Source organism: Triturus cristatus, chromosome 3_1 (assembly GCF_964204655.1).
Source record: "Triturus cristatus chromosome 3_1, aTriCri1.1, whole genome shotgun sequence".
Taxonomy (NCBI): Eukaryota; Metazoa; Chordata; class Amphibia; order Caudata; family Salamandridae; genus Triturus; species Triturus cristatus.
Window position 1 is genome coordinate 1111093403 of NC_140583.1, and position 72089 is coordinate 1111165491.

General features: G+C 44.6%; 1 protein-coding gene across 2 annotated transcripts; it reads right to left on the reverse strand.

Moving 5' to 3' along the window:
- Positions 1 to 25101: 25101 nt before the first annotated feature.
- Positions 25102 to 57953, reverse strand: TMEM177 (transmembrane protein 177). 2 transcript variants are annotated; one of them, XM_085645989.1, is made up of 2 exons: positions 57837 to 57953; positions 25102 to 27795 (listed from the first exon to the last, which is right to left on the reverse strand). In XM_085645989.1, the coding sequence occupies exon 2, from the start codon at positions 27779 to 27781 to the stop codon at positions 26825 to 26827; it is 957 nt and encodes a 318-aa protein (XP_085502115.1). In that variant the 5' UTR covers positions 27782 to 27795; positions 57837 to 57953; the 3' UTR covers positions 25102 to 26824. The 2 variants fall into 2 exon arrangements, with proteins under 2 accessions (XP_085502115.1, XP_085502114.1); XM_085645988.1 differs by having other exon boundaries at positions 57647 to 57855.
- Between the last annotated feature and the right edge of the window lie 14136 nt (positions 57954 to 72089).

Sequence of the window (72089 nt, forward strand, 5' to 3'; positions counted from 1 at the left end):
CAGGGATGGAGGAAGAGAACCAGTTTCCAGGGCGTCCTGATACATGTTGAGGAGTTTGGGGGTCGGGAAATAGCCTTTACACTGCAACTGTTACAACACATGCATTTACCCCGCATGCCGTTGCAACGAAAAAGGTGTGCAGCAGTGGAAAGAAGGTGTTGGATTTAACTTCAACACCTTCCCTACTGTTGCACACACTGGAGTTGGAATAGAAAATTAATCTATTCCAACTTCCAGCGCTCCCCCGACAGCAAGTCAGGGTAAAGTATGGCATTGCAAAGGCATGCAGGGTAATAGCATGCGTTGTAACGTCACATAACCTTGGGGGCCAGAATCTGGGAATATTCTTTGTTGAAAGTTGTAGTTAGTCCATCAAGGAAAGGAGCCTTATCTGCAGGCAGCCCTTCAATTACCTGAGTTATTTCCTCTACAGTGATGGGAGAGTTTAGGAATTCCTGAAGGGCAGCAGACAGCCAGACCAACTGGACGGTGTCCAAGTATGCCCAGAGGTCTGTGGACTCCGCTGCTGATGCAGTGGAGTAAAGGCGGGCATAGAATGCGTACATGGTATCCATGAGATCGGAGTGAGAGAAGTAGAGCTGGCCCTCAGGAGTCCGGAGTTCTGAGACAAAGGTGGGCAGATGTGTGGGGTTTCCAGAGCAATCCGGCCAGAGTCCTACCAGGGCGATCACCTTCTCCATAGCATTGGTTTCGAGTCTCCTTACCGAGAAAATGTGTCTTGCGCAGCGCTTCCTTCTGGTCAGCGGGCATCTTATAGTGGATACCAGCCATCGTGACCAATTCATTGGATTGGAAAAGATCAGATTCCAGGGCGCTGTCAGCCTCCAATTGTGTAAGCGATCAGCGGATTGCTCTTAGGACACCATTCTGCTTGGCAATACAGATACCCCCGATGACTAGTTTGAAAGCTTCCCAATAGATAGAAGAAGAGTTGACCGAGTCGGTGTTATGTTAAAAATAATCCAGTATGGAAATGCAAATCTCTTCTCTAAAGACCGCATTTCGGAGCCTACCCGGTGGTAGTCGCAAAGTGAGTGCGCAGGGAGAAGTGTGGGGGATTTGTAAGACTAGTTGCATGGGGACATGGTCCGAGAGGTTGTGGGGCAAATGCATGATGGATGACGTCCATTGATGTACATCTTTGGAGGTCAGCCAGAAATCAATTCTGGACCATGCGTTGTGATGGGAAGACAGGCAGGTGCCTAACCATGCAGTACAGTGTGTGGCATGCCAGGCATCTGTCAGGTGATTATTTTTGAGTATCGTGTGTAGGGTCTTTGTCGCTTGGGAGTGGGGGCGTTTAGAGCTGCCAGACCTATCTAATGAGTCATCTAGGGAACATTGCAATCTCCACCCCAGAGTATTGTACGGGGGTCGATATCAGCTATTAAATACTAGACCTTTGTGAAGAACCCTGGGTCATTAGTGTTGGGTCCATAGATTGCCACGAGCGTTACAGGGTGCCGGTAGAGCTTACCCGCTAGTATGACATATCGACCGTCCTGAAACTGAAACAGTGGGATGTTTGCCAGGGTAAATCCTTTTTGATTAAGATGGTGACCCCCCCCCCCCCTTGCATAGCTGGTGTAGGTTGCGGAGTATGTCGCCACCCCAACCTTGTGAGAGAAGCCCAGAGGGCAATGTTTTGGTAGACGAGTTTCCTGCAGGTAACAGATGTCGATTGTGAGTCAGACTAAATATGCGTGTACAAGTCTAACCTTGTGCCCATCATTTAGCCCACGTACATTCCACTGAGGCAGGTCGTGTAAGACATCCTATCTAAGACTGAGCTGTGAGTTGCCGGTTATATGCTTGGTCAAGTATGGTTTGATAGAGCCGTCTGCAGGGCAAGTACTATGAGCCGAAACATGTCCTGTAGCGAGGTAGCTATGCATAATTGTTAGCCAACAAGTTTTCAAACCCTGTATATACCACCCTCCCAGAGCCCCAATTTTAAAAAGAAAAAACTACCCTCATCCCCTCTCCACCCACACCAACCTCCCCAAATAGGTTGTAGAATCCCTCCCCAAAACATCAACAAATGGGAATTATCCCTCTGGACAGCAGTAACACCGAGCTGACAACCCGCCAAAGAGGCTGGGTGGCCGAGCATGAGATCCCTTGCGGGCCGCCTGTTGGAAGTAGTTTAAGAGCAGCTTATACAAAAGGGGGCAGTTATAACAATTTCAAACGGTTGTATGGCGTTAGAACACATTCTGTTGCAACACACGCCTTTCCCACGCAGGCATTACAACGTGAATGCCATTACCACGAATAACCTTTAACACAAATATACCTTTACCACGCAGACCTTTACAACAAATGTTGTCGTAAAACCATGCATGGTAAGGGCATATTCATGGCAAAGGCTATCTCATACCCCTGCCTCAAGTCCCATAACTGGTGCCTTGCATCCTCCCACCTCCAGCACTCAAATCTTTTTTTATTAAAAACACCCCTTCCCTGTACCCCTGCGCAACGCCCCCCAATCCGGCCTCAATCCTTTCAAGAAATGCCTGAGCCCTAAAAATGGACAACTGCATGATTCCCCCACCCCCAAACCCTTCTAGCAAATATCCCACCCCTGCCCTGAACCCTAAAAATGGACCTCTGCGCGATTCCCCCACCCCCAAATCATTCAAATAAATACCCCTCCCCTGTTGATCCCTAGAAACGGACCCTTGTGTGACCTACAAATACCCTCTTCTGCCCTGAACCCTAGAAATAGACCTCTGCGTGACCCAAGCCCTTTATTTAGCCAAATATTAATTTTATATATAAAGTAAAATCCCCCTCCACGACTTCTCCTCTCCAAGTTCTTCTGAGACGCGGTGCACGTTGTAAAGAGTAAGCGGAAGGGTCTTTCAGTTTCCTCTAACAAGGCAGATAGCCTCCACCACCTGAACCACACACATACCTTTATCAGACATGCCTTTACAACTTAATTCACTGGAAAGGTATGCACGGTAAAGGCCACGTGTGGTAACGACCAAGCCCCCGATTGACTCAGACCCACGCAAATGGTTCAGTGTATAGTAGTTAAACCCAGCGATAAAACTGTGGGCTGAATCCCACCGTCCTCAGCACTTCCAGTTTTTTCCAGTCCACAAAGGAAGGGGTCTGTCAAAGATCCAGGTTTTGAGGTTTCTCGCGAAGATGGGGAGCGATGTTGTCTGCCTGAGGTGGAGCGGAAGGGCGTTCCAGGCTCTGCCTGAGAGGGAGGAGAAGGAGGGGCCTTCTGATCTGGTCTTTCTGGTGTGGGGGACCACAGCGTATGAGAGCTGGGCTGATCGTAGGGTCCTTTTGGGTGTGCATGGAATTTGAGTCGGCTCTTCAGGTATTCTGATCAGGTATCATGGAGTGCCTTGTGTGTGTGAGAGAAAATCTTGAAGGTAATTCTAGCCTCTATGGGAAGCCAGTGGAGTGTGCGCAGGTGCTGGGAGATGTGGCAGCGTCTTGGCAGGTTGAGGACCAGTCTTGCGGCAGCATTCTGGATGTTTTGTAGCTTGCAGATGAGGTTTTTGTTTATTCTGACGTAGAGTGCGTTGCCGTAGTAGAGTCTGCCGGTGATGAGGCCGTGAGTGATGGTGTTTCTGTGTTCGAGGGGGATCTATTTGAAGGTCTTACGAAGGAGGCGGAGGGTGTGGAAGCAGGAGGATGCAACGGAATTGATCTGGCGGTCCATTTTGAGCTCGGAGTCCAGGATGATTCCAAGGTTGCGTGCGTGGTCCGTGGGGGTGAGTGGGCTTCCGAGGGCGGGGGGCCACCAGGTGTCGTTCCAGGCGTCGGGGTTTGGACCCAAGATGAGTTGTAGCCAGCTGCTTTTCATCCATTTGGCGAGGGCTTCCATACCTTCTTGAAAGTTGTGTCTGGTGGTGTTGGGTTGGTTGGATAAGGAGAGGATGAGTTGGGAGTCATCTGCGTACGACAAGGTTGAGTCCGTAGGTTCTGAGGATGGGGGTGAGCGGAGCCATGTAGATGTTGAAGAGCGTGGGGCTGAGGGAGGACCCCTGGGGTACTCCGCAGGTGGTAGGTGTAGGGTCTGAGAGGAAAGGGGGGAGTCGGACCCGCTGCGTTCTGCCAGAGAGGAAGGAGTGGATCCAGACGTGGGCCTTGTCCCGGAACCCTGTGTCCTGGAGTCTGCGTATTAGGGTGCGGTGAGAGACTGTGTCGAATGCTGCTGAGAGGTCGAGGAGGATGAGGGCTACTGTTTCTCCTCTGTCTAGTAGGGAACGGATGTCAGTAGCGGCGAGGAGGGCGTTTTCTATGCTGTGTTTTTTTCTGAATCCAGATTGTGAGAAGTCGAGGATGTTGTGCTCTTCGAGGAAGGTGGCAAGTTGGCTGTTGATGGCTTTCTCAATGACTTTCGCTGGGAACGGGAGCAGGGAGATGGGAGATGGGTCTGTGGTTTTTGAGGTCGATGGGGCCCGCCGAGGGCTTCTTCAGGAGGGGGTTGATCTCAGCGTGTTTCCAGTCGTCGGGGAACGAGGCGTTCGTCAGGGAGTGGTTGATCGTGTGGCGGAGCATGGGTGCGATGGTGTCAGTGGCTCTGTTGAAGATGTGGTGGGGGCAGGGGTCCAGAGTGGATTGGCTTCATTGTCTTCAGTGCGTTTTCGGTGGTGAGGGCTGTCCAGTTGTCAATCGTTGGCTTCATGGTGTCAGGGTGGCTGGTGAAGGTTCAGTGTGTTGGTTGTCTTCGTCGAAGTGGTCATAAATGTTCTTGATTTTGAGGTGGAAGAAGATGCTGAGTTTGTCACAGAGGTCTTGTGGGCCTATGTGGATTTGGAGTTCCTCCAGGCATTTTCGAGGCCATGTGAGGGCCAGTCGTGTTGCTAAAACGTTTATATAGTATTTTAACATCTGAGTTTACAATAGTGAGCGGGCAATATGCGGCCGGGTCCAGCCTGTCTCCCCCAGGTTTTAAGAGCATGCATATATCTCACTCCCTAATAGTGGGGGTGGGGTAAGATTCCCACCTCAAAAGCCTCCCTGTATACCTGTGGTAATGCCTGTGAAACTGTGGCCGAGTACGCTTGGTATGATTCAGATGGGAATCAGACTTCCCCAGAGGCCTTGGCCCCGGGCAGCACCTGCAGCGCTGCATGGATTTCCTCCAGGGACAAACTCCACAGAAATGGTATGTAGATGTCCACCTGGACTGCTGGGTTTCCTGTATACACTCTCTGTAGGTGCTGCTGGAACACCCCTGTAGGACCTGGGGTCACCGGGCCCTGAGGGGGTAACGTGACTCGAGCGGTTGGGCACCCAAAGGTTTACGTGTGAAGCAACCATACAGCACACACATCCCCTGAAGCAGGAAGCGCACGCAATAACTGACGCCACACAGTATGTTCACCTAAAAATCAATCAGGTTTATCTAGTTCAAATGCAATTCATTAGATTCTCACTGGCGGTATCATTATACATGCAGAGGCATTTCAGTTCAAAGGCAACTCATTAAACTTTAACCTGACCCCACCGGACTACCAGAAAACATCAGGTTCTAGGGATACAATGCTGCGCACAACAACTTATAGCGCCTAAAAATCAGGTTGCATAAACAGGGCACTGCAATTTAGCACTTTGAAAGCACAGTGAACCAGGCTCTAAGACCTAGTGCTGTCCCTAAAACATGGCACCTAACATTGCGCAGCATGTAGCAGTCTCTGGTAGTGCTTCCCAGGGCCTAGTATGGCGTAGGGACACACAGCGCTACCGTCAAGTACATCGGGCAGCAAGCGGGGCGCTCAGTCTAGGGCGGGGGCCTTGGGCCCCAAAGTATCTTCTCCTAAAGCCCTTCAGAGGGCGAGGGGCGTCGGTGAGGGAAATCCCGGATCCGGGGAGGGCCGTGGTTCACTGGGCCTAATTGCGGACTCTCCCCAGGGGGAGGGGCGAACTCTGGGCCTCCTTACGGCCTTCCGCCCGCCTCCCCCAGGGGTTACCTTGAGCTTCGGCCTTCACGCGGCCCTGGCGACAGGTTCTCTGGTGGGAGGAGACCTCCTCCTCCTCTGTGCCTCGCGCTGCAGCGCTCTCCCCGGCGAGGGGCCTCCAGCCGACGTCGAGGCCGCCAGGCGATCTCCGGGCCGAGGGCCTTGTTCGCGGGCTTCTCCCGCCTAGTGGAGGGGAGCGGGGGACACAACGCGGGGCTCCCCGTCTGGTCAGACGTGACCGGGGAGCTCCGCTGGCGTCACGGGCACTTCTAGGGATTCCGGCCTTGCTTCCGGGTCGCGCCCGCAGCCGCCAATGGCGGTGCGGTCTGCGGGGGCGCGGCCCAGTCCACCAATGGGATTACGGCGGGGGCGGCGCTTGGCAGTCCGCCCCCGTCAGGTGATGCTAGTGCGGGGCTTCAGGCCTACGCGGCCTTCGCTGCTTCTCGGCTGCCTTCGGACCACGATACCTCGGCTGCGACGGCAGCGGCGGGGCCCCGGGCTTCTCCGCGGGCCCCGGTGACGACAGGGGGGGGCAGTTTCCTGGCCCCGGGCCGCAGCGGTGAGTGCGCCTCGAATCCTCACGGCAGGGGGGGCTGAAATTAAGGGGCGACTTCGGCGACCAGCGCCTGGCACAGGACTGACTAGGGGGATCCCAGGCAAGGTCGGGGAGCGCAGGGGTCACAGCGCTAGTACCTGGTTGATCACCCAGCAGTCCAGCAGTAGTTCTCAGCTTGGGAGTTGCAGCAGTCAGTTTCAGCAATTTACTTCAGTCTTATGTTTCGCAGTCTTGGTGGCGCAGTTGGTTCTCGCGCCCTTAAAAGTTCTGTTCCTTGGGGGGGGGGGGGGTGAGTTGGTGACTAGTTCCCTCCTAGTCAGGCTTGGCAGGTCATTCCGGGGTCTCCCTATCGCTGGGCCAGATCAGTGGGTAGTACAGGATCCCTCACTCACTTAAAGGGCAGTGCCTAAAAGCTGTCACCTTCAGAGGCATAAGTCCCTGTCTAGGCCCTACCGCCTAAAACTCCTGCGTGGGTTCCCCAGGTCTGCTTTACCCCAACTAACTAGAAAAAGTTCCCTCCCTCTGTTAAGTAGCCCTAGGTCAGGTGACCACCTCCTAAGGCGGCAAAAGTAAAACCCCACCCTTCTTCTAGAAGGTTCCAGCACATTCCAGGAGCTTCCCCACTCTAGGTATAGGACAAAAAAGGCGGGCTGGTGTCGCAACATTGTTGTGGGGTCCCAGCCAGCTCCTGGCAGCTAGGGTGCTACTAGAAAGGCCACTCCGCAGTAGCAGGGGCCTGTGGCAGCCATCTTAGGGGAAGGGAGCACCTGCACCTTAACACTGATAGGCAATGAAAAGGCGCCCGGAGACCTAAGTCCAACACAAAAATGAGGGTGGAATAAATGAGGCACGATGAAAAATACAGGGGGAGACCACCCTAGGGCTGACAGGTCTAACAACCCCCAATATTGCAGCTCTGGTATGTACCACCTCCCCTACTGCAATTAGCAAGCTCATTGTCAATGGATGGGTCAGTTTCCCCTGAAGAATCTAAGCCAAGAGGCGCCCGGATTTGTCCCCCTTCCTGTGTAGTCGATACTGGAGGACCCTGCACGTCAGTCCCATACAGTACTGCCTTTATCGCCTTCCATTAGGTAGCTTTACTGGATGTCCCCTCCCAATTAATTGTCATGTAATCTGTCAGTGTCTGGTACTGGGCCTCTTTCCCTACCGGGTCCTCTAGAATGTCTGCAGACATTCTCCACGTTCTGGCTGCTGTGCAGGGGCATTCCGTTGCACCGTGCAGCTAACTTGGGAATGTCGGACAAGAAACAGGCCAGATGTGTCACTTCAACACCTGGAACAGCGTCTATCCCCACCACTAGTACCCTGTCTAATCTGCTATGCATGTTGTGTGTGGGCGAGTAGCATGGGTACAGTTTCTGCGCCGAGTGCCCTTACTGGCATGTGTCCCGTATGCCCATGTCACGCATCACCTCACGGAACCTTTTAGTCATCTATGGCTTAGTTCCCTGCCTGGGCGGATGCCTATCCAAGTTTGGGTCCAATACACAATTAAAATCCCCCACCCACAGGACCGGCACTTCAAGTTCTTGGGCTTGCAGATCCTGTATGGACTGATAAAACCCAGGATCATCCACATTTGGGGCATACATGTTTAGCATAATAGTGACACAACCGTCTAAGGTCCCCCTTAGCAGCACATAACGGCCGATCCCATCCTCCTCCATATACGCCAGGGTGAACAGCATCCCAGGAGCCACCCATACCAACACACCCTTAGAGTAAGTGAAATAGGAGGAGTGGAATATCTGACCTGCCACTTCTTCACCAAGCTAGTGGCCACCAGGTCATCTAGGTGAGTTTCTTGTAGGCAAGCTACATTTATATGATGCCTTTAAGGAATTGTAGCACTCCATAGTGGGTTGTGCATGTATCTAAGCCCCTTACATTCCACCATAGAAATATAACCTCCGTGGCCATTCCCAAATGTTATGTATTTCAATCATCGCACAAACCTCTGCTCTCCACCTGCTGTCGACAAACGCTTTATGTCCTTGTAACTAACAAACAATTCTGTAACAAGTTCCACATCCCCACCCACGAACAAATAATGTGCAACTGCGCAGTCGTCAATGCCCACCCCATGCTTGTGCCAACATGTACACAGCTGCCCCTGCAGCCCAAAAGGGGCAAAATGAACTCCCCATTTCAACAAGCCTCCCAACCTTGCCCACCCATCAACATATCCAGCAAAAGTCCACCAAGGGACAAAAGTAGTGCAGTTCCAGTGGTGTTTGCATTAAGGTCAGTGATCAACATTTGCAGCCACTACCCCAGCCACCTCATCAAGTGTCACCACATACCCATTCAGCTCACATACAGCCCGCCCACATCCCTATAGTTGCTACATTCTGGGTCCAAGAGCCGTGCACACTACAATCACTCAACTGTAACATGAAAACAACCAGCAGACCACAGTCTTCATGTGTGTCACCCCTCAGACGATATCCGTGACAGGGGCTGCGTCCAGCATAGTTTACGGGACAACATCCGCCGTTAGGCTCAGTGTTCCGGGCATATCCCCTGGCTCCAGCATTGATGAAGCACCAGATGAGCGTGGCCCCCCAGTTCCACAGTCCCAAGATGCATAGTGCCATAATCACCATGTGACTCTTTGCTACTCCAGTGGAGTCATTTCAGGGTTCTCTGTCGAATATTTATTACGTTGTGTCCCTTTCCTGGGGAGGGTGCCCTACCTCTGCCTCCACTGTTCTCTGGCAGGGAGGGCATCCCCCTGGATCTCTTATCATTCCCCCATCTCCTCTGGCGTCTCAAAGAAATGGATCCTACCTTGCGCCAATACCTTCAGTTTGGCTGGATACAGTAGCATATATTGCAGTTGTAGATCCCGCAGCTTCCACTTACCTCCCAGAAAGGTTTTTGGTTGTTCCCGAACCAGTTTGGTGTAGCCCAGGTATATGGTGATTTTACTTTTTTCGTAGCTATGGTTCTGCTTCTCCCTTGCACCCGAAGCAATAATTTAGTATTTTGGCTATGATGCCCAAGGCTGGCCTCCCCCCCCCCCCCTCCGGGGGGGGGGTGAAGGGTGCGGCACCAGGGCCCTGTACACTCTTTCCACTACAAAGAGTTCCGACAGTCCTCGTGGGCGTAATTTAGTGTGTATCCACTCTTCCAGGAACTTTTCTGTTGAACCCTCCTCCACACATTCCGGGAACTCCAGGGTTCGTATATTGCTGTGCCTTGCGCATCCTTGCTCATCTTCAGCTCGATGTTTTAGAGCCCTTGTGGCCGTTGTAATGTAGGCCACCTGCTGTTAAAGGATCGCCACCTCTCCTTTTAGCTCTACAATGTCTCCATTGGCTGTGGACACTTTGCCTGCCACTTTACGTAAGTCCGCCCTTAGAAGGTTCACGCCGATAGTCACAATTTGGCTTTCCAGGCCCTTCCTAGAACCCTGTATAGCCGCCAGATGCTGCGCGCGGAAGGGTTCTTCTCTTTTGCCATGTTCTTCCCAGTCACCAGGTCCTGCCTGTCATTATGCAATGCGGAGGGTGGTGTAGTGTAGGATACAGTGTGATTTTTTTAGCGCCAGTTGAGCGCGCTGCTTTATCCTTGCCCATAGCACAGGTGCCGAGGATTCCCCACGCTGTGCAGGATCTTGAATGCGGTGCCCAAGCTGGGCCGGTATGGTCCAAGGACAAGGCTCTTCCGGGGTACCCCAGCACCAGTCTCCTCGACAAGGAGCGTCTCCGTCAAGGCAGCACCTACCCCCTCGTCGTCTACAGTCCATTCATTGGGGCTCTGTACTCCTGTGCAAGTGTGGGGGAGACCCCGTCCTGTATCAACCTCACTACCACTGTGGGTTCGGCGGTCCTTCTTTCAGAGGCCTGCTCACACAGTAGCAGCACTGGCTGGGACACCGCCCGCTACTACTGTGACCTCAATGGGGCTGCCAGCACCTCTAAAATCCCGGTCACTGTCTGCTACAAGCAGTGTGCTGCTGTTCCCAAGCAATCCCCCTTACTTGTCATCTCATATGTCAAGTTCGTGGGAGGGCCCCCTCCCGGGTTGCAACCACCAATATTTTCACCATGTTCTCCTGGGTCCAGGTTCTGTGCCGGATAGCTGTGCAGCCAGCCTGGGCCCTGAGGGTATTGCACTATTCATTCTAGTCCCCAACTTCACTGATGCAGGTCGCTGGCATTCAGGAGAACCACTGCTTGTTGCCCAGATGTCTGAGGGAGCCAACAAAAGAGGCACCGATTTCCTAACACTGTCCCCTCGACCCAGGCAGGGGGCTGATAGAGAAGGGCCTCCCAAACCGTTCAGATGCAGCGGCGTTCCATACGCAACTGGTCACCTGGCATCCAACTGCAAATGCTCCAGGCCTCACTCAGCTGCAATCCCGCTCTCTGCTGGCTTCTGATTGCCCAAAGTGGCACCACTGGTGCAACACAGTGTCCATTCACTGCAGGCAATGTCAAGGGCTGGTTACAGGAGTAATGCTGCAGGATCAGGTAGGAGTAGTGGGCAGGTCAGCCGGGAGTTGAAAGGCTCCCGTCCTGTCGGGCAGGTTGCTTGGCCACCCCCCCAATACGAATCATACTTACCAGTAAAGTACATTAAAACTAAAACTGGTTGCTATTTCTGCTCTAATTGCACTTGACAGCTGGGAAGCACCTGCCCTTGTCATGATTTATGTCCTGGTCATTTTCTTTTTATTGCAAATGTTTAACGAAAACATATGGCCATGATCAGGCAATGGCAAGCTTTCTTGCCATTGCTTTTTGCATTCAGGAATTGGTAGACTAATATTTTGCTGGTGGGCATTTTTACAACACATAACTACCTTTATTGGCTGCACTCACCCCACGTGACTGTTTATGACACCTAGAAAAGATGCTAGCCCAGCCTTATCAAGTAATTAAAATATGGGCTTCCTAACCCTCTTTCTGTGATGCTTATTGAAGTACTGGGTTTTTCAGAACCAACCCAGCGCTGCCAGGGGACACACCCGAAGACTTAGAGTTCTTCCTGTTTCAGACTACAGAAACACAGAGTCTTCTAGATGAAGTCAAAGATCGTATTTATTGGCTGCAGACCAATCACAGGTATCCGAGAAGTACAGCACGGTGTATGTTCTCAGGAGACTGCTCCCAACCAAAAACCAGTCTTTTCCTATATACAGAATATTACGCTCTGGGCAACACCACCCCTATTTTACAAGTGGTCGTTCACATATTTTCGCTTCAAAGAAAGAGCAAAGTCATGATGATAATCCCACATTTCAGCTCGGTCAGCCCATAATTATTTACCCAGCGAGGCTCAGAACCCTCATCAGATATCAGCAGACCCCAATAAAACGGACACCTCCTCCTCGTAAAACAAGCCATAAAGTAGGAAACAGAGTCAGATGTGAAAGAGATTAGTCAGGGTTCGTGTGGGATGCACGACTTTATGATGTGTCGGGCCCTGATGCTAATCCCATTTGGCCGCAGTAAAAGGAACCGGCCGGGCAGGACTGACCTCGGGCAGCGGAGTCAGTTTGCACAGGTCACAAATAAGTCACAGAAATATTGCGTGTCCTTTAGGCCTAGGCATGGCCTCAGTGCGCAGCCTATGCAAGGGCAACCACAAAATGGTTACCGTTTTAAAATGGAACCCGAGGGTTTAATATGTAGTATTGCATACACGGCGAGTACATCAGGGAAACGTGACAAAAACACTCATACATACCGCATTAGTCATTTGCGGTCCGCTGATACAAAAATTAGCATGGTAGGACCATGCTACCAACATGGTTCCGAAATTTACAGTACCACAGACCCTCCTTCTGCCCTTACATAGGCAATAACTATACTCATACTAATCTGAGTCCAGATCCATATTCAGAAAGTCATGAAGATGTTGCTGTAGCATCATCCTATTGCTTAGCTCGTCCCTTGATACAGGGTTCCTTACACATGATGCAACACAGAGGCTACATATTGCAGGGGCACACTGTATACATAGACAGAACAGGAAAAGAATGGCTAAGATCGTCCCAGTGACTATTAGAATCTTCCATCCCCAAGCTAATATCAGTCCCCAGAACCACCCCATCATCGACCAGTCTCCTTTATCCACATGAATGGATTCGGAAATCTTATGCAGTTTGGAAATGGCCTGATAGACTGTCGGAGCGTTATCTGGTATGAAAATACAGCAGCTTGATTGGATAACCTTACATACCCCACCACGGTCTGCAAGTATGACATCTAGAACCATACGGTTCTGCAACATCATGAGGCGATCCGCTTGGAGCTCAGCTGTCAAGTTACCAAGGGCACCAGCCGTTACATTAACAGTGGTTTCAACTACACGAGTCAGTTGTCTCAGGTTCCTACTATTGACCATTGGTCCCCAAAACGGCAGGAAACCCAGGAAAAAGTCTCCCGCTTCCTGACCGGCAGTATCCTCCTTACTAACAACGCCTCTCACAACTCTGGTCTTGTGATAATCAGAGGCGGCAGTAAATGTCGGCGGTAGCAAATTTGAAACATAACACGTGCCCGAGAAATCAGGGGGCAACCATGTATATGCTTGGTCATTACAAACAAAGTATGTACCCTTGGCAGCCAAAAATGCAGGGGAAAACTGTGATGGAAAAATGTACGTTTCAGCACAGTCACTCTTCCCTAATTGAGCTCTTGGATTCTGACCATTACCTTGTAAACAGAACCGACCTATGTGGGGTACGACCCAAATCGGAGATGAACTTTTACGCTGTTTCTCGCCCGGACTAATGCTATACCCCGTCGCGTTCCAACCCACATAAGCTCGCAACTCTTCCTTGGGAATAGATGAATATGCATCGATATCTCTACTCATATCAGCAACTCCTCTCATCAAGGCTTTATTGTTCGTGCTATGTCTATTGGAACGCGGTGGTCGTGGGGAATAGGTCTCAAGTGCAAAAAGAAACATTCTGCTTTATACCTAAACCCTCACACACATTCTTCATCACTCGACCCACAAATTCACTCCCATTATCACTCCATACCATTCTCGGCATTCCAAACCTAGGGAAAAATTCCTTGACAAGGGCTTTAGCTGTGGATAAGGCAGTATTGTCTTTTAGGGGATAGGCTTCTATCCACCTTGAAAAAGCGCAGACAACAACAAGTACATATTTCAAATTGTTGCACCTTTCCATGTGGATGAAATCTAGCTGCAAAACCTCAAACGGATACGTTGGAGGCGCAAAATGACCAGCTGGAGTTGGGGTTCCCCTACCAGGATTGTATTTCAAACATACCATGCAATTTTTGACCACATTCTCTGCACACTTGGGAACTCCAGCATTCTGCCATACTGGAGCTAACAACTTACAAATCCCTTTCACACTGATATGCGCCATTCCATGTGCCATCGTGACCACTGGAAGCACATATGCATCAGGTAACAACCATCGCCGGTGCTCTGACAAATCAACCCAACAACCATTTTCATCCAATTTACCCTTACTTTCTTTCCACATACTCAATTCTTTCTCTGTGGCTTCAGCTTGAAGGGACTTCACACTCTCTATCGTGTCTTCACACATTCCAACATCACCAACCCATCTTGCAGAGCCTGCAACATACATTCGAGTTGTAACATCTTTTGCTGTTTCTTTCGCAACTTCGTCAGCAAATGCATTACCACGACCAACATCATCGGTAACTTTCTTGTGTGCACTGCATTTCACAATCGCAACTTGTAATGGCAAGGTCAACGACTCAAGGAGATCATTCACCAACTGACCATTCTGAATCTTAGTTCCATGCGAAGTCAAGAACCCACGTTCTTTCCACAAGCGCCCACAACTATGGGCCACGCCAAAGGCATACTGACTGTCAGTATATATGTTCACTTTCATTCCTTTTGACAACACGCATGCTCTTGTAAGGGCAATTAATTCTGCTGCTTGGGCCGAATTATGTGGTATACGTGCAGTTTCAACAATCGTGTGCAAAGTCGTGATAGCATATGCAGCAGTCGTTTCACCATTCGGAAGCTTGAAGCACGAGCCATCCACCCATAAGGTACCATCACACTCAACCAAGGCAGTATCTTTAAGATCCACTCTCCCTTTTGTTTCTTCTTCTGTTCTGAACAGACAATCATGTTGTTCAATCTCATCTGTGTCTGCTGAAATCGGCAATAAAGTAGCTGGATTCAACGTGTTGCACCTCTTTATGTGCACATGACTCGCTAATAGTGTTAACTCATAACCTGACAATCGAGCACTAGTTAAGTGCTGTGTCTTGGTCCTGTTTAATAACGTGTCCACTGCGTGTGGAACCATCACAATCAACGTGTTGTTCATTACTAACCCAGCAGACTGTCGAATAGAAACAGCCGCTGCCGCTGTGGCTCTCAAACAACTTGGCAATGCCTTGGCTACCGGATCAAAAATTGATGAAAAATACACGCACAGACGCGGTTTGTCTCCAAAAGACTGTGTCAGCACTGACAATGCACAACCTTCTTTCTCGTGAACATACAACGTAAAGGGCTTACTGTCGTCGGGGGTACCCAACACAGGAGCTGAACATAATGCATTACGCAATTCCGAAAAACTTTTCTGACACTCTTCAGACCACGGGACGGGATTCGGGGTATCTTTACATGTTAATGCTATCAAAGGTTTTGCCAGCAAAGAAAAACTCGGGATCCACTGCCTACAGTATGAAGTAATACCCAAGAAAGCACGCACTTCTCTCTGTGTTCTTGGCACGCTCAATTGTGCAATGGCCTGAATTCTTTCTGGGGTCAGTTTCCTTCCCTCTTTCGATAAGAGATGGCCTAAGTAGGTCACTTCTTGTCGACAATATTGCAGTTTTGAGAGAGACACTTTGTGATGAAAAGTAGACAAATGACGCAACAACGACAATGTAGCTTCTTTACAAATCTCCTCAGTATCCGCGGCGATTAGTAAATCGTCAACATACTGAATAAGGGTAGCACCACTAGGTAGAACAATTGTATCTAGCTGCGCTTTTAAAGCCTGACTGTATATTGATGGACTTTCACAGTAGCCCTGTGGAGCGCGTTTAAAACGGAAGCTTCGACCTCCTAGACTAAAACCAAAAATATCCCTGCTATCCTCTGCAATCGGGATGCTAAAGAAAGCATTCTTTTAATCGACCACTGAGAACCAAGCAGCGGAAGCTGGAATCATAGTTAACAAGGCAGTTATATCAGGGACAACTGGAAACTGTGGCACAACTATCTTATTGACCTCTCTAAGATCGATCACAAATCTGTAAACAGGTGGCTGAGAAGGGTCAGTACGTTTTAAAACAGGCAGAACCGGACTATTGCAAACGTTGCCTCTTGTCTCTTCAATTACATCCTTTTCAATCAAGTCATAGATGATCGCTAACAACGCTTTCTCACCTTCATTAGAGATCTTGTACTGGGGAATGCGTGGCAATTTAACATTGGCTTTCAAAGTGACCACGTATGGCGGTATTTCTAAGAGACCCACATCATTAAGACCAGAAGCCCAAAGGACATCTGGAAGAGACGACAATTCAGCTGGCAGTTTATTCTTCGACAAATACATTGGAGAAATCACTTCCCTACCCAGTGTAAATTGTACTCCCGAGGGGGAACAATATAATGTCGCATGTAATCTCTTTAACAAATCCAATCCTAACAGGTTTTCACCACATCCTGTCGTTAGGATGAGGGGTGCTTTCAGCTCACAAGGTCCAACAGAAAGGGGCATAGGACTAGAGATCGGGTTCCTAACCGGGGCGCCAGAAAAACCTACTGAAACATTCATTTCGCCAGACAAAGGCGTGCCAGGGAGTTTTGAGTGCATAATAGAACTCTTTGCAGTACCAGTATCCAATAGAAAAGGCTCTGATACACCCGCTGTAGTCACCTTGACATACGGTCCACTCTGGTCCACTGGCACTGAAACAACTCCCTCTCTCTGTCTATGGCTGTCCTAGTAATCATTACCTTCCGCATTTTCATCTTCCGCATAATAGTCATCGTTATAGTACTGAACTGTCCTACCAGTTGCATTGGCTTGCTGATCAAAACTATTAATCGTATTTTGAGGCGGAAGAGGACGCGCGTTCTGGGGAACATTTCCACGCCCTCTACCTCTAGGAGCTTGCTGACCACCTCTACCTCTCGTGCCATAAGCATTATTCGTACGCTGCAACAATATAGGACAACTATACTTAAAATGACCTTCTTTACAATACGAACATTGATTGGGACCTACCGGAACACGCGGTTGGGAATATTCGAACCTTTGCATGTTTCTTTGAAACTGCTGAGGTTGCTGATAGTTACTCTGACTTCCGCGTGGTGGGTAGGCCTGCTGTAACAGAACCTTCGTTTTTAATTCTTTTGTTTTCTTGTCTGCTTTATCTTTCTCATCTTTATCCCTATTTTCGTAATACTGTGCAGTAGCCAGTATTTGTGCTGAAGAGGAAACAGCCCAAGAACTCTCAGAATCTTTCAATTTCTTACACAACTCGGGAAGCAAATTATGCACAAATTTGTCAACAAATAATCGTTGACCACCTTCCGTACTCATATCTTGTCCACTATGGTCGATAAAAGTTTCTTCGAACCTGGTGAAGAAATCGGACACTGACTCATCTTTCTTCTGCTTGCATGCCGATAATTTATCCCAATTCACCCGCATCGCGGGCATTAAAGTTTTCATATAATTAATTATTCTACCAGGGAGTTCTGCTACCGCGGGCTCAGGCTTGGCACCACCAACTTGTCTAGTGTCTGCAGCAATGATATTAGCCCATGTGTCACCTAGTTCTGCAGCATGATCTGCATTACGAATCAATCCCCACAAAGGCTGCGGAATAACATTCCCGAACAACATATCAATGTCAGCTAAATTCATGACACACGACTCTGCGGTCTGTGATAACTCCTTATAATATCCTGCAGGGTTTTTACGGGGGTCAGGCAATGTCTGCTTAAGCGCTATTACTTCAGCTCGCTTCCATGGCACGTGTACCCAAACACGCTGAAAATGTGGCTGAACAGGTGGGTTAGCATTTAAATCACCAGGTCTCCAAACTGGAGGAACCTCACGCATCGGATATTGGCGCGCTTTTATCTTTTTCCCTACAGGGAACTCCTGTTCGAACAACGACTGATGACAAGCCCCATTCCTGAAGGACAACAATGTCGTAACTGCTCTATCAACATCGGGGCCCACAATCGTGCCTTTCTCAAAATCGAACCGTACATGACAACTCCTGCGGGCTTGAGTCTAGACCATGATCTTCCAATTCCTCACAGAGGAATTCACACATTTTCTCGACAACGTATCTCTGTTTTGGTGCTTCCCATTGATGAAAAACATTTACAACAGATTCCACATCATATCTTGAAGGATAAACAATCCATGTATGTGCCATGCGGTCTAATACTTCTTTCTCTTCAGAACCAGGCAGCTGACTACGTAACTGCTTACGTTGTGAACCAGGGGTCGTACTAGATGACCCGAAGAGAGGTGATATAAAACTAGTGACCGCACTAGCTATTCGTTGTCGTGTAGAAGGTGAAGTTGAGGCAAGAACAGGGGGAAAGACAGAGGGAAGAAAAACGGGTGCGGAGACAGGTACAGGGATCGTACCAGGAATAGCGCCGAGAGAGGCAGCTGATGTACTAGGTAGAGTCGCAGGAAGCGCAGAAGAGATAGGTAGCGAAACCGGCGGCCCTTGAGAGGGCTGCGCCGTAGGGATAGGAGCCGGCTGAGGAGGAGCTGGCGGCTGCGGGAAGGCTTGCGGCAAATTAACTAGAGGCTGTACATTTAAGGGTTGCGGAGGTGCTGTAGCACTATGCGCATACGGGGGTGGTGAACTCAGCAAATGTGACATTAGGGGATCTTTCTCCTTTTCTTTTGACGCATCTTGCTGAAGGGGCGGCAAAACTGGGTAACATTTATCAATCACTAGTTTACGTTGCCTTCGCAGCTGCTCATTCATTTGTTCTTCTTCATTATCTTTAAACTGTAAGGCTGCTTGCATTATCGACATACCTTTCTCTCTTTTATTTTTCTTCGCTAATTTGATTTCTTTCTGTTTGGCTTCCTTTCGCCATAGGCGGAAAGAATCAAACATCGCCGGCCGGGCTTTCTTTTTAAATAATTTAACCTCTAGATTATCCAAAATCTCTGTGTCGAAACTACCATATTGGGGCCATTTTAAATCACCATCTTTCCTGGTGTATCGGATCCATACTTCATTGTACGTAATGGGGCCCACGCCATGTTTTACATAAAGCTCATAAGTTGGAGTTCCAATTGGAGGAACCGGACACGAATCCTCTAATCGGGAGTCCTTATTACAACCCAGACAAAACAAATTTCCAAATATACTAGAACCAGGCATCTTCGCTCACTAGTCTAGTTTCAAACGTCAAAGGATTATCGAATACGATAATCTCGTGAATACACGAGTCCTTCGGCTTTGGCACTTGCAAGTTCCAAATCAAAGCGATCCCAAAGGGATACCAAACTAAGAACCAAACTAAGGACTGGGAGACGCTCCACTTATACTTAACTGAGGTATCGATGACGTCACCAGAAGACTCGTTAAATCGTTTCGCTCTACCAAATCATCAAGGGTGCAAAACAGGGCGATAGTCAGGGCAGCAGTCCTTCGTGGCCGTCGGGACGCGGAGAACCTCGCAGTAAAGACTTTCGGACCACGTCGACATGCAGGGGTCGATGAAGTGGCGGCCTTCCTCCAGAATTTTCACACAAAGCTCCTCACGAACCTCTGGCTTGGACCGGTACCGCTGAAATCGCCCAACGTTGGGCGCCAACTGAAGTACTGGGTTTTTCAGAACCAACCCAGCGGTGCCAGGGGACACACCCGAAGACTTCGAGTTCTTTCTGTTTCAGACTACAGAAACACAGAGTCTTCTAGATGAAGTCAAAGATCGTATTTATTGGCTGCAGACCAATCACAGGTATCCGAGAAGTACAGCACGGTGTATGTTCTCAGGAGACTGCTCCCAACCAAAAACCAGTCTTTTCTTATATACAGAATATTACGCTCTGGGCAACACCGCCCCTATTTTACAAGTGGTCGTTCACATATTTTCGCTTCAAAGAAAGAGCAAAGTCATGATGATAATCCCACATTTCAGCTCGGTCAGCCCATAATTATTTACCCAGCGAGGCTCAGAACCCTCATCAGATATCAGCAGACCCCAATAAAACGGACACCTCCTCCTCGTAAAACAAGCCATAAAGTAGGAAACAGATTCAGATGTGAAAGAGATTAGTCAGGGTTCGTGTGGGATGCACGACTTTATGATGTGTCGGGCCCTGATGCTAATCCCATTTGGCCGCAGTAAAAGGAACCGGCCAGGCAGGACTGACTTCGGGCAGCGGAGTCAGTTTGCACAGGTCACAAAGAAGTCACAGAAAGATTGCGTGTCCTTTAGGCCTAGGCATGGCCTCAGTGCGCAGCCTATGTGAGGGCAACCACAAAATGGTTACCGTTTTAAAATGGAACCCGAGGGTTTAATATGTAGTATTGCATACACGGTGAGTACATCGGGGAAACGTGACAAAAACACTCATACATACCGCATTAGTCATTTGCGGTCCGCTGATACCAAAATCGGCATGGTAGGACCATGCTACCAACATGGTTCCGAAATTTACAGTACCACAGAATTCAACAAACCACTTTTGGTATGGCACTTTCATTCATCTGTTGTGTCATGTTACAGTTTCTTAGAGTCACTATTGTGGCTACACACTGCAGCAGTACCTTAACACCCATATTGCATATGAACAACAATGCATAAGAACTAGAATAGAGCGCATACAAAATAAGGAATACGATTCAAAGGCTGTTTGGACAGTTAAAACGTCAATTTTGATGTCTACTCGTCTTGGGCAGGGGCCTCATGAGCGTGCTCTACCGAAAAAGATCTGTTGCATCTTTAGGTTGTGCTGAATGTTGCATGATGTGGAGTCCAGGTACAACTTGCCTCTAATAATGGATGAACCACTTTTTGGAGACAATGAAGATGGTGATGAGGAGTTCATGGTCTTATTTTTCTCTCTTTTGTTATTACCCCCTAATACAGCTCAGTACTGCTCATGATCAACTTCTGCGATTTCAAAGGTATCGGAGTTCTAGAGTGGTTGCTCCCTTGACAAGTGCCTGCATAGTAAAGCTAAGTCGATTCCCATCCTCTGCAGAGGCCCGTTCCTAAAGCACCCCTGCCAACCTTGTCGGATTTAACTGCTCTAAAGAATTTCTCAATAAGACCATGGCTTATTTACATGTTGTGTGCTTACTTCACAAAGTTAGTTCGGCTAATGCACATCATCCTCAAATATTTGCACTTACAGAAGAACAAAATACTGAAATGTTCTGCATAAACACAATATTGCCAGACAGATTTTTTCCAATGCATCTTAGACTGTTTAGTGGCTACAGGTTACAAAATGTTCCGATCAGATCAGATGGTCAGTCAGTCTACAACAGGAAGGGATTTGTCAATAATCATAAGAGACACTTTCAACTGTTTGCTTTCAGAAATTGCCAACTTGCTCTCTTTCGAAAACCTAAAACTTAACATGTCGAGTGACTGTATACATATACATTATCTACAGACTGGCCATCATATCCGTTCACAGCTTAAACACTTCTCTGAATACCTAACAACCAATGCTCTCCTCCACCAACGTCAACGTAGATGATTTTAACATCGACTGGTGCACCTCTAAATGCAATCTTTTTCAGGAATTGGAGAATGTATGGAAGGTACACAATTTAGTTCCATTTATCCTCCTCCCAGACTCACAATAAGGGCCACATTTTGGATCTGATCTTGGCAGCCTTACTAAATAACACCTGTTTACCACCCACTGAGGTTGACTGGTCTGACCATTTACCGATTCTTTTCCAAATCCCCTTCAAAGATAGACAATTAAACTGTCAACACAAATCTAAAACCTCGGTTCATAACACCAAACAAATAAAGGAAGATTACATCAACAAATAAAGGAAGATTACATCAAAGAACTCCTGTTGCTTAAAATTCACATGTTGCACCTGAAAGCTCACATCAATTCAGCACAAGGCCTATACGCCAAGCAGGTCTACAATTTGGTCAAGGCAATCGCTCAAGAAAAACTGACAACCCCCTAAGCAATAGAGTAAACCCATGTTCAACAAAACACTGCTGAAGTTCAAAAGAGAAGTCGGAGCACAGAAAAGAAAACGGTAAAGGGGCAATTCAGTCAATGCTAAAAAGGCCGGAAAAGTTTACAGAATTAAAAATTCTAAAAGGCAAAATCTTCCTTAATTCAGGAATAAATTGTTAAATTGCATTGTCCAACAATATCTCTTTTCAACTACATCAATCTGTATATACAGGGGTCCAAACCTGAGATGCGTACACCTTTCCAAACGACATGCAATGAATATGTAATATTCTTCACAAGCAAATTTACCAAGATAAAAAGGTAACCTCTCCACTTAGGCTTTTCAACCTTCCTCATACAGCCACAAAAGCTCTGTCATCTGCTGTAACTTCTCCGAACTCTATTTGGGTGACCTCTTTGATACAGTGAAAATGATGTGCCCAACCTATTATTTTGGTGATATTCTCCCAGCTACCAATGTAAAGACCATCTTCTGCTGATTTGTACCCTGCTGCTTGGCCATTGTCAATGTCTCACTATCCCAAGGAATGTGGCTTGGAGCTGGCTTGAATTTCACCCATCTTCAAAAACCTAAAGCTGACCGCTGTGTCCTAGACAACTACAAACCAATAGCCAACCTACCTTGGCTTGGTACATTGATCAAGAAAGAAACCTCAATTCAACTGAACAAATATACTTTTATCACAATGTCCTATTATTCCCCTGCAACTCTGGATTCAGAAAGGCCGACTGCTTGGAAACTGCTAACCCTAAAAGTGCTAGATGACGATCACTGAACACTAGACAACGGAGATGCTTAGCTCATAGTCCTTCTAGACTTGTTTTAAGATATTGACAGACTATACCATGATATTCTACTGAAGTCTCCTAAAATCAGATAGGGCTGCAAGAACAAACTGGTTTAGTCAAACTGCAGACCTGAACATCAAGGACTTAACTGATAACTTGCGCCCCACAAGGTTCCACTCGAACCACTCAGGCTGCTTCTGAAAGACTTTACTGTCTACTTATTAATGGATCGTAATGGTATGCAACTGAACATTAAGCCATCTTCAATCTAGGATATACACATTCTTCAAAATGGCATTACGAAATTACAAGAATGGATGACTACCAACTTCTTGAAATTTAACACAGAAAAACTGACGCCCTGATTTCGAGGTCAGCGGTTCCACACACCTAAATACAATGCGAACGCACATGGTGCGATCGAAAACTCCCATTTCACTAAGAGAGTATGTGGGGCGGGCCCCCAAAGTCACTTTCCGACAGCCTTTACATGTCGGAAAGGCCAACATGACATGCTGTCGTAAACAAAAATCATAATCCTGACAGCAAAAATGCCGTCCTTAAGGGATTAGGAGACCATTTCGATAAACCGACAGGCTCCTTGAGCCCGTTGGAACCTAGTTGGATTCCCCAGCCGGTTTAAATTCCGACCGCTGTCATTGTAATACTGCAGTTGGACTTTAAACCTACAATGTCGGTCAGAAAGCCTCCGACCAACGGTCAGAGGCTTTCTGACCGACATTGTAATTCGGCCCGAGTGTCAACTCATTTTCCAAAAATCTAAGCACAAAATCAGCCCCAATTTAACCACTGAACTTACACATTTTAGCCTTGGGTTGACCTTACTGGATTATTTCAAATCGCTTGGTTTCTGGATAGATTTCATTCTCTCAATGACAACTCATCTAAACAAATTAGCCCAATCCGCCAACTTGTAGCTTCATCATCTACAAATAATAAAATGTAGACTCACACTACCACCCTGCCCCCAAACCCTCCCGGTTGCAGATTTCTGCAATTGAATTGTTGTTTTACCTAAGGTTCCTGTTTTGTATAAACTGCTCTAATATCAAAAGGTGCAGAGGCGCTAATGATAAATCTGCGACTATATATATATATATATATATATATATATAAAAGTATAATTAAAAAAAGATTGACATGCAATTCATAGAACCTAGCATTGTAAGGAAAACTGTATTCGTGCCTTGAGCAGTTTTAATTGCACTGAAGTACTATCAGCACCCTATGTAGTCAAGATGATTTAATTATTTCTTTGTTTAATAGGTTTCTCTTATTAATACCTTGAAAAAGAAACAAACATCGCAATGCTCGCACAAAGGTAGCGCAAGGACTGGAATAAAGTTCAAATAAATCTCATGTCATGAGCATAATAAATGTGTAGAACACCAAACAATGTGTAAACAAGATGTGGGGGGAGAAAAAACGACACTAATTTCTACATTTCTTGTACTAGCATCTGGGCTGGGGAAGGGGGGGGGGTGTGTTCAGGCTCACAACATGTAAGCCCAGTTGGGTAACAGGAACAACGGGCATTAGATCTACGGATGGAGAGTTGGTAGCTAGAGTCCTTGTCAGTATACACCATGAATTTGCATGCATCGCCTCCGCATTGCTTTGGCGGCATTCCACAATCAATGCCTCCTGTTGGTTTCCATATTGGTGTATAATCATAGTCTTGACTATTCAGTCTACAGCAGCGCAGTTTTCTTATTTCAATACTTGTACCAAGCACTAATTTTCTCACTGGTTTAGTGGGTTAAGTGAAACATGCGCTCTTTGGCGCAGTAGGACCTGTATCTCATTATTTGACACGGCTTCTGCATGGCTATCCTCAACAGGAGTAGCTTCAATGTCATATGCAAGGCCCTCATGCTCGGTGTAAATAACCTCTTCCTGGTTGATGTCATCAGGGGTTGTTGGCTTATCTGTGGATTTACTCTGGGATAGTGTTGTCACATCCAGTGGAACACTTACAACAGTGGCAGACTCTATTTGGGTTTCAACTGTAAGAGGTTTCTCAATGGGTCATTTAATCAAATTGCTTCTTTTCACATTGCAATTCTGCATCCACATTTGTTGTGTTTTCCACTTCCACGTTTTCAGTGTCATCACCAGTCGTTGAGCAGAAGCGAAAAAAGTGAAAGTCTTTTATGAATCTTGCAATTTTTAAATAATCAATGATATATTGGACATCTTCATATGCTACCATTATTGAGCAAAAGGACTCTAGCGACTACTGGAAATAAAATTGTGCATGTACACTACGGTTAAAACAATTAATACATACAGCTGTTAGAATCCACGCCTTACAAGTCCTTTACAGTTCTAGTGTCCATGGTAGTCAATACTCGCTACAGAATAGGTGCCAGTCTGAGATGGATTGTGGAGCCCCTGCCTGTGCCAACAACATGTCCCTGGACACGCAATATCTTCTTCATACAATGTTGCAGATGATACGGTCTTTTCCTACAGTACTCTGCATCTTATGTTGTTGCTTCCACTGCATTCAAGAGAGAGGTGGGTATGTTGGGGTACAACATGGTACAATATGGTAGAAGCTGAAATAATAGTGCCAAATTAGATTGGGTTTCCAATAAGATTACTTTATTCTTAACACAGCATTCGATCCCTGTAGAGAATTCTTTTTGGTAGGACATGTTAAGCCCAGGTTCTGCTGGGTCATACGGGCTATGCCTAGTAGTGACGTAACAAACCTAGGAACCAGGCGGCTAGACACTGGGAGTCAATGATCCCTGTTATTGCACACCTCCAGGTGGTCTTCACCCTGCAATTGAAACTACAAGAATAGGCCACTTGTTTCCAGTTTTATCCTCCTGCTCATTTTAAGGAACTCACCCCTCTGACATCTTGCACATTTCCTGAATGAACACACTGATTTGTCCAACGTTCTAGTTGCAATCCTCCTTCTTATTTACTAAACTCTACATAGGCATTATCACCTTAGGGAACACGTATCACGTTTTTTTAAGGAATCCAGTTTGTTTTAACCTTGTTCCTTCACAAGTGCCAAATGTTTACTTTTCGACTGTTACAAAGTGAGGAATAGCACTTCAGTCAGGTGTTGCTCACTTGTGGCACGTCTGTCAATGGTTTAAAAGGGACACTTGCATGTACTGGTAGTAATCTTAGCCACTGACACTATTTTTGATTAGTATTATGGGAGACAGTAGCTCCTGACAGTAAAATTAAAGTTCATGGGCCCTTATAGCGTCAGTTGCATCTCTATACATTTTCTGGGACGTATTGGCTACCGCCACAACTTGCTCATGGGAATTTACAGCACCCTATCATTAGCTCCCTGGGCCGAGGATGAATCTGAGGTTATTTAAAGATTCTCAGGGATGATTGCTGCTTTTGGAAGGCCCGCAGAGCTTACCTTCCCTAGTACCCCTCTTAATATAAGCTGATCATCCACTGTGCAAGGATGTGAATCATCACCATTTGGCTGTCTTAACTTCACAGAAGTTGGTCACTATTTTAGTTTTTGCGTTTGGCCTTCTCTTTATTAAGTCTAGTCGCTGACCACCACCTCTGTAAGTGTAGACCACCCAAATATAAAGGTATTATCGAATACGTCCCTTAGGGTACATTTCTTACAATGGGGGCCTCCGGTTCAAAAGACTGCACGCATAGTGCTGAGGGAGGAGTAATAGGTTTAGTATTACTGCTGATTTACTCTCACACACCATCAGTAGGATTGCCTCAAGGCAACACTACTGCTACTGTATCAAAGCATATGTGTGTGTGGATTTTGAGATCAGAACACATTGACTGATCTAGCAATTAAATAATGTATTCTGCATAATTGCGAATTTTCAACCCATAATAAAGCACCATGTTTAGCAAAATCTTGTCTGCCACAGTATCAGCCAACCTATACCTTTCCCAATTGCAGATTATGCCAATCGCAGACACTGCCGCCATTTCCATCCTATAACATTTGCTCCACTCAATAGAAAACTCTTGAAAACCCTATGACGAACTCTTTTTTTTCATTTCAAGGACAGGGGATGAAATGGTAAAAATGAATTAAGCACATCTCATCTCTGCTCTAGGTAAGCACAATCCAAAAATGCCTATTGCAGTTCGAACAATAACTTTTTTATTTCCATACCAAAATCTAGGTCATTAGAAAAAGTAGGAGAACGTTCGATTCTTCATCATGGTGTTTATCAGATGTCGAATTTACATGGTTTTGGGGAACAAAAGCACAACATTTCAAGGACTAACTTCATTTCTGAAAGGTAAACAAACACTATTTAAGATGTGAATTATTCTTAATGCTTACATTTCAGAGCTTGGTGTGCAGCCCTGGTTGGCTTTGACAATATTCACAATCAAGTCCCTTCTGGAAGTGTACGGAGCATGTTTCAATCTGAACCAGTACCTTGGGAAGAGGTTGCCACTAGCAGCATACATTTCTTCTCCTTGTTTGCCCATAAGGTTACGTAAAGTCCTGTTGCGTGACAGCATTTTATTGTAAAATTCAACTCCACCTTTGGCATAGTCTTTGGAAATGGCAGCAGCTGTCCTGTCGGATTTGTAATCCAGCCACTGGTTGATTGCATCATCTGTAAAAAAATAACCAACTAACCCAAAAGTCATAACTGCCAGGTTACAAAATCCGCGCAACAAAACTGGGCCAGAATACAGTCCTAAAAGCTGCTTTATTGCTACTCCAGACAGGCATGTGCTAAGCAGGCAAAATGGGGCAACTGTGGCATGGATGAGGGGGCTATTGTCTTTGACATACATAATTTCTCTAGCTAAAGCAAATTTCTTTGCCTCATGTGACAATGAAAGAGCATCTCTAAGAGCAGCACCATCTTTACTATCCCAGTCAACCACTTTATCATTTAACACCACCATGCGGTTCACAATTCCTTGCCCATCATCTCCTTGGTTATTAAAGTTTGCAGGAATTCCAACCAAAGATCCACTGGGCAGCCATGGTATTCCAGCACTTACAGGGTGAAAGCCAAAAGCCGCAAACGTACTGTACTTTTCGGCAGATTTGACACCAGTGTCTTTAAGGACATCCTGGAAAACATCACATAGCTTTCTTGATAGTTCAGCTGGTTCCCCCTTCGACCACGACTGGTACACGGTCTTGAATGTTTCTTTGGGAAAAACATGATACGAGATGTTGGCACCAAATAATCCTGCGCAGGAAGCAGCTATCAAACCACTTCTATACTTCTGGATAAACGCAGTAATCTTCCACAAAAATGTATTTGCCATGGCTCATGCTAAACCTGTCAAAAAGAGCACAATAAACATGGTTAGAAACATTCTCCCTTCTCATCCAGCAATTCACAATAACGACAGACGATTCTTTGTTCTACACATTACCATAAATAATCCTAGTATGAAAATCCCTGTAACTAATTTACAGTACCATTGATGAGTAACAATTGAAAAATGTTAAAACCTGTTTTGTACAGCGCTATCAAGAGAAAAAATGTTTGCGGGTAAGTGTTTTAAGAACTAGTTGTTATAGTGCCCTATCCATGGCATTTGGAATTGTGATATTCCCTTCAGGAATGGGGAATTATTTGGGGGCTCGGCAATTCTGGTTCTGAATCCACCAGGATTTCTCTTTCCATCCTCCCACTAGTTGCACGGGGCGGTATTGCCCGTATTCAGCAGTTGGAGTCTCCGGGTGAAATCTACAAGGTCTGCGGAGCTTGTAATTGCCTACCGGCCGTTAAATCAATCACTGCCACCTTTGGGAATTCCCGGGGCTGTGTAATCGGCTCTTCGCATTGATTTACATTTTCAAACATAGGAGATTCGACATTTTAAATGGGACCTCAAAGGGTGGGGGTGGGGGGAATAACTTCCACTTTGGTGGACATCAACATTCTAAAATGTGCACTTTACATTTTTTGTTCTCTGAATGACTCTAAAAGCAACTGAGAGCTGCATATTGAGCCTGTCAGCTTAGGCAATTAAAAGTAGCTTAGTGGAGGGTATTCTTTGGGTGCCAAGGCATAGAAGGGCCAACTATGTCACTTTTAGGGTTGGGAATCAGTAGTGCCATAAATATTTACTGATTGGGATAACTTAATTGGATATTCTCGATTTCAGATAGGACCTGAAAGGGGGCAAACACTAGATATAAATGCTGTCGACTTAATGGCACCAAAGAGTCACTGTCAAATGTAACGTGTATATACATGTTAGACCTGTCAGCCTTAGGGTGGTCTTCCCCTCAAGTTTTGGCCTTCCTCCTCCATACAGTTTTGCTGGCCTCAGGACTCTGTGCACTTTACCACTCATAACAAGTGCTAAAGTGTGCCTGCTAATATTGGCTTATGAATGGGGAACATTTGTAGAGCATGAGGCTATTCGGAAGAGTGTCCCGGCGCTAATTGGCATATTTAATTTACCTGTAAGTCCCTAGTAAATTGACATTACATGTGCTCAGGGTCTGTAAATTAAATGCTACCAGTGCGCCTGCAGCACCAATTGTGCCACCAACTTAGGTAGCCCTTTAAACAGGACTCAGTTTTGCCATTGCAGTTCTTAACTGCCATGTCGACCTGGCAAAATAAACCTACAGAAAAACACTCAGATTTGTTTTTCACTACTGCTAGGCCTACTTCTTCCATAGAGAAACATTGAAGTTACCTTATTACATCTTAGAACTGTATTCTCCAAATGGGAACAGGTAACTGGTTCATTTTTGGTGTCTCTGGAATTGGAGTTTTAAAGCCTAACTTATGGTGAATTCGGATTTTAAATTACAATTTAAAAATGCCACTTTTAGAAAGTTGCAAAACGAACAACTGATGGACAGAATGATGACCAACGTCAAACATTCACCCCAGTACAGAGATCTGGGCGTAAATCCATTGTTTTTTTGCTCCCCATGGAATTCCAGTTTAAACCCAGCCATATGCAAATCAGTCTTGACCCTGCTCCACATAGGAACAGTCCAGCCCGAACTGCCAGGCCAGGTCCACCCTGGACCAGAAACAAGCAGCCTAAGACAGGTTTCAGAGCATCACCCCTCCTCAGCCAGGCTAGCTTGAATCCAGTGGCAAGGAGAGCACCGGACCAACATCTGGGCCTACCAGTCCCACTCGGAGCAACAAATGCAAAAAGAACAATTGATGGACAGAATGATGAACAATGTGAAACATTCACTCCAGTACATGATCACTAATGAAAAGCACCTTCAAATGCATTAGTTCAGGATGACTTCCATACGGAGAGTCCTGTATTTGATTTCGAGATTATCTTGTTGCTCCATTTATGATAAAAATCTAAGCCATGTTTAGGGTATACATGACAACGGACTTGCCTCTTAGTTAAATAAATTGCATTGTTGGAGGGGTGGTAATTTGGGAGGGGAAAGAAGACGCTGCTGCCCCGTACCCAGTGTATGTGTTCTGACCCCTACAATCATGCCGCGTTGGTATACACCTAGTTGCCATATACAACGTACCTGCAAGTGCCGAATATATGGCACAAAGTGTATCCAGGACCTGCAAGTTAAATCTCACTAGTGTACTGCAGCCCATATTGTGCCAACATTAAAGTGGCAATGCAAAACATGACTGCAGGCCTGGCACAAGTAACCTGGCTGTAAACTGCAAATAAATTTGAATCAATGTGCAGCTGGTGCTTATCTACGAAAAGTAGCCACACAGCTGTACATCCCTCAACTATAAATGAAAGAACGCATCACCCACAGTCACTTTCCACCAACACCGGCCAAATGCCACAATCTGTTGGTCACTCAGTAGTGATCCATGGCTCCTCATTGTTCTTAGTGATTCGCTACAGTTATGCAGGCAAATACCATGGCTGAAAACATGTTACATTTGTTTCACAGCTCACAAAACAGCTTACCATCAAAAAAGTGAATTGTCTTTCAAATCACACATATAACAAGATCCCCTCTTGACCAGGCTGCACTTTTCTATATGGGGAACCACCTAGAATTAGAGTGGCCAATCAGGAAAATCCCCAGTAAGTCATGCCTGAGGGGCTGGGCAGAGTCAGTTCCATTTTGGGTTGAGTCAGTTCCACATTAGGCAAACTCGGTGCTTAATTTGTAATACTGGTTGCAGGTCTCAATTTTGGGGACTAGGGCCTATTTTACATTATTAGAATTTGTCCAAAAAAAAGCCCGAAAATGGCATAAGGAGAGCGAATGAGGAAGAGAAAAAGGAAAAACAGTGACAACAGGAACAAGCATTGGCATAGCCAATAGGTTTCGCTTTTGGACCTTATAAGTGTTTAGCCATGCAACAGTTGATGTTGCACCAAGGATATTGTGCTGCATAACTAAATACTTATAAGGTCCCAAAAGCGAGACATATTGGCTATGCCAATGCTTGTTTATATTTACTCAAGTGATCTGGATTCAGTCCGAGTGTGTGCATCAGTTTTGATTGAAGTGAATAGAATGAATGCTTAACACACCCTCTGGATAAACCCTACTGTTCACCCACACTACCTCAAAGAGTACTTAGCCTCTGTGCACACTATACCTTACTTTGGGGTATAGTATATACAGAGCCAGCTTCCATTAATTGGCATAGCCAATAGGTCTCACCTTTGGGACCTTCTAAGTATTTAGTTATGCAGCACATTATCCTGGGTGCAACAACATTTACTGTTCTTTAACGTAGAGGTTTTGACACATTACAGCACTGTATTGAGAAGTACTTATTTAACGTGTTATTTTTGTACAACTGGTAGTCTGAACTCGCATACCTTGAAGTGATTTCATATGCGGTAATGAAGAAAAAAGGTTTAAGTGAAATAAATAATTTGCCTCATAACCCAATTTAAGAAAAACACAAGGCATCCAGATTTTTCTGGTTTCACTGTGTACAAATCAACCAATAAATGGGTATCAATGCGTCTTTCCTTACCCTAAGGTTTATTTTTATATCAGTGCACTTTTTAAAACATGGTGCAAACTCAACCGAAAGATTATTGGAGCACTTTACATGAGCACCAGTTCTATTACTCAAGGTCACAAGCAATTGTTTATAAGGATGGGGAGATTAAGTGATTTGCCCAGAATCACAGGATGTTGAGCTCAGACTTGAACCCGGTACCCCAGTTAGCAGTTCAACGGCAACGTCACATCCTGGGTAAAGAAAGGCAGGCAAAAGCCAAATGAAAGCTCGGCTCGTTATGGGCTTGAGGTTCCAACAGGACCTTGAGCAGAGCCAGGCTTCAGGCTCAAGCCTGGTTTTAGCTTTCACTGGCTAGCCCACCTCGAAGGTTGTGGTGAACAAAACACTGGCTATGGTACGAGGGCACTGGCTGTTGTGTGATTTGTGGTTGCAGGAGCGCCAACCATGGTTTGACCTGTTCTATGGGAGCACAGGCTGTGGTGTGTGCTGTTGCACACCAGTGCTGGCTGTAGTGGAGCATGTTCTGTGCTGCACTGGTTGTGATGCCAGTGGCGTAGCAGGTGCGCATTGAGTTCCAAAGTGAGCAATGAAAATTGGATCCTAAGGCCTAGTTTTGAGTAAAAAATAACCACAGAGTATCGTGTAGCGGGTCCCCCAAATGTGTGAGCACTGCTGCACTCTGGTGCATGTTATGGTGCAAGGACACTGGCCCTGGTGTTGGAGGGCTAACTGATACAGGTGTGCACAACGCTGGCTGATGTACAAGCAGGGGTGCAGGAGCAAACGCTATGGTGAAACGCTGCTGGTAATGATATAAGACGTGGTGCAGGGGAGATGTCTGTGGTATAGGAGAGCATTGACAGTGGTGCAGTACCAGAACATAGACTGAGGTGAATATCTAAACCCTGAACGTGGTGTAAAAGTGTTGTCAGTGAAGTGCAAGCTATGGTGCAAGAGCGCTGTGCCACTGGAGTCCTTTAATCAGCTGAAGAAGTACTGACTGCAGTGCATTAGCACTGGCAAATGACTGGGTTGCAGCTTTCTGGATCAGTCCCTGAGCGGTCTGTCACAAACCCCACAATGAGGTAAGTGAGTTCAGATGTTTGCGACTGCAGGGACCAAGGAAACAAAGACTTATTCATAAATCACCTTCCGATTTTCCAATACTGGTCTACTCAGGCAGATTCGATCACCAGAAAAAAACACGAGCGGGATCAATGAGACAGCGCGCCTACACTCACCGAGGAGCAGAGCACCGCTAACGCAGTACCTCCGATTGGAGCACAACAGTTGGTCTTAACCGACTTGGGTCGACGAGGAAATTAAAGGGGCCATAGTTGAAAGCGGAGCACGGGGCACAAGGGTTGTTAAAGGGGCAGGCAGCAGCCAATCGAAGGAGGAAGCAAGCAGCAAACTGCAGAGACTCAAACCCATTTAAGCGCATTTTTTGCTCTACCTCGAAACACGTTCTATTTCGAATCACATTTGATGTGGGTGTACGTTTTAAAGATAATTGTTTCTTTTCTTGTAATACATCGTGCTTCACAGCCTTCAATTATAAAAATATGAATTACAAGCACATGCTGACTTTATAACAGTAAAGGACGAGGAACACAAAAACAAACAGGCTACAGCAAACACCGGGCAGAAAAAAGAAAAAAAAAATATATATAGTCCCATAAAACGAAAATCATAAACACTGAAGCGTAAAGATACCAGTACTTGGTCGGTGCTCCATGGGAAAAAAACAAAACACAAAAAGCAGTTCCACAAATGTAACAACATGTGCTTGAGCTAGGAATTTATACTATTTGTTTTTTAAAACACAGCAAGTGTGTCCTTGAAACTCATTTTTTGCACAGTAAAGTTTATAATAAAACTTAGGTTGAGGGTGAGGTACATTCACAACTATTGTTTAAAACAGTCTAAAAAAAGAATTGAAAGGCTGCATTGTTTGAGAGGGAATAAATGTTTGTGGCTGAGGTGCAGTTGCAAATATTACCTAAAGCGGTCTAACTTAACAAATGAAAGGCAGAATCTTCGAGGTGGAATAAAAGGAAATTTAAAGCGGAATGTAAATGTTGCCCTCTTGGTCACTTATTGAACACCATTAAGCTAAAATAAGTGAAGGGTAACATTTGCCCGTGCACATTGCACACATCCTGTGTTTTTGCAGTCACAACTATTGTGTAAAACTGTCCAACATAAAATTGAAAGGCAGCATTGTTCCAGGGGAATAAAACTTAGTTGTGGTTGAGATGTAGCCACAATTATTATTTAATGCTGTCTAACTTAACAAATGAAAGGTGGCATTGTCCAAGGTTGAATAAAGGTAAATAAACAAGCATTAAAATGCAAGGTCCCTTTCGTTTGAGATAAGGCAATGTGCTTCCCATACTACCTTCACCTGCAATGTTAAGAGGGACGTGAGGGCTGGAATATTCTCTTTTTACCATTTCCACATTAGCTAAAGTGCACCACAATCACAAGAAGTTGTGGTGGTGCTGCTGGGACTTGAATGGGGTTCCCAAATTCAAATGCCACAGCTCTGCACATAAAGCACGCAACAATGTAGGGGTCTCATTATCTGTAGATAAGTGGCCTTTGAAGCAGGGGAACCTGTAAAAAGACGAATGAGAAATTTCCCCGTAATATTGTAAGTAAAGAAAGGGTTTGAAGCACTTTTTCTTATCTCAAAGGAAATGAAATAGGACAGTGTGTGTTGTATAACAGGCAAGCAGTCCCCTTAATGTGATAACGTGTGTTTGAGCTAAGAATAAACAAACGTGCAAGGTTCCCCCCCAGCCACGCGTTAAACACAAACTCAGGCAAGTTAAAAGAAAAACATTTAAAACACAGCAAGGATGTGGCCGAGATGCAGTTGCAAACAGTCGTGAAAACTAAATAAATAAGGGTAGGGGCAAGGCAGTGGGAGGAGGAACAAGCGCAAACAGACGGGCAACAGGATGGAGCAGACAAGAGAGCCAGCTAGGAAAGATGTACTCCGTAGAGTGGCTCAACAAAAAGAAAAAAATAGGCCCCAAAAGAGAGAGCAGTGTACGGACACAAGTGCTTGGGCCATGCTCTTGGGGAATGTCACATGCAAGAAGAGGGAAGTGCTGACCGCAGAAATGACCAGCAGAAAGCAAGCAACTGAGTGGCTTTGAAGCCCACCAATGGTAAGTAATGGTAGGGCTCCAAGCCCACAAACAGTACACAAAATGTCTCAAAGAGACAGTGCATAAGCCGTCTAAGCGAGACCTAAAAAGTAGTTGCCCCCAAATGTGAACTGTGGAAAGATACAAGTCAGCCAATCAAAAAGATTGTTAAGAAGCTATGCTCCATCGGAGAAACATACACAAGAAGAGGAGAGGAAGCTGTTGAATAAGGAACAAGAAAATGAGAGTCTGCAATAAAGCCAACCAGTGGTAAGCAATGGGCAAGTCCAATGTAAGTTCACAATAGGGCTTTTGCAACCAGAGAGTTTTCACTCAAAAATCATGAGCTACTGCTGTATGACAGATGCCTTAAGGTCACTGCTGAAAGTAAGTGATGCATTAGTGATGATACAGAGATATGATCAGGATAGTTTTTAATGTCCAAATAAAAATATTCAAAAGCTTCTCTACATACAATTTAGAAGTATGTCTATATGTTATTTAAAAGCTATTTTTTGTAAACGTGGTGGACAAAAAAAGTGGATTTTTTTTTTAAGTATACACTAGTATTTTCATTTCAGTTGAAATCTCACTTCTGCTAGCAGTAAACGTACCCAGCGTTATGCACACATGGCTTCCTTAATCAAGTCACTGAGTCAGAGTATCGAAGTTTTGTAGTGTGTGCTGAAATACTCTTTGAAATGGGAAGGCAGACGTGCACAAGCCAACCTGTCATGAATGTTGTTAAGTTGGGGTCCCTGGGCCTCTTGCTGCCTCACCAGATACACACGGAAGGGGGGAGGGGTTGGGAATGGATGTCAGAGATTAGACCACAATTTACAGCCCTGTTTACAGAAACGCTTGTGGCTAGTCAAAACACACCCCCTCGGGAGAAATGGGGTAGTAACGAAGGTGGGTCAAGTGAAAGCCTAAAAGAAATGGGGATCTGCTCCATGGTAGGGAACAAACCAGCATTGGCACAGCCAATCGGTCTCGCCTTTGGGACCTTAGAAGTGATACTGGGTCAGTTTGATTCCGAAATACATGCTTGCCTCAGAAAACATTTCTGGACACACCCCAAGGCTTTTTAACACAGACAGAAAAACAAGTGCCTTGATGCAAGTCAGCAGCACTGTAATATTGTTTGTGATGGCATCTTGAAACGGTTTCCTTGCTAAATGGTACAAAAAACGGAGAATGTACTAATACAGCATAGCCAAAAGCAACAAGAGGAACCAGTTGCTAAGAGTGCTTTAAACTGGAAGAATGTGTGATTGAGGAGTAAAGAGTTAGACAGTGCCCACATTAACAACACAGTACTTTTTCCTTCCAAAGTCTCCTAAAGTAGTTACGACATGGAATCTTTCTGAACCCGAAAATGCACGTGTGCCATTTGTGATCAGACACCAATAGGGAGAAAGCTATTCTTGTTGGAAAGGACAACACCGACAAGTTATTCTGCAATTCACCACAATGCCAGCCAGGCCTGCTCTGTAGCTTTTGCGGACCTCAAGCTGCCTTCTCCCGTACTGAATATTCTCAACTGGCCTGCAGCGTTACCAAGGAAATCAGGATTTAGTTATGAAAGATTTGAGGGATGCAAAGCTGCCAAGTGAGACATTTCCATAATTTCAGTGTAATTGTGAATGAGATTCAGAAACTATGAGTGACACTTTCTTGCAAGCAAAATCAAGCAATGAAGATGAGGGAAACACATATCAAAATACATCCACTGGAGCAATGAGAAACTCTAAGAAGATGTTAAACCTTCTGCAAAGAACCACACTTTAACAACACATCCCACAAAAAAACAGATCATTTCCCTGGCTTTCTGACTTCCCTGAGGCCTAGAGCAAGACGTGCAATGGAAAGTGTAAGTTTGGAATCACTTCAGATCAGAACACTTCTAAAATAGGCAAAATAGAACACCTGAACATCCGCAAGAAAAAAATGCATGTGTGTTAAACTTGGCTTTTACAGCGGGTTTACCCTCAGACTTTTTGGCCTCCTGTTTTTGACCTTGTTTTTGCTGGTTTAGTGTCACTGCACACTTTCTCACTGCTGTTCAGTGTTAAAGTGCAAGTGCTCCTACTATAACGTGTGTTATGATTGGTTTTCCATGATCGGCTTATTTGATTTACTACTAAGTCTCTAGTACAGTGCACTGTGTGTGCCCAGGGCCTGTAAATCAAATGCTGCTAGCGGAACGGCAGCACTGATTGTGCCACCCACAAAAAGCAGCCTTTCAAAGGGTTCTCAGACCTTCCACTGGAGTGTCTGCGCACAGTTTTTACGGCAATGACGACCTGGCAAGAGCGCCCACTTGCCAGGCCCTAACCTTTCCCTTTTCTTACATGTAAGACACCCCTCAAGGAGGTCCAAGGTACCCCTGTGGGCAGGGTGCAGTGTACATGAAAGGTGCGACATCTACTGGTGTGTTGTACATGCCCTGATAGTGAAATAAAGTGCATTTCGTTTTCACCATTGAAAGACTAGCTTTCTCCAATGTTAACATGGGGGCTGCTTTGCAACACTTTAACAAATGTAGTTGGCCAAGAGGAGCTAATAGAAAAAGTGGAGTTTAGTATGCCCGAATCCAGGATTTAAAAATACATCTTTTAGTAAAGATGATTTTAATATTGGGTGTTTGGAAATACCCCTTTTAGAAAGTGGGTATCTCTTTGTCTTACCATCCATGTGCCTCTGCCTGTTTGTGTATTAGCTGTCTGGGTTTTAGACTGACAGGGCTGGGGATGTGCATTCACACTAGACAGATACAAGAGGGGGTTGAGATGTGTCCTGCCTTTCCTGAGTGACTCATAGCCAGGCTGATTAGACCTGGCTGCATTTAGAGTAGTGGAAGGAGTTGTCGCTTGCACCAGAATGGACGGTGTCTGCCTCTCACAAAGCTGTCTCCACCTCCTGTGGTGAACCTGGCCTGAGCCAGGCTTAATTGATTTATGTATGTTAGTGGAACTTTGTTATTACCAACTTCAAAGGGAAATGTGATATAAATATTGGGGCCCTGACCCCAGAACTTTAGAACTCTTTTGGATCAAGAAACCTACCAAGAAGAAGAGCTAGAGAAGCTGCGAGGAGAATTTACCACTTTGCTGTGTGCTTTGCTGTGTTGGTCTGCAGTGGCTGCTTCTTACGTAGTGAAAGGCGTGGACTGGACTTTCTGCATCGGTTTTCAATGAGTTTCCCCAAGGGCTTGAGGTAGAGCTTGCCCCCTGTTCAAGAAGTTTCAGGAACAACCGAGACTTCAAGATCATCTGCTACCAGCACTGGAAACTGTGCATTTTGTGCTGCTACAGAAGAAAAAGGACCCTGACATCTGAAGGCACCGCAGAGGGCACCACCACACTTCGCACCACAACCCTGGTCTCACTGATGACACAGTTCGATGCCGCCACCGAGCCGCTGCTTGCATTGTGACCTGTGGACAACCCTCGTAGAGTACACTGAGCACCATCCCACCGCAGCCCTGTTCTCACCGACAACGCTCCAAAAAGACAGATGCCGTTACCTGCACTGTGGTTTGGGGCACTACTTGTAAGTTCCACAACACACCACCCGTCCCACACAGCAGCCTTGGCCTACGGACGCCATCGATTCTAGTTCGTCAGCCGACTACAGCGCGATGGCGCTGCTGCATGCACCGTGACCTGCAAGCACTGCAACGACCACCACCCCACTTCGCACCGCAGCCCTGGTCTCACCGACACCGCTGGACGCTGTCATAGAGCCACTGCCTGCCCCCCAACCTGAGGGCACCGCATGACAGAATTCACACTGCAGCCCTGACACCTGCGCTCTCGACTTCAACCACACAGAGTTAGATCTGCACCACGTGTGACTTCAAGGGTCCGACGACTCCTACGTCGACTAACATAGAACAGTGCACACAAATTATATCACACATGGTAAAATCATATTTTGCGAAAAAGACCAGATGAATCCAACGAAGATATCAATTCTTCTTTAATATGTTGAGCATAAACGACCAGCCAAACTCCTACATCGACCTCTGGAACAGACGGCAGCTCTTCTGAGCTCACTGCGAGGTCCCCAACGCCCTGCATTTCTAAAGGTAGTGTTTTGCGGGTCTTCCCGACACCGTAGCTGGCCTGCGACACCTCAGTCAACCACAACTGTTGGATTTGTTGATTCACAACGCAGTGATTGCCCCGGGTGGAGATATCAACTAAATGGAACTATTTTTAAAGTCTATTTTAGCTTTATGAGTATTTTGAATCACTGTAAGTTGGAGGTTTATCATTTCGGTCTGGTTTTACACAGATAAATATTGGCTTTTTTTCTAAAACTGGTTTGGTGTCCTTTTGTAATTTTTTCACTGTATGACTATTGGTTATATGCAGATGCTTTACACACTGCCCCTGACTGCCCCATGCCAAGCTACCAAGGGGGTGAGCAGGGGTTATTTAAAAGTGTAACTCCATTATTCTGACAAGGAAGAAGGGTCTCTACTTGGATAGGGTAACAACCTGCCAACTAGAGACCCAATTTCTAACATTAATGTGTTAGATATTTGCAAAACACTCACACAACAAACACAGCTTTGACTGCGATGTTCAAAATGTAAGGAACACGTATAAGTTGTTTTCAAGGTCAAGTAATTACTTGTACGGAAAACAGTCTAAAAAGAGAAACTCCCAACTTTTACCCTCTTCAGTACCCACCTTCCAAACCCTCTCTCCACATTGTATACTGTTGCGAATTTGCTATTTATCTAACCTGCATTCTGCCAATGCAATAAAATTGCAGTGAATTCAGTCATCCAGGACCATCTGCGTAATTTGAGCTACGGCACCTGGGTTGTTTAAATGACTGGAACCTGTGCGCTGCATCAGAAGTTGTTGCTGCGGTAAACGCTTTTGGGTCTGTACCCCAATGAGGCAGACCTCATATTGAGTTACAGCGCAACCTGCTGTTTGTCCTGCTACCGAACCGCCCCAGATCCCCCCATCTTCTCAAAAAATGCCACATGCTTCTGCCAGCGCACCCCTATTGGCCTACAACAGGTCAAGTCCCTGCCCCCTTGGTGTCCATCTGAAGGTGGAGGGGCTAAGGATGACTTCCATAGATGACTTTACTGTTGGCATCACAGCTTGGATCCCCTCTATCTCCCTTTCACTGAACTGTTCTCCAAACTTCTAATCTCAAAGGCAGTCCTACTACTGATCGATGCACCGTCCCGTCTGCCACCCCTCGCCCCCCTCCATGGGCCTATTTGCATACAGCGGGTCAACTTCGTTCCCCTCTCTGACATCCCTGGTGCTTCCCCTCATTTTATTAAATCGAATTGCACTCTAATCCCAGGATTACTCAGGAACAGCTGTCACGGACTTACTTTGTGAGGCGAGCGGAGCGGCAATTCAGCATGGGAAGCCTCGTGGCCGCAACGACTCCATGGCAAACACCAGCCACCCAGGCATGTTTCAGACTGACTCTCAGGCTCAGCAGTAGATGCACACTGTGAGCTCTGGGATCCAGCAGCTGCCACAGTCCATGGGGTTCGACTGGCTCCAGTCGCCGGGATGATTCTCATTTTATTTAGATAAAATTTACCTCTGAGCGAACAGTGCTGGCTGACATTACCACTGCAGCCTCCCTTCCACAATTTTATTTTATGAATTATAGCCACCCCGCCCATGACGCCACTCTCACTCTCCATGATGTCACCTATGAGGAAGGCCACACAGGTCATTCTATTGTTACACTGCAGCTAGTCCCCAACCCGGCCGGGAGCAGCGCACATGGCACATTCTATTACAGGACCGGAGGCTTCAGATTATGCTTTCTCTTTCTTTACTGCAAATAGACAGCAGCCAATAGGAACATTTTTAACATATTGAAAAGTACATTTCCAGAATGCTTAGCGTAACCACAACATGAACCATAGAGACAGGCCCTATATATGACTTCTCACACTGGAACACTTCCTCTTTCTTTGCTGCACGCATAGAGTTAAGTGCTCGACTTTATTTCTTGACATAACTCGTGCTCATTATCGTCTTTTACTGATTATATGTCATGTTTCGATTCTTTGTGCTATTATATTTGGCATTGTGTTGCTTTGCTGCGTGCCTCGCGCAATTTGCTCATTTACAGCGCGTCACGCTGCTCCTCGTTGCAGGCGCTCGGAGGGTGGCGGTTACCTCCTGAAGGCGTTCCCCACCATCCGACTGCCTTTGCCAATAATCACCGCATCTCTTCATTTGGGTCAGCGGCGCCTTCCCTTGTATGGGCCCGCAGAGTGGTTGAGCGTCGCATAGCCCAATTGGGCTCGTTTCGGGCTACGCGACACCCAATTCCGTTCCTCCTCGCTCCACGCGTATTTTCAAACGCGGAGTGGAGTTTGTTCTTCTGTGCCAATCACTGACGCCTCTCCTGGGCTGGATAACAAGGCAGGCCCAAGCCGTGTGCAGGCTTTTCTGGATTGAAGGCTGGCTACTGACGCCCTTTGGGCTGATACTTGGACTACAGCTTTGCTGAGGAGCGTTACTTTACTTCACAGTAATTTGCACCAGGGCTGCTCCCCCTTGACCAATTCCATTGGGATCTTGATTGTTTAACACCAGTGTCTTCCGTAATATGTCGGACGATGGAAGACTGGGCCTTCTTCGAGGAGGATGAATATGGGTACTATGAGGAGGAGCATGGGCCCCTCCTGGCGGACAACCTTGTGGATGCCCTTGACGCATCTGAGCGACAGTCTGTCAGCAAGGTGGTGGAAATAGCGGTTCCTCAAACCGTTAACAAGGCGCTAGCGGCCGCCATAAAGCCCATTACGACGCAGCTGGAGGCCTTCGCAAACGCCACGGAATGCTGCAGCCACACGCTCCAAGATCTTCCACGTCCTCTGCAGGGGGGGGAAGTTGCTACTCCCGCAAAGGCGTCCAACTGGCCGCACGCGCAGGTTTTTACTAAGTTGCCGCCCCCTTCTGCCCATGATCATCCATATTCAGGGTCTTTGACTCCGCTCCCCTCGTCCTCTCAAGTGGTTACTGACACCGATACTAGCACAGACACTGATTCCATTGGGCACACTGCGTCTCCCAAGAAAAAGAAGGCTAAGAGGGTCTCAACACACTCAATCGCTTCCTGTTTATCAACCCACAACTCAATTTGACTTCAACCCACAAGACATAGTACACCCGAGGTCCTCTGATTGGGCCCCCCACCCCTCCAGAGGTCGCAGACTACATCCACGAGAACCTCCGATGTGTTTTTGACAGAGAAGTCAGGAACCGGCTGCGGTCGGAATGCCCTCGCCCAGACGTGCCTGACAAGGTCACAGAGACGCCCGACATAGACCCCAATATGATGGCGTTTCTGAAAAAAATTCAGATGGACCACAAAAAAGGCATCGATCGGGCCTGGCGCGGGTGCCAAGACAAGTTACTAGACACCATCGGTCCCTTGTCCAAGATCTTGGAATTGGCCCTAGTGGCCATGGAGTCTGGAGATCCAATTGATCCGGATATCCTCATGGGGTGGACTCAGCGTGCCATCTCTTTTTTGGGTAACGCAAACTGCGCCATTTCGTCTGAGCGCAGGAAATCCCTCCTGATGCACATGGATACCAACTTGACCGAACTGGCGTCAGCAGAACCGGGACCCTTGGCGGACGGCTTATTGTTTGGAGAGAGATTTGTAAAAGACGTCTCCAAAAATGTGGGAACTTTCACCTCTCTAGATAAGGCCCAGTCAAACATAAAGCGTGTGTTCCACACAGGTGTTTTTGGACGGGCCGGGCGAGGCAGGAGCCGCTCGCCAGGCCGCCAATACCAACAGGGCCCTTCCAGAGGGGGTTACGGCCGAGGTCGGGGAGACTTCCAGGACCCCACAAGAGGGGGTACATTCTACCCTACAAGACGCTACAGCAGTCGCCGCTACCACCGAGGAGGTCAGAGGGGAACTCCCAGCCTCCGATTATGGCAGGTAAGCCCACTGTCTCTATCTCTTTGTCCTCTGAGGGGGTCGCATTCGCAATTTCCTTCACAACTGGCAGACCATTACTCAGGGCGCCTGGGTCCTGCAGACAGTTCATGGTTTTCAGATCGATTTCATTCAAACCCCCAGGCAGCAGGTTCCCACGCCGCCTCTATATTTTTCCCCAATAAGACGAGCCTTTTATAGATCACGAAATAGAGGGCTTGCTGGAGAAGCACACGGCTGCCTATTGCGACGAGGTGCCCGTGGGTTTCTGCAACAATGTTTTTCTGGTCCAAAAGAGAGGTGGCGGTTACAGGTTAGTGCTGAACCCGAAAGACTTCAATTACTTTGTACTCTAGATGGAAGGCAGACATCCTGAGACAAGCGGACTGGTTGGTTCGTCTCGATCTCAAAGACGCCTATCTGGCGGTCCCCATCTTCCCCTCATTGCAGGTTCCTTCAGTTCCAATGGCGAGGCAGGTGCCTGGAATATTTGGTCCTGCCTTTCGGTCTTTACTCGGCTCTGTGGCGTTTCACCAAGTTATTGAAGCCGGTGATCGCACACCTCCGAGAGCAGGGTATCTGATTAATATTTTACCTCGACGACATCCTGATCATGGCCCCATCTGCTCACCTAGCAGCTCTTCATCTGCAGATAACAATGTCATTGTTAGAGAATCTGGGCTTTGTCATAAACAAAACGAAATCTGTGCTGGTCCCAACGCAATCATTGGAATTCTTGGGGTTTGTGATCAATTCCCAGACGACCCAGCTACAGTTGCCCAAACAGAAGCTGCGAGATGTGAGGAAGACTCTGGACTCGCAGTTGATGTCCTTACGGGCGATCGCACGTTATGTGGGCCTGTTAGCCTCTTCCATACAGGCGATCTTTCCGGTGCCGTTGCATTACCGGGCCCTTCAGCGACTCAAGATCAGACATCTCCAGAAAGGCCTCTCGTACTCAGATCAGGTCCCCCTCATGGACGAAGTCCGGGCGGAGATTCCATGGTGGTTAACCCACGTCGATGCCTGGAATGGTCGGGTGATCTTCAGATCTCGCCCAGAGTTGATCATAGAGTCCGATGCCAGCAGGTCGGGTTGGGGAGCCCGCTGCGGGGAGGTTACCACGGGGGAAGATGGTCTCTTCAGGAGTTGGAATTGCATATCAATTGTCTCGAGCTCCTGGCGGGGTCATTTGCGATTCGCACCCTCTCTCCCAGGAAGGTATTGTGTTGCATTCTATTAAGGATGGACAATATTTCCGCTGTGAGGTATATAAACAAGTTGGGGGGCACCAGATCCCCGATGTTGGTGGAGATCGCCAAGAATTTCTGGCATTATTGCCTAGCACATAAAATCACAGTGATTGCGGAATACCTTCCGGGTCGAGACAATGCAGTAGCAGACTGGCAGTCACGCCATCTGAAGGACTACAGCGACTGGACACTCCATCCGTCCCTGTTTCAGCAGATTCAGTCTCTGTGGGGTCCGTTTCACATAGAACTCTATGCCCGTCAGGCTGAATCATCAGCTGGAGTCGTTCTTCAGCTGGAGACCGGATCCCCTGGCGAGAGCAACAGACGCCTTCACCCAGGACTGGTCACTGAACCACCATTATGCATTTCCTCCGTTTGTCTTGATACCCAGAATGGCGAATCAGGTGGCCCGGCAGGAAGCGGAAATTGTGTTAGTCACCCCAATTTGGAAATCTCAACCATGGTTTCCGGTTCTGCTGGAGATGACGTGCGACTTTCCAATTCGCCTCCTGTGTTTTCCATCGATGCTCCAGGGCCCTCAGAGAGAGTTGCACCCGCTGATCCTCGCAGGGGCAGGTATCCCTGATGTCCTAGAGGCTTTCCGGACACAATGGTCGTTGCCAGGAATTTCGGAGCAAGCTTCCAGTTTTATCCAACAGGCCTGGGCCCCTTCTACCAGGAAACGATATGGCTCTGCATGGAAGGCCTGGGTGGGTTGGTGCTTGGAGAGACACCTGGATCCCGTGGATGCAGATATCTCTCAAATTGTGAATTTTCTCTCCCAGAAAGCTGCTGATGGTTTATCATATAGATCGGTGAACAATTTCCGATCAGCCATCTCTGCAGGTCATGCACACCCGGATGGCAAACCGGTCGGTATGCATCCGGTGGTGTGTAAACTTCTGAAAGGGATACGTGTAGCGAACCCACCTAAGGCTAAGTATTCCTTTTTGTGGGATGTTTCTAAAGTGCTGACCTTGTTTGAGAACTGGCCGAATAATTAATTATTATTCAGAAAACAATTGTCCACCAAATTGGCCATGTTGCTGTGTTTATCTGCATGTCGCAGGTTTTCTGATGTTAGAGTGTTAGACTTGGAGGGTAGAATTTTTTCCCTTGAGGGTGTCTTTTGTGATTACTGCTCGGACAAAAACTTTTTCTAGGTCGATTAATTACAATGCTTTTCCACTGAATGAGAAACTTTGTGTGGTGAAATGTCTTAAAGTGTATGAGGATAGTACACGGCCTCTCAGGCCGGCCGGTTGTTCAAGGTTAGTAATTGCTTTGCAGAAACCTTTCAGACCCGTTACCTCTGCTACGATTGCCACCTCTTAGATATGTGATGTCAGAGGCGGCATTTGGAGCACATTCAGTCAGAGGCGCTATGGCCTCAAAATCATTTATGTTGGGTACCAGTATACATGATATCATGAAAGCTGCTGATTAGTCTTCCAGTTCTACTTTCAAACAATTGTACTATAAACCTGTGGGCGATGTTGCTTCTGTTGTATTGGGAAAGCGTTTAACTGGCATATCTGAAGCCTCCTTTCCTGTAATAGAATAAAAGATTTGCTAGCATTCGCGCCAAGAAGTTTCAATTCTATAAAGGACACGGAGACGAAGATTATCTTGCCCAAAGTGTATATTATGATTCATAATTGTTATGTTTACCCCCTGGATTACAGGTCTATGTCAGTTATTATGAGTACAATTGTTTTGTTTCAGGCGCAGACCAGAAAGGTAAATAGGCCATCATGGTGGTCCTCTGGGAAGACGGTGCCTACGGCCATCATGTTAAAGATCTACAGATCCTGTTCTTTCAGCAATCTAGTGTGATTTGAATACGTTTCTTGATCTTGTTTGGACTTATACCTGTTCAATTTCGACTCCGCTCGCTGGGCAAAGAAAGAGGAAGTGTTCCGGTTTGAAGAGTCATATATAGGGCAAGTCTATATGGTTGTTGTTGTGGTTACGGCGTTGTCCCCCCTGTTCTTTAACATCTATCTCCAACCCTTGATTGAGGCCCTGGCCAAGTTAGACTGCCAGGTGTTTAATTATGCGGACGATACCCAGCTAATAGTCCACATTGATCACACCTGTGACTCACAACGGAATGTCCAGAACATCCTCAGTTACACCACGAATTGGATGACTGAATTCTTTAAAAGTGAACCCTGACAAGACCGAAGTTCTGGTACTCTTTCCAGACTCTTCCCCTTGGTCCGGCCTGTTTTGGCCTCAAGAGCTTGGCGCCACCCCCACGCCAGTATCTGCCGTGAAGAGCCTAGGTATCAAACTTGACTGACCATGAAGAACCAGGTTTCCGCTGTGGTGGGAAGCTGTATCGGACTACTGCGTCAGCTCCGAAAGCTATCGGCCCTTCTGTCATCCTCTACCATGCAAACGGTGGTAACTGCTTTAGTATTGTCTCGGCTCGACTACGGAAATGCAGTTTACATCGGGATCCCTATATCACTCTTGAGGAAACTTCAGGTAGTCATGAATGATGCAGCAAGGCTGATATTTAAGCTGCCTCGTAAAACGCATGCCATTCCCCTGTTGCGTCATTTGCATTGGCTACCTATTAAACAAAGGGTAAGCTTCAAGGGCCTGTGCATTGCACACAAGTCCCTGTTTGGTGAAGCCCCCGATTACATTAAAGATCGTCTGAAGCCCTATGTCCCGGACCGCCACCTTCGCTCTTCGCAGGCCAGTTTCCTCACCTGCCCCCGATTTAGTATGACAACACTGGGGGGGCGTGCCTTTTCAGTTTGTGTCCCACAGATGTGGAATAAACTCCCAGAGGTTCTGCGCAAGGACACAAATCTTCTTTCATTTTGGAGGAGGTTAAAGACCATGCTATTCCTAGAGGCTTTTGTGTAGGCTTATGGGGATTAGGCCAACTCAAGCTTTCTGCCTGGTAATGTCTGTTGTCTAAGCAGAAGCGCTTAGAGACCGTTGGTGATTAGCGCTATACAAATAACAACAAACATAAAAAAACATTACGCTAAGCATTCTGGGAATGTACTTTACAATATGTTACAAATGTTCCTATTGGCTGCTGTTTATTTGCAGTAAAGAAAGAGAAAGCATAATCTTCGCCTCCGTGTCCTTAATAGAATTGAAAATTCTTGGCGCGAATGCTAGAATTTTTTTTACTCTTTCGATCTAATAGCTGCAAAAGGTATATAAACTGACCTGCAGCAGAGCAACAAAGAACAAGACGAGCAACATAGCAATTGGGAACATAATCTATAGCATAGGTCTGTCCTTTTAACTGCAGACAGTCGGGGGAGGGGGTTCTACAAAGCCATCAAAAGGTCCCAGCCCACCTGAAATGTGTGCTTATAAAGCATGTTCAAAATAGCAGCTCCAAAGTATCCAGCTCCACAGGACTACAGCAAATATGTGCCGGGAGCAGATACAAATTGGTATTAGGTAGATTTGCAACAGTCCATATTCAAGCACAATAATCTCAACTTTTACCATAAAAAAGACTATTTCAACTATCTGCCATCCAAAATTGGCTCCGCTTAAATGCAAGTCAGTGAGTAACCACGTTCCCCCGATTATTTTATCAAAATCTTCCTTTTACTATTGACAAATGTTGGCATCTGTGGCGCAACGATTACCAATCCCAACATAATTGCCACAGCAGTCCAATGATCGTGTGTCAATTATGAAAAAAGTAAATCAGTCTTAATTTTTAGCTGGCAGCATCCAGGGGCTTGCGATTTGGCTTTTCAGAAGCATTATTGCAAACAATAGAGCATTAAACACTATTACTGCAAAAGTCAGGAATTGCTAATGGAGGTATTCACTTAGAAACAAATGTATAAGTTTTTATGCCTCTTAGCTGACCTTTCTTATTTTAAATGGTAATACTCACAAAAATAAAAAAAAACACAAACAATTTTCCCCATAAATACAATGTCTACACACAAATATTGCTTTTTTTCTTTGTTTTTTTTATTTTAGTAAAGAGCAAAAAGTTTTTTTATGTATATCAAAAATATGTTTATATTACATTTCCTTTTTTTTGTACTTAACAGAAACTCTAAAGATGAATAAATATAACCCTTGACACAGAATCCTTGTATACTAACATTCCCCAGGACCTAGCCATAGAGGCAGTGGCAGCCCTCTTGGCTAGAGTTCCTGGGGAGAGACCAGATACATTTATTCTAGAGTGCCTCCAAATAGTCTTACAACACAACTATTTTGAATTCAAACAGGACATATTCCACCAAATCAAGGGTACCAGCATGGGGGCATCTTGTGCCCCCAGTGTAGCAAACATCTACATGGGCGAATACGAGAGAAAACATATCTATAACGAAGTAGCGCCCTTTTATGAGAATGTCACACAGTGGCGCAGATTTATAGACGACATTTTCTTCATTTGGTCAGGTACAGAATCAGAACTATCAGAATGTATATCTTGGCTGAACTCGAGAGACAACAACCTTAAATTTACTTGTAATTATTCATCTGAAAAAGTCGAGTTTTTGGACATATGGATTATGGGCAGAGAAGGACAACTATCAGTTAGTCTATACAGAAAACCTACTGCGAAAAATACTATTTTAGAACATAGCAGTTACCATCCTCCATGTCAAAAAGATGCGATCCCATTTGGAGAATTTCTGAGAATTAAGAGAAACTGCACTAGTATAAAAGATTATATGATACATGCAGAACAGCTACAAGAACGTCTCCTCCTCCGAGGCTACCCAAAAAGACTTATAAAACAATCGCTCAAAAGAGCAAAATACTACAATAGAGATACCCTTTTCAACAAGGAAACCAAACCAAAACAAGACAAACTAGTTTGCGTCATAGATCATTCCAATCTGAACTATAAGATCAAGCAAGTCCTAGACAAAAATTGGAAGATCCTTAATGTAAATGACGAGGAAACACCTACACAGAAACCGTTGGTAGCATTCAGAAGAAACCCCAATCTCAGAGACAAATTAGTACACAGCAGAGATAAACCCCATGAGTCAACTAAACAAACTACTATTGATGGCCTGCCTCCCCCAGTAGGCAATTATAGCTGCGGCAACTGCCATGCATGTGCTTCAGCTATCACCACAAAGACTTGGACTTACGGAGAAAGAAAAGGCACTCTAAAAACTATGACTAACTGTAGAAGCTCCAATGTGATCTACATGATACTATGTCCTTGTAACTTAGGCTACGTGGGTGAAACGTCGAGAGAATTTCGCGTACGATTGTCTGAACACAAATCTGCCATAAGAACAGGCAAAACACAAGCACCCCTAGTCAGACATTATGCAGAAAACCAACACACAGAAGTAGACCTCCGTTGGTTAATTTTGGAACGAGTTAGGTGCACACCAGGTAAAGACCCAACTAAAACCCGGAAACAAAGAGAAACCTTTTGGATTTTCTCTCTAGACACAGTAAAAAAAGGTCTTAATGAAGACATTACCTGGATAGTGACATCATAAACTCATTACCTGTCCGATCACTATCATATAAGCTTACATGGCTATTGATTGTATAAATTCTTTACCTTTCTGATCACTATCATTTAAGCTGACATGCCCTCTACATCTAATAGACAACGATGTCTCTCAGGTGATATCCTAAAAGTCTTCTTGTATCTATGACTCTTTTGGAGATTATGTCCAATTAGTCTACTTCAGTAATACTCCACGTTAAAAAGATATCTCTGAATTTTATATTTTATTATAATTCTTTGTAGAAAGTATTTCTTTTTATTATAAATGAAATCTATTAGAATTCTCCTTTTCATTTTTCAAGAACTGGTATTTGTGTTACACCTTTTTAAACCCCTTCAAGATGGCGTATTTTTGCCTCACCACGTAAACTTTAAATATTCAGAACTTAGAATGATATACCGTATCTCTCTAAAATATATATCTCCCCTGAAAGCATAAGATATCTATGTGCTCGTTCCCTATCAAATACCACACGTACGACCAACACCATAAATGATGACTATCTATGGATGTATTTGCCTTTTTGCTTAACCCTCTTAAGATGGCGCCCACATGTTCTACCATCCGATAAGACGCACTCTCTAGTTTGAGAGATTACCATCTAGCATATCATATTGCAGCAGGTATCTCCACCTTACTTCTGACTCATCATATAGTAGGCGTTTTGCCACCATCTGCCTGGTCTGCCAATTGGGCAGTTTGTTAGCATAGAAAGATCTTATATATAGATATACCATTTCTTTAGGTAAAGATTATAATCCGTTACCTCCGAATAATTTTAAATACAGACACAAATAATCGTTTTCCGAGGTATTCCAGTTTTCCTCACTCTATATCTTTCTCCCTGGTGAGATGCCTTTGTTAATATGTCGCCCAAAAGTCGACAAAACCATAGTGAGATTACACCAGGAACAAAGAAAACATCGCGAGACCAAGTAATGACACACATGCCTGTTTCCCTTTGCGAGATGCCCTTTCCAAAATGGTGATCATAGTTACACTTTCACCGAAACGTACGTAGACCAGCCATTTCACAACTGGACAACAAGCACTAAATGGATCAACTATAACCCAATGAGAAAAGAAATCCAGCCTGTTGTTAATGTCATCAAAGTAAAACTCGACAGTTTGTAAGATTAATGTGTAAAAAGATCTATCCAGTTGTGTGTTTTTACAATTCCCTGTGTGTATATTTCTTTGTGTATGGTATGATTGTTGTGACACAAGATCAGATAGCTAGTTGTGAATGAAGATATTTATGTTTGCTTGATATGGGGTACTTCCAATGGTTCATAGTAGTGTTTTTTGACACCAAGGTAATAGCTATTCACATCTTTGTTCACTTATATTTATTCATCTTTAGAGTTTCTGTTAAGTACAAAAAAAAGGAAATGTAATATGAACATATTTTTGATATACATAAAAAAAACTTTTTGCTCTTTACTAAAATAAAAAAAACAAAGAAAAAAAGCAATATTTGTGTGTAGACATTGTATTTATGGGGAAAATTGTTTGTGTTGTTTTTTTGATTTTTGTGAGTATTACCATTTAAAATAAGAAAGGTCAGCTAAGAGGCATAAAAACTTATACATTTATTTCTTTTTCCCCCCTCTTGGACCTCAAAGTAACTGGGGAAAACCTTTTTCCATAATCAGGTATTCACTTAGAAATCAGAATGTTTTATCCTTTAATAGAGTGATATTTAGTATTGGCGATTTCTCACGTAGGCTTGGGCGCACTCATATACAATCTATTTTAGAAATCAAGGTCCAAGTGTGTCCCATTAGCGAGCTACGGCAGTGGAATATGGGGGTATGACGGGGTTGCTTCACTTCAAGTATCCGAAAACAAACTTTTAAGGAACCTCCTGGGAGTCCCACAAAGTGTACCTTACGAAATTGTACATGAAGAATTAGATTTTATTACAGATCAGTTCAGCCTCTGCCCTCTAAAGCTTTGGAAATTAATTTGGGTAACGGAGGAATTTAGTATTAACAGCCTGGTTTTGCAGGATTGTTTAAAATGAGAAAAATCCTCCCGGATACCATGGCTGTCATATGTGGAACGTAATCTCAGGATTTCGGGGAGGTCTGATCTGTATGATAATCCTTTCGCCATAACCCGCTCTGATGGTAAATGGATTTAAACTGCCATTAGGGATAAGCTGGCATCAGAACGTGAGGATTCTGCACTAAAGAACATTCCATGCGACATGCAATATTACTGCAAGCTGTCAGTAATATCGAACCTTATGTGACCTGGAATATGATACGACATCAACGCAGTATATTGATTTACTTTAGGCTACATTTATTCCCTTGCTTAATCCCTTCTTATCGTGGATGTTTTACAAAATCAAACCTGCCCCTGTGTAACTGTGACAACACCTCAATCATTGATACATTACATATTGTTATGCTTTGCCATCAATACAATAATCTGAGACAAATATTTAAGGCCAATTTAAGAATTATTGAATTTTATGCAAGTTGGGCCAGTCTTACTGTTTTTACAGCTGTTAAATAGTCCTTCAATTTGTTTTTATCTAATTCACTTCTTAATGGGGATGGGGGGAGATAGAATGAATTTGGTCATGAGAATTTGTATATAATTTTATGACTTGGCTTTTAGGATTTAATATATAAAATCGAAGATTATGAAATTGAAAATTTAAGTGACACATATAACACAGAGCCACTTCACAAGTACCCATTATTTAGACACTACCATTCTAAAAAACACAAACACAAAGTATGCCATTATGACTCACGCAGCTACCAAAATAATATTCTTCGCAAACAGAAACACCTCTACATTGCAGCTAACAAAAAAAAAAAAAACAACACAATAAATGACTAGGGGCCATATGTAGGTAGCTAAATACCGGTCGGTAACGGCCGAAAATCGGTAAATTTCCCGTTACCGACCGGTATTTAGGCAATTAAGATGTAGGAGGCTGGATTTAAGGATTCGGTAATTTACCGATTCGGTATTTTAAGAAATCGTTAAAATACCGAATCGGTAAATTACTGAATCCTTAACTCCTATGTAGGGAGCACTCAAGTGAGTGCATTTTTGTTTTAAGTATTCGTTATTTACCACCAACTACAAGTTGGTGGTAAATACTGAATACCTTTTACAAAGCAATTGTGTGCTTTTTTAAAAATGCTATGTGGCAGACATACATGCCCTTAGGGCATGTATGTGCGCCCAATGTGCACACATGCACGATTCAGGGGTGCAACAGGGTGTCAATGTGACACCCTGCCACCCTTGAATATGCTCCCCCTATTACCGATTCGGTAATCGTGACTGGCTTCCCATTCATTCCTATGGGCCTCCAGGCCCATAGGAATGAATAGGAAGGTATTCCTTATTACCGATTCGGTAAATACCGATTCAGTAATACCGAATATTACCGAATCTGTAAACTTTACCGATTTTTTACCTACATTCTATTTACCGATTCTTAAATACCGAATCGGTAAAATTCGGTATTTAGGAATCAGTCAATAGAAATTACCTACATATGGCCCTAGAAGTCCAACTACTGAACTGAAACAGAAGATCATGCATGTTTACACAACTTCTTTAACTGAAGGGAAGGCGGAGCCAAATGCAAGCGATGGCCAACCTCCCATTTTGAAAAAAGTATTTCATCAGCATCAAAGTTATTTGTAGCAGGGACGGACTGGGGAACCAAAGCAGCCCTGGCAAGTTTTGTCATACCAGCCATCAAACGGTCCATAACAAGCAAGTGTGCCTGACCACTATTTGGGGAAAAGGGGGGGGCGCGCATGGGTTCTCCACCTAAGAGAATTTGAGAAGCATGGTACATTCTACAAAACATTTTTCAGTATATATTCAAATGTATTAACTTTTAAAATATAATAAATGATAACCTTACAGTGCACCAGGATCCCCAGTCATACCCACATTTTTACAGGGAACACAAAAACAGCAGTCCAGAATAGAGAACACAAAAACTAAGACAGACAAGTTCCTATATGGTGCATAGCGAGCCTGACCACTGCAAGGTCGTTTTGGAGGGGTTATCCCCCCAAGAAAATGTTGTACACCCCAAAAAAATATGACAAAAGTGGTGCGTTTTACAACACATTTTTTAGATATATTCAAGTGTAATCACTTTTAAAGCATTGAAAATTATGGCCTCATAGTGCACTGGTATACCCACTAATGTCCACATTCTTACTGAGAAAACAAAAAAATCCAGCAGAAAATAGAGACTGCTGGATACTGCCCTTCACCCATGTAAGGGCGCTGGCTGTATAAACCTTTTAACCATTCCTCTCCATGGTGTCCTAGCTCACTGAAGCAGACTTCTAACTGCTTATAGCACTCTTTAAATCAGCAACAGCATACCGCATCCCGGAAATATAACATAACACAATGTAAAACCCTACACATAAAAAATTGGCACACCAATGAATTTCCATTATACCGTAACTCAACATACATGACGTGGCAGCTCTTACAAAAGTGGTCTGATTCTTAGAAGGTGGTCAGATTCTTACAATGCTGCTGTAATTGTTTTATGTTTAACATATAACATTTTATATTAAGATCACCGATTTTTAATTATTGCGATATCCTCTTTAGAATCAAGCTTTTGCCCAACAATGTACTATACTCAGTCTCGTGTTAAAAAGAACAATGTTGCAACTCCAAAAAAGGGCCAGTCAGAGGCATGTGTCAAATATTGGGTCCAGCCACTTATATTGTAATATAAGAAATGAGGCAACAGAAAGCCCTGTCAAGCTAACTAATACACGAGACAATACACAATACTAATGCACGCTCCTAGGTGTGGGGTCTCCACCCTAAAGGAATAGGAATACTGACAATACACCTACAGTGGGTGGGAATGTTCAATGTGAACACCTTTGAGGAGGATATGCGGTGTGGGAGGAGAACCATTGTTAATGTCTTCGTGTTTTGAATTCTAGCAGATTCTGTAAAACCCTGAGGCAGCAGTGATTATGGGCAGTGTCAAAAGCACAGCTAGTCTCTAGATGTGGAATGCAGCGAAACAGGTCGTGGAAAAGGGCATAATTTAACAGAATCATGGTATTTTGCTAACTTTATGTAGCGCAAACCTAGCTCCAAAAGAGCTGTGGAGCGCTTTATAGAGAACATTTTATTATATCCTGAGCATTTCAGCCACAAGGTTCTGGGGATACAAAACTGCTATCTAAGGGAATCATTAGGGGGAAGTGAGGGGAGAGATAGTAAAAGGGAGAAAACTAGATAGCACTTGCACGGTTTATTGTCTCATGATCAATTCAAAGTGCTTGGTTTTCAAATAATTTGACCAGAATTAAACGTTTGGTGAAATAAGAAAGCAGAAATTAGAAGCCAGCTTTCAGGTTTCTAAGGTGAGTAGCTTAGTTGCGAATACCCGCTTTCCTTCAATTGCAGAAGTGGAGGCAAAGCAGCAATTGTGAAACCTTAACTGGAATTGGAAAAAGTTACAACTTTTAGTTTAAACAAACACAAGGACAGCATTTCTATAGGAAAGTTACGACAGATGACAATACGGCCCACTGCTGGGCTTCCCCTTTAAAACCATGGTAATGGTACCTACAGCTGATGTGTTGTAGTGGTTGCAAGCCACTACTACAACTCCCAGACCGCAACAGACTAAAATGAAAACTCTATATTAGACTTTAGTATTCCAGGGCAATCAGACCCGGGCTCTAGCCAAATGACCACGCCCTGATGGGGCTCCTCGGTTCATAAAGAGGCTGCCTGTGTTCATAGGTTGTAATCCCAGCTGTGGTTCTGCATTTCGATCTCGGACAATTTACCTCTAAGCTACAGCCCCAGCTGCCTCAGAACCCTGCAGATCAACTGAAAGCAGGTGAAATGTACGACCTAAAAGTTCAACGGAGTGGCATCTGGTTATAAGACAGAACTACAAAATAAGTGATAATGCTGGAGCGAGGTTTTCCTTAAGAAATGTATACCTCCTCCATGTTATCATTTTAAATTAACATGAATAACTGTTTAACATTAATAGTATTAACTGTTTGCTGTGTTTAATTAATCAACATTACTAATTAGAAAATACACGTGGGAATTGCATTTGCATGGCTTGATTGATACGAAAACTAATTTCGTACGCATACTAACATCAGATATTTAGAATTTGCATGTTTAATGTTGCTTTTGTGATGTGATTTGTGAATCGTGCTTTAAATTGTGAGTATAAACTGCAATGCGTGTTGCTTTTGGCTAGATAAATACATACACATAGTGGGTTTAGAGAGGGAATAACATTTTAATAGTCATTTTTATGTATTAATTACGTTTTATGTTTCTTTGCTTAAGTTGACCTTACTGGAGTGGCCACAAAATGGCTGCCATCCCTATTCTGATGCCCCGACATGACAGAGAAGTCACTGAGTGAAGTGCGCCTGCGCTAAAAGATGAGCAACAATAACCTCGTCCTGACCCCAGGCAGACTGTATCCGTGAAGGTCGTCTTGGGAGGAGCGCCAAGCACCAAACAAAGGATGTACTTAAACTATGAACTATTATATTTGATGACACAAAGGACACGACCCTGCATGGGAATCAACATGCCCTGAATGAATTAGAAACTGTTGCAAATGTACCCAAAATTTGAGAAGCTGCATCTAATGCAACATTTGATGTATGAGAAGCAGGAAGAATGATCCTGGTTAACAAATTAAAATTGTTTTGTAACATGTATTGAAACATTTTCCGATAAAAAATTATTATAAAAGTAGACTAGAGAGGGTAGGACATTGCTTAGACTGCCTCTATTCCTTGCACACCATCACTTTACCAGATTGCCCGACGTTATGCTGACGGAGAGGATGGTCACACTGCTGGACAGCTGCTGCCAGAGACTCTGATGGACTGATCAGATGCCCAATTAATTTACAAACTGTTCTTTTGATTTATGAGCATAGAGACGAAAGATCCGAAATTGACATAGAGGACGACATTTAGCCAGATTAGGTAAATATGCGAACTAAAATGTTGAATGCTATATGATTTCCTTATGCTTAAAATTAGATAAACTTATTGTTTGCATTTAAAGAACCGTGTTGGGTTATTATTTGAAGTATTTTCAATGTATATTGATGTACGGAATTAAGGGTTGCTATTCCCAGCAACTGGCTGATCCATGGCCAATAGTATGAGAGGGACTGCTAGGTTATCATGTATTGAGATCCTGGTGAGGTAGGGAGGTATAAGTAAACTTGTCGATACTCATCAGGTGATTGGTGCACTCTTCCTCCCATTTCCAGCGCATGGAATAAAAGGGAAAGCAAATCCCCTCTTTTGAGGACCATTGATCTGAAAGTAGAATGAATGTTTGGTGTTATGGGCCCCACCAGTGAATGAGTGAATGATTTGTGGTCTGGTCTGTAGCGAGGGGATGTGTGGTGTTCAGCGCTGGAGCAATAACTCCATGCATTTTGGTCTCCTCTGAAAGGACTGAGAAAAGGGTTGCTGTGGTCCAGCGTTGATCACACACGCTGCGCTTTTAGTCTTTATGAAATAACTATTCGCAATTAATTCCAAGCACCAACCCAGAAAGAGTTGGAATAAAAAGCATAGCCATTTTCGCCGGAAAAGAAACCTCTTTAACATGCTTGAATATCTGTCTTCTAGTCGCACAGCATTCGGAAATACATTTACTAAATCTGTGTCCCCAAAGACAGCAGAATAAAGCTTGTTTTTTTCTGTTTGGCTACTTTCTTTCACCAAATGCTTGCACCAATATGGCTTTAACACACACTGACTGCAAATAAATATGCCGATTCGACAGCCGAGTCGGAGTGTCCATGTGGCCTCTCTGATGTGCCAAAGCACTTCTAAGGGGGTCGGTTCAAGAAGCAGGCTCGCTCTCGGAAACCGGTTGCTTTAACACCGAGTAGTCAACACTGCCCGTGAAGCCTGTATTAGTAAGGCGGCCACGGCTGAAGGTTCATGCTAGCAGTACTAAATTGCGGCAAACTAGGGGCGTGAGACCGTGCATGCTGACCTTGAATAGCGGTTTGCACCTGCTGCCTGAATACATTCAATAACTGCTATGGCCCGTGACACAGTAATGCTACTGTTGTGTTCTGCTCTTTCCTCGTGGGGCTCTCTTGCTTGAGTTCGTTATCTTAAATGTGTAGTTCTGGAATTCACTACATCTGCCCAAAAAGTAAAACATTCCGAGGACTCCTACTTTGAACTGCCACCATTTTGCCTAAAGTTATTTTTAGTATCATGAACAGCACGCAGAATTTTTCGAGCAAACGCATGCGTGCCACCTGGAGGGACACAGCATAAAATGCGGACGTTTTGTCACCAACCTGAGCCACGGCTACTACTGAAGCAGAATGTCAGAGTCTGGCGTTCTACCTGCTGAGAACGCGTGACTGAACTCGGAGCCCCCTTGTCTGTCTTTAATTTCCACGAAGTTGTGAAAACGAAAGAAGGATAAAGTGTGCTTAGATTTCTCCGAGTGTGTTGTCCCTAAGCGTTCCGTCGTTTCCTGCTCACCTTCGGTATGCGCTCTCCCTCGCGTTTGCGCATGTGCAACATAGTGCGCATGTGCACCATGCTAATTCTTCATCAAGCCATTTCTGAGCCCCGCGCTTAGGTTTTAGTGCGCATGCGTGTCATTGTGCGCATGGCCACCATGTAGTTTGTCATTTATTTTGAAACTCCCCGCGATGACGCACTAGCCTCTCAGAGGAGTGTGCCACAGCGACAGGCACAGGCTGCATGGACCAGGATCCCAGTATGCGTGCTTTTGGATTTTTTAGGTCTCGCCTAAGCCAGCACATGCGCTGCACTTGCGAGACATTTAGTAGCTTGCTTGTACGTGCACAAACTTTTTCCCCGTCACGCGCGTATGCACCACTCTCGTCACCACTCGCGTCACCATTATAGCAAAAGTAAATAAGTAGATGTTTTTTTCTATTTCTTTACTTTTGCTAAAATCGCGGCACCCGCCCTTTACTTTTAACGTTAAAAGTAAAGTGCGGGTGCCGCTGGTGCAGTCGGAGCTTCCGAATTCCCTCTACTTCCACGGACGGAGTGATTTCACAGTCACACACATCACACACACATCACACGCTGGTGGGGCCCATAACACCAACATTCATCCTACCACTCTATCCGTGCCATGTATAAGGGAAAACACTTTTCCATACCCAACCAATCTGCATGTACCCTGAGGTCAATGAGATCAACTAGTTGCTATAGATTTGGTGATACAACTTAACACTCTATATATTCAATAAACATAACAATAAAATAACCACCCGACACAGTAATTCAAACAGAATATTGTTTATCTAAATCAAATTGTAAGAAAAGCCAATTAAATGCAAGATCATTTTTCTCCATATTTACCTATTCTGGCTAAAAGTCGTTTTCTAAGTCAGAACTGGTCCTCAGCAAATAGTTAAAGATTTCTAGCCGTCATGTAGAGTCACCGTCCTCTCCGTCAGCGTCGGGACCTCTGATCATTGGTTCGAGAAGAAGTGGCGCTAGACCTCTCTAGTCTACTAATATTTATACCAAAATTTACATTCCAAATGTTGCAAACATAACTTTCAAAACCTTCGATTGGCGGAAAATATGTCGTCTTGGTACATTAAGCTACACCATTGAATTTTCTCATGTATTGATAGTTTCAAATTCTGAATAGAAATTAGAAGTCTATAGCTAATTCGTTACTTCTACGGATGTTTCCTCAGGATAAAATGTATCTCATCCATGGGACCATTATAAGTTAATCAAGTCGTATTTTGGGTTGCAACATTTCTTCACGTTCAGGGGCATCTGGCAACACTCCCAGATTTGTCGTCATGTTCATGGCTTTTCAGTTCAATCAGAGGACAGGGTCGCAGTCAGCGCAAAAGCCTCTTTTCATATTTTCATCTACTCGAATGCAGGCTGCGGGTGGTGGCCATTTTGCAGCAGGCCACAATGGTCAACTTAAGCGAAGAAAACACAAAATCATAATTACTACGTGGAAATGATTATACAGTGTTATTCCCCTGCTAATACCCTTATGTGTATGTATTTATCTAGCCATTTGCGACATCAAAAGCCATTAATGCATATTTGTTATAAGCGCAAAACACAATAACTTTACATAAGCAACATCTATACTGTCAATTTGCTCACCAACTTAGTTCACTTATTATTTTAGCCATGCAATTGCATTCCCACGTGTAATTCTTCTGTTAATAAGGTTGGTTAGACAAGACTCGACAAATCTTTAGTAATTACTAATTAATCAGTAGTACTTTTAATAATGACATAAAAAATTAAACAGGTATTTGGTTTTAAATTAAAAACGCTGCTCCAGCAATCCCCCCTTTGGTGATGTATTACCACCACAAAATCAAAACCCAAAATCAATTTCATTTCCCCTTTTTGAAGAAATTCAAAATGTCTTCTTGTTCATTTTTAAACTCTTGTTTCTTTATCATCTTCTCTTTTTGTTTCTATATACATACTTTCCCTCAATTCTTCTAATTCTATTTCTTGTGGATCTCTCTCTGGTTTCTTTTGTCTCTTTTTAACATTTTCTCGTGTCATTTTCTTTTTATTTCTTCTGTATCTACAACACATACACCCTAATCTAAGAATTAATAATGCAACAATTACACACGTTAATGGAAATAATACCTTACCAAATATGGTACTACCTATTTTAGCTATAAAATTCTTAATAGCAATCATCTTATTAGCCATTTTAGTCCATATACTTTCAGCTTCCAGTGGTACTAATTCTTCATGCAAATCAGTCATATTTTTGATATAGAACTTTAGATCTTTGCTTTCGTCAGGAATGTAAGTGCAACAATGTTGAACTTTCAGCATTCCACAGACTCCACCCTCTTTTGCCAATAGAATATCAAGGGCAAGTCGATTTTGCATCGCCATAGCGCGTAAAGCAACCATTTCAGTATTTACCAAAAGAAAGCCTCCAGTGGTGCTTGTTGACAAGCGATCCACCACTGTTGACAGCTTCCGAATGCCATATGCATTCAATGAAATTCCCACTGCTGGTATTAAAGCTCCAAAAATATCTCCTACAATTTCGGTCCATGTTTCTCTTCTATAGCGTGTTAATGGATTTGTTTGTTCAGCATTTTCTACTCTACATGTGAAAAATCTTTCGAAAGACCAGGCCAACATAACATGTGCCATACCAATGGTCAGGCAACCTGTAATAAGCCTTGTTCCCACAAATATAATACACTCCCGGAAAAGACTGGATCTTCTCCACCGCTAAATCCCCATCTGGTTGCAATAAAGTATGTATCATGGCACTCACTAGTCCCTATGAAATAATAATCATACTGGGATTTCTTCCTAGTAACGCATAGTTTGCCTTTCTGTGGTGCATCTATAGCCATAGTTGGACTGGCTCCATTTTTCAATTCTTTTTCTTTCTCAATATCCCACACTGTTTCACTCATCTTATGTCCTTCTGCTTTCTTATGCATGTTCAACCTTCTTCTCTCAACCATTTCTAGGAAAGTTTTCTTTTCTTCCTTCAAACTGCAGGTTAAATTGTTTCTAAAAACATATTCTAATGTTAATTCTCTAGTTTCGATAAAAATCTCACTTAAAGTGTTAGCTTCTTTAGCAGGATTCAGTTCTTTATTCATAGGCAGTTGCCCAAGAATATTATCTACATTAGACATGTTATAATCTAATTTCCCTAATTGATAAAATATGCTAATCAACACACTACATGAAATTCCATACGTAGCCGGAAGGTGATGATAAGTCACTCCTTCTGAAATAGAGGCAGGTAATTGCATACAGACGTAGCAATCCCTTACATCCATTGTCTTTACATATTCGTACAATAATTTTGAAAACACATTGCTAGAAAAATCATTAATAGACCTATCCTTACGTACATATACATTGCTAGTTCTAGTTGGAACTCTCTTCTGTGAACTCTTCCCTATGTTAGTCATGTTCTCAGTATGTCCTCCTAAAGTGTCTATGGTTACTCTAAAAGAGATCAGTAGAGCAAGCACGCTCCAAAGTAGCATTAATAATCCTGTACAGCAGCAGCACATCTTGCACCATCTTTTCATGAAGTTACATCTACTTTGATTATTCTCAGTGTTAGCCATCTTGTTAATTTGACCGTGTCTTTTGACTTAGCCTCTTCTACTCCACTACCGAACTTTTAGGGCAGCAAGTACCCAACAGATTATTACAATCTATTAATTTTTTAATTTACTTCTTCACTTTCTTCTTCAAGTGACTTCTTTGGATCTACTCAATTTGGGTTTTCATCACTCTTCACTCTTTCCTCATCATCATCAAACTGTATTAGGTCCTTAACATCCGTTTCTTCTCCAATGTCGGACAAGATAACTCTCAGGATTCCAACTGCTTCTTCTTCTTCAACCACTTTCAGTAAAGCCTCCTCTGGATTTCCTTGACTGTCTGCCTCTTCACCTTGTTCAGGCAGTGCCACATACGTCCATTCTGGCGACTTATACTTCTGGTTTGGTTTTCTGATTCTTTTAGTTTCTTCAGATATCTTTGTTTCCTCTCCTTTCGTTTGGTTTTGACTTGACACTTCGTTCACCTGTTCAGCTTTCGAAGAGTTAACTCGTGTCAGTCGATATCTCAGTCTCTTTATCTTGTTGGGCCAAAGATCTCCTTTAGCATTTCTTTTTTGTTTTCCCTCTTTACTGTTTCTTTCTCCAATCCAAGTTCTCTTTCTCAGAACTCGTCCTTCATGTATCTCATTCCCACTTTCATCAGATTCTGTCTCAGTTGCCTCTTGTTCATCAACAATTTTCCCTTCTCCAACAACTTTCTTTTCTCCAACAGTCTCTATTTCCACCGATTGAGATTTCCCTACTTCTGTCCCTCCTCGGGTCTCCGACATGCAATCTTCTTCCTGTCTACTTGTCCCTTCACCTAGCTTGTTGTCGATGTTCCCTACACCTCCTCGGGGTTTTTCCGCAATCTGTCCCTCTCTTTCTTTTTCTGTCCCTTCCTCTTCAAGAATTATCTCAGGTGGAACTTTTCCAATTTTCTCATTTGATTCAGGTGTCACCTCTGTTGGAATGTTCTTTTCTTTTCTGTCTTTCTTTTTGTGTTCGTCACTGTTAGTTGGGACTTCAGGCACTTCTTCAGAATCTGGACTTGTCTCTGAAGTTTGCAATGCTCTTTTCAGAATTCCTTCTGGTGGGACAAAAGTTGTTCTTGACTCACTTTCCCCCCTTTCAGGATTCTTTTTTCTTTTTACTGCCTCACTGTCTGCATCATCACTGGTATCTGATTCCTCAAAGTATTCTTTTCCAATGCCGTCACTTGGATTTGGAACTCTCAGAGTGTGACTGGCATGTATCCAATTTTTCACTCCAACACACTTCACAGCAGTTGTTGTGGTCAGAACGACTTGCCTTGGCCTTCCCCACCTTGGAACCAGGCAATTTCTTCTTCTGTGGACTTTTATTCTTACCCAGTCCCCTGGGCTCAGATCATGGGCTGGTTTTCTTTCAAGTGTGGTGGCGTCTTCTCCAACCTGGCGAAACACAGAATGAACTGCGTCAGACAGGCCTTTACAGTAATCCAAAATCATGTCATCAGTTATAGTCATCAGCTTGTTGACTGGTACAAACACATGTCTCATGGCACGTCCCATGATGATTTCATGTGGACTCAAACCTGTTGTTCTATCTGGAGTAGACCTAATTGTCATCAGGACTAGAGGCAAGACATCAGGCCATTTCATTCCTGTGGCCAGGCACATTTTGCCAATTCTATTTTTGATGGTACCATTCATTTGTTCAACCACACCAGAAGCCTCTGGTCGGTAAGCACAATGTAGCTTCTGCTGTACACTTAATGCTTCACAGATCAAACCCATGATTTCATTATAAAAGTGTCCTCCTCTGTCTGATTCAATGGTCACTGGGAACCCATACCTTGGGATGAATTTTCTTAACAGTAGCTTGGCCACTGTTATCCCATCATTTCTTCTTGTTGGAAATGCCTCCACCCACCTGGAGAACAAACAGACTACCACCAGGACATACCTTAATCTATTGACTTGGGGCATTTCGATGAAGTCTACCTGCATTCTGGTGAAGGGTCCTCCCTCTCTGCCTATTGTACCTAGGCTCACCACTGTTTTCTTTCCAGGATTGAATTGCTGACATATCAGGCATCTCTGACAGAGACTCTCTGCTAGCAGCCTGAATTTTGCATTGTACCAGGTCTGCTTAAAGGCTCTTATCATAGCATCCCTCCCCAGGTGTCCCTGGCCATGATACATCCGTGCCATTGTTGACAACATGCTATTGGGCATGACTGGTCTTCCATCCCTATAGACCCACACGTTGTCTTTTTCCCTTGGTGCACAACCTGCTTTCACCCAATCTTTCATTTCCTCATCTCCTGCCTCATCCTGCAACTGCTTCACTTCCTCCCATGTTCCCACCACATTAGTAAACATTAAGGAACAAGAAGACATTTCTCTTTCCTTACTCCGGTTAATGGAGTGATTATTCCTTGCACAATACTGTGCTGTGTCATTGGCAAATTTGTTCCCAAGGGTGACGAAATCATCACCTTGACTATGAGCAGCACATTTTACAACTGCTAGTTCTTTAGGCAGCTGTATCGCCTCAAGCAATTTTCCAACCACTTCAGCATTCTTTATGGGAGTTCCACTTGAGGTCAGGAAACCTCTTTGTAGCCATAACTGGCCAAAATCATGGACAACTCCGAAGCCATACTGGCTGTCAGTCATCACAGTCACTCTCACATTCCTCCCAATCTTGCAAGCCTTCGTTAGTGCCACCAATTCTGCCACTTGAGCGGATTTAACTCCTTTCAAAGGTGATGCTTCCACAACTCCTGAAACTGTACACACAGCATATGCGGCACTCAGCATTCCTTCATCAGTTCTCAGACAGGATCCATCCACAAACAACACATGATCACTCTCAGGCAGTGGCAGATCTCTTATGTCTGGTCTTGGTTTTGTACAGTAATCAGGCACATCCAGGCAATCATGATCAACATCATCTCTTACCCCCACACTTCACGCATCTCTCAAGACTCACATTTGATGCACCAAGAATGACTTTCTCATATTTAGTCAGCCGACTATGAGACATAAACTGTGTCCGGCTCCTTGTTAAAAGGATTGCCACATCATGAGGTACGAATACCCGTACAGGATATCCCATTATAATTCCCTCACTTTGTTCCAGACTTCTGCATGTAGCAGCTACTGCTTTCAGGCAACCTGGTAAACCCACAGCTACTGGGTCAAGTGTTGATGAGAAGTACGCAATTGGCCTCCTCAGACGTCCATGTTTCTGGATTAACACTGAAAGTGCACATCCATTCCTCTCACTACAGTACAGCTCAAATTATTTTTCGTAATCTGGCATTCCTAGGGCAGGAGCTTCACATAGTCTGTCCTTTAACTCTTTAAATGCAGCCATTTCTTCTGGGTTTAGTTCTAATGGGTCTTTCACCTCACTTTTAGTCAATTTAATCAGTGGCTTGGCAATTAATGAAAAGTTACTTATCCACTGACGACAATAACCAACCATTCCCAGGAACATTCTCACTTCTCTTTGTGTCATTGGGGCTCTCATCCCTCTGATGATTTTGATCCTGTCAATGGTCATTTTCCTCAGGCCTTTCTCAATATTATGTCCCAGATACTGGACTTCTCTCTTGCAGAATTGCAATTTGGCTGGAGATACTTTTAATCCTCCATCTGCCAAGTGATTCAGTAAAGCAATGGTGTCTACTTCACAAGCTTCACGTGTTTTTGATGCCACAAGCAGGTCATCAATGTACTGGACCAAAACTGAATTTTCAGGCATTGTTAAACTCTCCAGAGATTTCTTCAGCAATTGATTAAATATCGAAGGGCTCTCTGTATACCCCTGTGGAATTCGGCACCATGCCAAAATTCGCTCTCCAAACCGAAATGCAAAAATCGGCTGGCTGTCATGATGCAACGGGATTGAAAAGAAAGCATGGCACAAATCAATTACTGTGTACCATTCTGCATCATGGGGAATCTGATACAAAATCACTGATGGATTTGGCACAATGGGACAGCATGACACAACAATCTTGTTGATTTTTCTCAAATCCTGTACTATTCTGAACTTCCCATTGGGTTTCTTCAGTCCCATTATAGGTGAATTACATGGGCTGCTAAATATTTCCCTTAACACCCCCTGCTGGATCATTTTCTCAATTATAGGTGTTATTCCTTCAATTATTTCAGGTGTCAGTCTGTATTGTGGGATGTTTGGGTAAACTATTCCATCTTTTACAGTAATATTTACTGGATCTACATTTCTCATCAGGCCCACATCTTCTCCAGTAAAATCCCAAACTGCTGCTTTTACTGTCTGTTTTAATTCTGGGGGTAATCCGTCCGGATTGAATACAGCATATGTTCCAATAGCCTCACTTTCCCTGTTATCTAGGGTCATTCTGTATAGGACATCCTCATCTGGTGTCTCAAAGGCTATTCCATCTGGGGTACAAAAATAGTGCAATTCATCTTGCACAGCAAATCCCTGCATAACAAGTTCACAGGACTGGTGTCACACACCACAAACCGGTGCATATCTGAGAATTTCCCTATTCTAACCCTTACTGGTTCAGTAAGATGAGTTTTGATCTGTGTGTTGGACACACCAACCACTTGGATTGCTTCATCCGAGAGAGGAAGATTCTTTATATCAGCTGACCTGACAGTCGATCTCGTAGCTCCTGTGTCAACTAGAAAAGTAACACTTTCACCATTGATTTTTCCATCTACAAAAGGTCCTGCCTGGTCTATTTCTAGAGTTGCGCCAAGTACGCACTCTTCCTCCTCTCTTCGGCACCGTCAGAAGTCTCCTTCAGAATCACTTCCCTCATTCCTTAGCCAATATTGTGACACAGTGCTTGCGCGTTTTGGCTTGTTTACCTGTTCTTCATTGTAGAACCCCGAATCCTGGCTGTACTTCTGGGATCCTCTGTTTTGTGGCAAGGGCGGTTTTGGCACCTGATTCTGCTGCTTAACAGCCTTCTGCTGTTGCTGCTGCTGACCACACCCCTCACTCTGCACCTGTGAATTCAATGATGGATTGTCATCGTTAGCAGACGGTGGATTCTTACACTCGGATTTCCAGTGCCCTAATTTTCCACAGTTGTGGCAGGGAAACCTTTTCTTTGCTTCCTCAATATTGCCTTTCCCTTTTCCTGGACCAAATCTAGGTTTATTTCCTGGGTTATTTGCTTGTTCAACCAACTGTGCCTCCTGTCTTTCTGCAACTTTCACCTGTGCCCACATTGCCTTTTCTTTCAGTTTTCTTTGCTTTGCCTCAATCTCATCACTGAAGTATTTTGCATGTCTCAGGATCTCATCAATCTTTTTGCTCTGCCAGTCTACGGTATGCTGCCTTATCATTTTACTGATTTCAGGTCGCAAGCCATACACAAATCTATATACAAAATGGCTCAGATCCTTGTCACCCAGATGTTCATCTCCACTGAACTGTTTGAAAGCTAGTATTAGTCTTTCATAGTAAGCATGGACTGATTCTTTCACTTCTTGATGTGTTCGATCTATTTTAACCCAGTCTGTTTCCTTGGGAGGTACCTTATTTTTCAGGAAAGCCATAACCTGCTCATACTTTTTCATTACCTCGGGATCTGGAGCTCCTGTCTTGGGATCTCTCGGGTATTCTTTAGTGGGCCAGTCTATGACTATCTTACATTCTGCCCACAAGTCTGCTGGTACAATTATATCAAACAGACTATTCAGGTCGATCCACAGTACTTTTGACAATTTCACAAACCTGTCAACCTGTCTATACCACTTGACGGGCTTCTCTCTCAGTCGAGGGAAATCATTTGTAAATGACAAAATATCTTGTCTGGTCCATGGGACATGTACATACCCTCCTCCTGGAATCTCCCTTATAGGATAAGCTGTCACTGTTTTCTCTTTTTCTCTCATAGGGAATGTTGAGTACGTTCTGTCTGCTGCATCTTCTCATTTTTTATACCATCTATCTTTCCATTTCTCCACATCCCCCCATTTTCGCAGCAAAGCAATCATCTCCTTAATCTGCCCTGCTCGGCCTGCATTATTCAGATTCTCGATGTCCTTATCTGTAAAATCCACTCGGTAAGGCTTTTGTAAAGCTTTTACCTTGTCCATGTCAATTCCCATTTCACTGGCTATTCCTTTCAACCTGTCATGTGTGTTCTTTGCTCTCCATGTGATGCTTTTGCACAAAAATAGTATTTCCCCATCCTGATAGTTTTTCAGCGTTTCTGTAGGAATTGTTCCTACTATTAGCTCCTCCAATTCCAAACGTAGTCTAGCTACATCAATTGCCTGGGATTCCTTTTCTTTCCCCTGCAAAACTTTTAGCCAATCATTCAAATCTTCAGCAGTTATCCCCATAGATTTTTCTGCACCCACTGGTTCTGTCACTCTTTGTGGTTCTAAGATCGATCCTCCAGTCATTCTGTTCCCTTCCTCACAACCAGAATTCAAAACCGAGTTAGTCTGCACATTCAACTCTCCTCCACATATGGTATGTCTCCACTGATTTTCTCCTGATCTCCACTGATTTTCTCCCGATCTCATTTCTGTCTGTTCTGGAGGAACAACCAGTCTGTTGCCTACATATGGAACTGTTAAACCACCTTCACCAGTCCTCTGCTTCTCAAAAATAGGCATAACCGGACCTATTGTTACAGGCACCGTAACTGCTTCAAGATTTTTAGTCAGTTCTCTGACTTTCTCTGTCAATTCAAATGTGGTTCTTGCTAGTTCTCTTGTCTTTTCATCCTCAATTTCATTTTCCCTTTCTCTCTCTCTCTCCGCAAGAGAACTACTGCTTTTCAACTCAGGGGTCGTAACTTCTGTCTTTATAATCCGCAGGGTGTCTCTCATTGGGGTAACTGGTGTTCCTACTTCTGGTTCTTGTCTATACGGGGGTGGTCTTTTGTAGAACATGTCATCTAAGACATCGTCTTCAGACTCATTCGCCCCATACCTCCTTGTTTCTACATTATGTTCTTTCTCTGTACACTTTTTCCCTTCCATCTCCCCTGCAGTTCTTACAGGATATAATCCCTCAGTCATACTAGCATCTCGCCATCTTCTCATCCGATCATGATGAGTTTCGCGATCATACTTTCGCCCGAACATGTACCGGTAGTTTCCTCCACTCCTCTGCTTTTCTCGCTCATGCATTTCATCTTCCCATTCAGTCAACGCCTCAAACTGTGTCGGCCTAGGCCGAGGCTCTAGATTCATCATCCTCTCCCGTAAGTTTGTGGTAAATTATTTAATTACCGGGACTGAATTTAATACGGAATCTAAATAAAATAGCTCAGGAAAATAAGAGGCAGAATCCGTGGTAAAAGAGGTTTCTGAATGGGCTTTATTCAAAATGGCCGACTCGAGTCGCGGCCTTCATGTTCCGTCACCACGGGGGTTCAGGAAGTGAAGTACAACACTTTATTGATGGACAATCATTTTTATAGAATGTACATTACAATGAAACAAATGCAGAAGGCGTAACAATTGATAAGAAAAATGATAATGCATATGCGTAACCGAAAATGGGCGTAATGAGGAGTAAAAAGAAACATGATTGGTTATGATGTCATATATAGGTGGATCTATAAGATAAGACTTGGCATAGATGCGCGCGCAGCAGCATGACGTGTGATTGACGTGCAACTAGGGGGTGAAGGGGACTTGACATTTAGCTCTACATGTGGAGACAAGAAGTCTGGGGGGTCAAGTCAACCTAATCCCAAATCATATCTAACATCCTATGTTTAAAGAACTATGTTATCCACAAAGGAAGGACTCTCGGACAGAATCTATTCTATACTGACTGTGTGTGCATGCACAAACGTCTAAGTGTCTATATGAGATGCAAGAGGCAGAAACTTTCCATGGTAACAGGGCTATGAATTACTTGCATGAGGACAGAGAGGCCGGGCCCTTTGCTCGGTAGCTGAAGGAAATGTTTACCTAAACTACTAGACAGGAATGCATCGGCTGAGGAGCAAAGTAGATAATTCGAAGGTGAAATACGGTTTCTTGGCAGGCAGGCAAAACTGGCCGAGGCAGGCACCGTTAGCCGCACAGGGAGTAGGACAAAGTTCATGGATACAGATGCGAGCTCAAGCTGAAGCTGTCAGAGGCAGAGAGCAGAAAAAGGCTTGATGGCAGAATCGGGCCTACTCGCCTGAACTGTAAAAATGGAGTAACTGAACCATATAAAGTCGGTGGCCTTTCATACTTAGGAATCGAATATCCAGCCCATTCATGGCGGATCTGACAGAGGACATGTTGACGGTGGACGCACATGTGTTTGCGTCTTAAAAACTGCAACTGGAGGGAACATACATGTACTTGTAACATGCACATAGAACCGTTGGGGTCCAAGATAGGGGACATAACTGATCAGGAAAATCCATATTTCCACATTCCCTCCTTGTCCCCTACTTGCCCATCAAGAGACATCAATCTTCATTAATCCATCGATTTGTTCATGGAGCATCATTTCTTCTTCTTTCTTCTTCCGGGATCTTGAGTGAAAACCTTGATGTGGAATACACGATGTGGCACACAGACCACAAATCGCTGGTCCACATTGCAGGCATAAGCAGCAACTGAATAGTATAAGAAGGCCAATACCTAGGAAGGATAGAACTCTCCATCCCCAGGCTGATATCACACTCCAAAACCAACCGGACCAAGTCCAGGTGCCTGGATTCTGGTGTATCTGGCTCACAATCTTATGAAGGCGAGTTATAGCTTTATATACAGATGGCGAATTTTCTGGTATGAATACGCAGCAGCTTGATCCGATGACCCTACAAGCTCCGCCCCTATCGGCCAGGATAACGTCAAGGACAAGACGATTTTGAAGAACAACAATCCTCATCGCAGATTGCTCCTCTGTCAGATTGCCTAGGGCGGCAATAGTTTCATTCACTACAGCTTCAAGAGTCTTAGTTAATCTACGTATTAGCTTACTATTTGAAATCGTACCTATATAGGGGAAGATGCCTTTATTGAAATCTACATACTTGTCCCATGCCGTCTCAGTATAATCGACAACTGGGAGATCTCTCCGCTCTCTATTGTGTACTAAATGAATATTTCTGTAATAATCAGGAGGAGCTAGGAAAACAGGTGGCAGAAGGAATGCAATGTAGCAGGTGCCATCCCAATCTAGAGGTAGACGCATATATGCAGTCTGACCACATATGAAGTAGGAGTGGCGAGAAGCTCTAAATGAGGATTTGCCTTGATCACTGAATTCTACTATAGTAGTGCATTTACTATGGCCCATATGTATGGAACCAATTTTCCTTACACATAATTCATCTTTAGCTAGAAATACGGACATGGTTGGCAAAATTAGTTCAACTTCGGATTCGACATTCAGAATCATGAGGTTAGGTGTAAAATTACCTAATCCATATACTTCATTTTCTAGATCGGTTCCTGTTCTTTTGGGGCGACCCTCCTTGTCAGGGTAGCAGACCTTGAGTAAAACTAGGTTCAGATTTCCCCATACCCAATGATCTTGATAAACGGCTGTGTCTGAGTCTATGGAATTGATTAAACTAAACCATGCTCCACAGGAGCCATTATGTGTAAATGGGTGTGGAAAGAAAGGCAAAACTCCTTTATTATTCTGATAGGGAGGGAGTCGGCCACACACCCAACAATTAGTAGCATTATTAGTCTGATGGGAATGGTGTAACATACTAATGAAAGTGTTATTGCGCAGCGCAAGTCTATAGGACAATTCATGCGGAGGTAGGTCACTAAAAGAATGTTCATCAGTCATATTGAAAGCATGTTTAGAAATAGGATAATATATATGCAACAATATACTTGCAGTAATTATTATAAAACTCAAGAAAAACAAAATTAATAAAGTCACTATACAGTGGCTACGCAGTGATTTACAATACACATGTCGTTTTAACATTTTTCGTGATGTTTCATGATTCAGGTCTAAGGGATACATGTCGGAGACAGATTCAACCGCTTCACCTTGGAGAGGACTTAAACAATCAAATCGTCCGACGGCTTAGGCCTTAGTTTTAATTTATAAAGTTCCTTATTGGTAGCCTCAGTCAAAGGTAGTTTTGAGTCAATGGGTGAAGACACACGAGGTGGGCTATTTACATCTGAAGGAAATCCATGAAATTTCTTGATATGACTTGAATGCACCCATCCCTTCCTGCCTTCGATCTTCACAGCTGTCCTTGTGGTGAGCAGGACCAATTTGGGTGTTTTCCACCTGGGCTCCAGCTGAGTCTTTCGGTCAAAATTCCTCACGAGGACGAGATCCCCCGGAACTACGTCATGGGGTTTCACCTCAGTGTTGTCAGGAAAAGCTGCAGCTACCTGTGAACGACAAGATTGTAGTGCAGACATCAAGGAAGCCAGGTAATCTGTCAGCATATTACAGTCAACATCAGTTATTTTACGGGGTATAGGCGTCCCCCACATATTCGGTGGTCTGCCAAAGATCACCTCATAAGGGGATAGCCCTGTTCGGGAGTGTGCTACCATTCTCATGTAAAAGAGTGCAACTGGTAAGGCTACTATCCAGTCAACACCCTTCTCTCTGCATATTTTAGACAATCTGATTTTCAAAGTTTGATTATGTCGTTCCACGAGACCTGCTGCCTCGGGGTGTCGGACACAATGAAACTTCCACTGAT

Bases quoted from the DNA above. Each gene is read 5' to 3' on its own strand.
- TMEM177 (XM_085645989.1), bottom strand. From the start codon at position 27,781: ATGGCAAATACATTTTTGTGGAAGATTACTGCGTTTATCCAGAAGTAT.